This window comes from Notamacropus eugenii, chromosome 1 (assembly GCF_028372415.1).
Source record: "Notamacropus eugenii isolate mMacEug1 chromosome 1, mMacEug1.pri_v2, whole genome shotgun sequence".
Lineage (NCBI taxonomy): Eukaryota > Metazoa > Chordata > Mammalia > Diprotodontia > Macropodidae > Notamacropus > Notamacropus eugenii.
The window spans coordinates 401,596,762-401,668,850 of NC_092872.1; the positions used below are offsets into that span (position 1 = coordinate 401,596,762).

The following is a 72,089-nucleotide window of genomic DNA, read 5'->3' on the forward strand; positions in this document are numbered from 1 at the left end:
AAGGGAAAGAAAGGGTGTATAAATAGACAAATTTTGTCAGATATAACTGATGTGTGGTTTTGTTTTATTTATCTATAATTCTTTGTTATCAAGGAGGACTTAAGAGACAGGGCTTATTATTAGGAAATGACAAAAATAGTGAATAAAACATCTAGTACAAAAAAAAGATGTAACAAAGCCCCCATCACTGGAGGTCAAGCAGAGAATGGATAACCACTTGCCGAAAATATTGTGGAGGAAATTTTTTTTCAGGAAGGATCACAGGTCATGGGATCATCATTTGGATCTGGACAGTCAGGAAAAAAAAACTAGTTCAAGTTTCTTATTTTTTAAAAATAAATTTTATTGATATCCTTTATTCATGCATCTTCTATTTTACAGGTGAGAAAACTGAACCCCAAGGAAGTAATGTGACTTGACAGGCAGTATGGCAAAGTCAATAAAATTGCCTAACTTGGGATCAAGAGCCTTGGGTTTGAATCTTTCCTCAAATACTTGTTTACTAAGGAATCTATGGATAGATTTCAAGGGGTCCATGCGTTTGGATAAGGGAAAAATCTTTATTTTTTTCTAACCTTTAACTTTAATTTCCTTTAGCTATGATGTAAGCAACAAATATTATCCTGAGGAGGGGCTCATAGGCATCACCAGACCACCAAAGTGATCTATACCATAAAAAAAGAGACTGAGGTCTGATTGAATATCTTGAAGCAATGGAAATCACAATCAAAAACAAAGCTGGAGTTGAATTTTTGTCTTCTCAGAAAGAGGGAGACAAATTGAGGGAAGAGTTAGGGAACTGTCCAACCATTCTCTCGGACAGCATACCTTTAAATCTCTGTTCTTTGGTATCCAATGTTTTTCATAGCACCGCATGAATCCTGTCCCTTCCCAAAGCGAGCAAATACAAAGAGAACATCTGAGACTTGTTCAGGTATATGGACACATGCACCCTACTGGATTGTGGGTACCTCACATTTTTTAATTCCGTGGATCCAGGCTCAGAGCCAGGACTTAATGAATGGCCCAGGTAGTTGTGGATCAGTGAGTTTATGGTCCCTAATTCAGAGACCTTTATTAGCATCCAGCAGCAAGAAAGAAGCCTCTTACATAGATGTGAACACAAGCATAGACAAATTTTTGGAAGGATAGGTGGTTGGGGTAAGAGGAGGAAAGAAAATGGTTCCCTAAACTCTGAGAGGAGGCATGAAGTAAAGGAAGACAGTTAGAGTAGAATAAACTCCTACTTGCAGACTGCACCCTTCTAAATCAACTCTCTCTCTCTCTCTCTCTCTCTCTCTCTCTCTCTCTCTCTCTCTCTCTCTCTCTCTCTCGTCAACTGCTTTAGGAAGTGATCCTGTCTCTGAAGTTACTCTGAAACTGGGTGTAGCATGAAATATTTCTATCTTCAGGATATTCTCAATCCACTCATCACCTCTCCTGGTAGGAATTCTGGAACATAAGTGATACTTCTCCATGCCAACTTATTATCCTAGGTCACTAGTAGGGAGCGAATAGAGTTGAATGTTAGGGTTCTTAACCTGAGGGTCATGAAATGGGGTTGAGTATAATTTCTGATAATTATTTCATTATGTGGCTACCTATTTAATCCTATGCATTTTATTTATATTAAAACATTATTCTAGGAAAGGATCTGTAGGCTTCATCAAACTGCCAAAGAGGTCCATAACACAGAGTTAAGAATCTCAGATCTAGTGGAAAGAGAATATGTCCAAGCTCTGGTTCTGTCATTTCCCTCCCTCTCTCCTTCTCTTCCTTCCTCCCTCCCTCTCCCTTCCTTCCTGACTGTGCACACCTGGACAAGTCATTTAATCTTTCTGACCTTCAGGTTCTTTATTTGTAAAATGGGGATAATAATAGCACCTGCCTCACCGAGTTGTCATAAGTATCAAATGAGATAATGTAAGTAAAGTGTTTTGTGAACCCTAAATTCTACTGCTGTGTAGAAAGCACTTTGGAAACCTTCTAGTCCTAGAGAAATATGATTGCATTTTCATTCATATTTATCAGCACCTACTGCCCTCAAGTCCTATAATTTCTCTGAACCTCAGTTTCTTCTTTTTTAAGTGGTAGTAATAATAAATATCCTTTCTATATATCATAGGGGTATTATGAGGATCAAATGTGACCATGTCTGAAAGGATAAAAGAACAATGCAATTGCAAATCTTCTCATTGTTGACTTATTGGCCATTCAATGAGACCCCAACCTCCCTGTTCAGGCTTCCCAGGTGGATAACTCTGTTCCAGTATAGTGAGGTAGAAAAATCCCAGTTCACTGTGGATCAAGGGTTCCCAGCACTAGTCTGGTGTCATTTGAGCATTTGAGGGAATATGTAAACATCTCCAAGAAGTTTCAGTAGTGTCATGAGGGGAAGGGAAGGAGTAATCTGCAAAAGCTTCCTAGAAGAGGTGTCTTCAATGCATTACAGACTAGTCATTCTTTGCATTTGTATAGCAGCATGTTCTTCTCAAAATACTTTCACATGCATTTTCTTATTTGACTTTCACCTATGAGCTAAATAGTAAAATTTCCATCTCTAATTTGCACTTTTGGAAACGGAGGTCCACAGAGCTGAAGAAACTTCCCTAAAATTGCACCATTAGTCAGTCGTAGAACCAGAACTGAGACCCACCCATGTTTCCTTGGCTCATTCATTACACAACAGGGCTAACACTATCTGACTCCATCTGCTCTGCTCGTGCCTGAAAAAAGATAAGGCAGCAGTTAGCTATCCCTTTCGATTTCCAAGCCAATGGGAAGCAAGCTTTCGCGTTGGGCAGCAGGTCCCAAGGATGGTTTAAACAGGCCTGAGCTGCTCTACCCCTGGCTCCCTCCTCCTTCTCTCCCTCCAAATGACAAGTGGGGAGCCCTGGCTTGTTTACAGGATAAACAGGAGGAATGGAGCCTGGCTGAGGAGTGGGGAGGAGCACCTGCCAAACCATAACCGAATACAGGGTGCACACAGTTAACCCCCACCCCCCAGGGACAGCCTTGGTGATACCAGCAGCCTAACTCTGGGTCTGGGTTTCAAGGTAAATAGCAGTTAAGTCATTAGTGGAGCTAGATTTTGCTACCATCAATTCTGAGCAAAAGAATCACTAAGAGAAATTTAAATCCAATAGCTAGAACTGAGCTCCCCCAAAAGACAGACTCCTAATTCACAGACGAGAGTAATCCTTGCATTTCCAGATTCCCATGTCTCACTCTATAAAAGGGATTCTAAAGTTTCCTTTGCTGAGAAAGTTTCATATCAGAGAACTAGCATGGCATAGTGGAAAGAGTGCTGGATTCAGAGTCTGGAGACCCGAGTTCAAATTCTCACTCCTCCACTTGTGTGATTTGGAGCCAGTCATGTTATCTCTCTTGTCCTTAGTTTCCTTATTTGTTAAATGAGGGAGTTAAACTAGGTGACCCCTAAGATCCCTTTCAGTTCTCAGTCTATTATCTTATGAACCCAAGAGTATCAATTCCAAGAAAATCAGAAGCAAAAGTCATCATGCCATATTACTCAAGGAATCTCAGAATCATAGAATGACAGGGCTGGTAGGAATTTAGAACAAAGAACATAAAATGTCATATCTGGAAGGGGCTTTAGGAAACAGCCATTTTAGCCCCCTTCTTCAGTAGAGCAAGAAGCTAGAAGTCCAAGTGGGAAAGTAATTTGTTCAAGGTGTCACAGAGAGTTGAAGGCAGAAACAGATCTTGAACCCAGATCTCCATACCTTCCTTCGGAAACACTTTGGGAGGGTCTCTGTCCTAGGTACAACAACAAAATAAAGTTTTCTCCTGTGCAGATGCTGGGCCATTGCTGCCTCGACAATCTTGCTATTCGCACCATCTTGTTGGATGGTAATGTATCCCAGAATCCCAGAATATCAGACTAAATAAAGGCTTTATAGATCAACTGGTCAAACTCCCTTGCTTTAAAGATAGGTAAACTAGGGTCAAGAATGAAGAAATGACTTTAATCAGCCAACATGCATTTATTTAACACTTATTATGTCCCAGGATCTATGCTAGGTGTTGGACTTACTCAAGGTGTTGCAACTAGTAGATAGCAGAACTAGCATTTGAAATGTTTTATATCAGGATGAAGGACAAGACCAATGCACCAAGTCCTTTTTTTTTGCAAGACATTACCCTAGCATGTGATGCTCTTCTGAGATAATCTTACCAACAAAATCATTAGTTCATGGCTTAGATGACAGTACGCAAAGGCAAAAAATTCCCAGACAGGACATGGGATGATTTATTTGAGGAGAGTACGAAAGAGAAGCTGTTCAATATGCCAAGTCAACAAGTATTTATTAAGCTCCTACTGTGTTCCTATGCTAGGCTAAGAGCTAGAGACAAAAACAAAGTCAAAGAGCATCAACTGTGAATATTGTGATGGGATTTTATTAATAAAAGAATCAAATCAACTATTTTATGTCAAGGGAATAGACTATCTACATGTCATCTCATGTTTGACTTAACCCATAATTTTGGCCATAGATCCCAAGAATCCATTATGAATACCATGTTAACTTCTTTTATCATTTGGGAGTTCCATATCTCCTTTACAAAGGAAATCAATTATATTAAAATATATTTATTAAAATGTTAAAAAAAATTCATGAACTTCAGATTGGTTTTGGAGAAAGGCTGAGTGCCATCCATCTAAAGCTGTGCTGTACTAGGCATTATTTTTATGAAGAACTTGTCACAATAACTGCTGTGAGTGAGCCAAAGAATGACTTTTCCAAGAAAGGAAAGCAGCAGAAATGGCTTAAAAGCTCACAAGATCATAGATCATAGGAAAATGGATTTGGAATTGGAAGTGATGTCCTTGGAGGTCATCATGTCAGCAATGACCCAGACTGGTTAGGAAACAAATACAGCCTACACTCCAGTTACCAAATCTATAAGAAGAAGATTGATTCCCTTTGTGCAAGGTCCAAGGAGGGCCCTTGAGTCAGTGTGGTTCACCATAGAGAACACTGGACTAATGGTCAGTCAGTAGGCCTGAACTGAAGCCCTTTCTCTTTCACTAGCTCATGGTATAGCCCCAGGAATCACGGAAGAGGTGGAGGACAAGATCCTGAATTTAACCTCAGATCCTGCCTCAGACATTTAGTTGTCTACATCACAACTTTCTTCATTGCGGTTTTGATATATTATGGGTTGGCGTAAGAAATTAAATGGGAATTTGGGTGGAGTTTTGCAGAAGTCGGAGACAACGCATGAAGGCCAGAAGATAACACAGAAAAAGTTAAAAAACTCATAAATGTATAAAATATATGTGTTGTATAATGTATATGTATTGTATCATATATATTGTATAATATTAACTCACATTTTACAGTAAGGTACTATAAGCAAACCATGAAAGAAAAAGAAAAAATTGAGACCTCTTCACTGGTACAAAGGGAGGGCCAAAAAATTTTATGTGAACTTTCCAGATCTTGGAGGGCACTACACCTTAAACTCTTGTGATATAGAAGGGATAACTGCATTACAACCCAAAGCAAGCACTTAATTTCTCTGAATTTCTGTCTTCATCTGTAAAATGAGGGGGTTGGACCCTTCTAACTTTAAATATATGGGATAAAAACTAGAACTGCAACTTTGTTGGTATTAGGGAACACCCAGTAAAGAAGCTCCTTTTACAAATGCTGATTAAGATCTTCCTCTTGAGGCAGCTAATCAGGTGGTCATAGTGAATAGAGCCCCAGACTGGAGTCAGAAAGACCTGAGTTCAGACCTGGTCACAGATACTCACTAGACCCTGGGCACATGACTTTGCCTTAGTTTCCTCATTCATAAAATAGGGATGATAATAGCAACTATTTCTCAGGGTTGTTGTATCAACTGAGATAATAAATACAAGATATTAATTTTACTAACAAATAAATTTTAAAATTCAAATTTTATAAAATAAAATTTAAAAATGAATTAATGAAATTAATAAATATCTTTGTCCCTAGAACATAGTGCTATTAATGCTAGAAGAAACTTGGAGTTTTAGAAAGTTGCCCAGAGCATTCACTGAGAGGTTAATGACTTGTCCAAGGTCACACAGTATGTGTCAAAGGTGGTCTTCTGATTTTGCAGATGTCTTCCCAGAACTCCTTGCTTCTTTCCCCCAAGCCTGTTTTCTCCTCTGTAAAATGAAGGCATTGGCTTTTAATTGAGGGTTATTAACCTGGAATACTCTGCTCCCCATGGGATTTCTGAATATCTTTCAGGAGGTCTGTGAACTTAGATGGGAAAAATTTACGTATTTATTTTTACTAATCTTTGATTTCTTTTTTTCACTTTTTGTATTTTTATTTCATACATTTAAAAACCTTATTCTGAGAAAGGGTCCTTAGGCTTTTTCAGTCTGCTAAAGAGACCCATGTCATGCAAACAGTGGATAGGAGTTCCTAAACTAAACTGGATCTCTAAGGTCTAACCCTTCTGGTTCTAACATACTGTGATTCTGATTCAAAGAGGAATAGTTTTTAAAAAGACAACAACCTATAATGAGCTCCCCAACCAACATTCACACCCACAAACAAAAATCCCAACCTGAAAGACCATCATCTTCAGCCAGAACTTTAAGTCTGTTACATACACACAGCTCATGTGGCATGTTTGAAACCCCAATGTACTTCTGCTTGTATATAGAGGTTGGCATGTTTCTGCTTAACTTTTGAGTTTAGGATGTGCCTGTCTCTTTCCTAATCATGATTCTGCTCAAGTAGATTTTCTTTAGGAAAAGGTATTTTGTGTAGTGCACGGTTCTGGACAATATCGTAAGATGGGCAATTCTCTGGCAACTTCTTATCATCACTTTCAGATCCTATCTGTCCTGGCCTCCCAATTCCTTCTCCACCTTCTGTGGTTTGTTTCCAGTTAAAGGAATCACAGAATGCCAAAGCTGGAAAGAACCTTAGGGACCATGCTATTTTGATCTTTCCTTTATATACACATAGTGAAACCAAGCCTCAGAGAAGGGAAGGGACTTACTCAAAGTCACATAGATAGTAATAATAAGTCACTTACTTGGTGCTTTAGAGTTGGGTTTCTTTGATGTGTTTTTTTCTTTTTTGTATGTTTTATTGGTGCCTTTTGTTTTTGCATTACAGTTACATCCAGATATTCCAAACCCTGCCCCAGTAAGTCCTCCCTTACAAAAATCAAAAACAGTTAAATGTTGCCAAACAAAGCCTCAACTACATCTGACAGTATTTGCTACGTTCCACACTCATAGTTTTTCTCCTCTCCAGTGAGAGTCACCCTTCTTTATCTCTTCTCAGGTGCCAAGATTATTCATTAAAAGCACCATGGCATGCAGCTTGGTTTGGCTCTTCCTCCTTAGGTTGTTTCCATGAATGTTGTTTTCCTGGTTTTGCTTCATGCAGGTCTATTGTTGTTTCCCTGAATTCTTCATATTTGCCATTTCTTACAGCACAATTCTATTCTGTTAAATTCATGTAGCACAACTTGCTTAGCCATCCCCCAATTGATGGGCATTTGCTTTACTTCCAGTTCTTTGATACTACAGAAAAGTGTTATAATGACTATTTTGGTATACATGGGACCTTTCTTTCATTGACATCTTTGGGGGTGTATGTATAACGAGGAATCTCTGAATCAAGAGGGATAAATAGTTTTTGTGGTTTAGGTTTTTAAAACTTGTTTCTCACAATTATGTTATAAGTTTAGTGTTTTGAGCACTATTTCATTTTACAGATGAGGAAACTGAGGTACTGAAAGATAGTAAACAAAGCTAGTAGTGAAATTAAAATTCTCTTCCTTGGGAGATCAAAACTTGAAAACACATCACCCTCTCCACTCCAAATTCAGTTCAATTAAAAGAATGCATATATTTATTAAATGCCTAGTATGTGTGAGGGAACAGAGATATAAAGAGAGAGAAGAGGATCATTTCTAGTGGGATAGATCTGGGAAGACTTCTTTGAAGAGGTACTACCTGAGCTGAGTCTTCAAGGAAAGAGAGATTTCAATATACAGAGAGAAACTGTGATAAAGGTAAGTCTGGGCAAATGCCTAGAGTCAAGAGAGGGCAGGAACAAGTTCAGGTAACGGCTAGTGGTCCAGTTTGGCTAGGGTTGAGTATCTAAAAGGAAGCAATGGGATATGATTCTAGATAGGGAAGTAAGAGCCAGGTTGTGGAAGGCCTTAAATTTCAGAATATAAGGTCCATCAGCTACTAAATAATTGTGGGAAACTCACATAACGTCTTTGTCTACTAATTTTCTTCAAGTACAAAATGAGAGGTAACTCCTGAATTCTCTTCCACAATGGTTTATGATTCTTGCTGTTGTTACTAGGTCATTTTTAGTCATGTCCAACTCTTCGTGGTCCCATTTGGGGTTTTCTTGGCAGAAACTGGAGTGGTTTGTCATTTCCTCCTCCAGTTCATTTTATAGAGGAAGAAACTGAGGCCAACAGGGTTAAGTGATTTGCCCAGAGTCACACAGCCAGTAAGTATCTGAGGCTGGATTTGAACTCAGTAAGATGAATCTTCCTAACTCCAGGCCCAGCAATCTATCCACCGAGTCACTTCATTGTCCCTGTTGATGATCCTACAGCAGTAGAAAGAATATTGAATCAAGAGTCAAAGGACCTACAGTTAAATCCTGCCTCTCACTACCTGTGTGACCTTGGACAAGTTGTTGAACTTCTCTGGGCCTTAATTTCCTCATCTATAAAATGAAAGTGTTGGTCTAGAATCTGGCCCATGAGGTCCTTTCTGGTTCTAAATCTATGTTCCTATGATCCTAAACCCAATCTCTGATGCTTACCACCCTTGTAACCATGGGTAAGATGCCAGACCACTCAAGACCTCTGTTTCCTCATCTGTAAAATGATGTGGTTGGCCTATTTGGCAGCTGATATCCTTTTCAGTTCTAGGTCTTTGATTTTATGATTAGTTGATCAGGTTGGGCTCCCAAACACAAATTAGTGACAGTTACTAGATAAGGTCAGGCTATTACATGGAGGAATTGGAGTCTCCCAGATCTTGGACTGAGTTAGGTACTCATTTCAAAAAAATAGTTTTGCTCTTTTTTTAGGTGGGAGTGGGAATGGGAAAAGGGGAGTGGATGGGGTGTGGGGCAATAGCACCAATTCTGAGCTTAACTGAGTGACCTTAGCTTAAATTCTCTTAAGAAGTAAGTTCCAGACATTCAAATTTCATATCTGTATGAAATTTTATATATATATGTATATATGAAATCACACACATATACGTATATGTATACATACAAATTTATGTATATATAAATTATATATATACACAAATTTATATATGTATATTACTATTATTTTATATATCATACAGAAAGAGAAAGACAAACAGATTGAGAACTGGTATTTGGATAGGAATGCTGGGAGAGATCAAGGAAATGGAGGAGAGACCTTTAAGTAACCTGAACCTGAATATTAAATAATAATTGCTACCACCCAAATCATTCAAATCAGATATTTGAATCTCAATTGAATAGCAGAAGAGGCTGAGACAGAGAAAATAATTCCGCACTAATCTGTTCTTCTGCTCCCTGAGTAATACAGAAAATTACTTGGTATAACATCCAGACTTCAGAGTTTTGGAAGGCAAAGGATCATAGAATTTATCTTGAAAAGGATCACCAGTAAATTGGAATTTCAGGCAGCCTAAATACTTTCCCCTTAATTGTCTGGCTCCAAGATTTTCCCCCTTAAAATTGTAATAGTCTGACTTGAAAGGTCAAATATAAGGTGATCATAGCATTATAGATTAAGAGCTGGAAGGGACCTTAGAGGTCATCTAGTCCAACCCTCTTATTTTACAGATGAGCAACTGAGGCCCACATGGATTAAGTGACTTGTCCAAGACCAAACAACTGGGAAATGAGAGTAGGGATATGAACTCAGTCTTACTAAGAAAAAAAAAAAGAAATATCCAACATTCCTTCCACTATACCAGGCTATCTCTCTGAAGTGGTCAGCTCATCTCAGGCAGGCATAGGCATGATGGAGAGAATACCATTAAACACCTTCTTTTGTCTGCCAAGTCACTCCTCTCAAATAATCTGGAACACAAAAGAGAATGACATTAATCTAAACCACAACAGTATGGTAACAGCAGCTAATAGCAATAAATAAGTTCATAACCAAAGTTGATCAAAAATGCCTGATGTGTGGAAGCCAGAGCCCAGGGATCGTGGAGGTCAGCCTAGCAGTATAATTCCAGCATGTGCAGAAGATATGGTTGATTGCAAGTGATCAGTTAGCCCTCCCTAGAGCTTGGACATATGGCAGTAAGCTAGTTTCTTGCTTTGGATCCAAGAATTAAAAAGCTACCTTGTCTTAGCCAGGGGTGGGGAACTTGCAGCCTTGAGGCCACATGTGACCCTCTTGTTCCTCAAGTGTGGCCCTTTGGTTGAATTCAGTCAAAAGGGTGCATTTGAAGATCTACAGGGGGCCATATGTGACCTCAAGGCCACAGGTTCCCCACCCCTGCTAGACTCTCTCTGCTACCTGCCTTATCTCCTCCCAACCCCTTAAATAAATTATCTTGGTGTTTTCCTTGACCAATCCAACTAGAAAAAAATGGCAGAAACTGAACACACTTTTGGCCTGTAGTGGCAGTTTTCTTTCCATTATATAACCTTCGCCCTTTTGGGCTCCCATGGGGCACATTGCATAGACTCTTTATGGTCTCCATAATTTTTTAAATAAAATTTTATTAGTATAATTTTGAAAGGTTTTCCTCCCTATATCCATCCCTCTCTCACTTCTTAAGAGCTGTCTCCATATCATGAAGATTTTTTACAGAAAAAAATAAAATGAGGCAGAAAAATGTGCAAAACCAATCAATACATGAAAAAAATTACAATATATGCAGTGTTCCACAACATGCCTCTCTCACTTTCCATCTCAGCAAAGGAGTAGAGAAAAGGAGTCTTCTGATATCTCTTCTTTGTAGGCAAGTTTGGTTTTTGTCATTTAATTTTGCAACACTTCTTTTTTTAAACTTTATTTTTAGTTTTCAACATTCATTTCCATATGATTTTGAGTTCCAAATTTTCTTCCCATTTCTCCTTTCCCCCAATCCCTAGACACTGTGCATTCTGATTACCTCTTCCCCCAATTTTCCCTCCTTTCTATCACACCACTCCCTTCCTTTATCCCCATCTCCTCTATTTTCTTGTAGGGAAAGTTAGATTTCTATACTCCATTACCCATATTTCTTATTTCCCAGTTGAACGTAAAAAGAATTTTAAACATTTGTTTTTAAAACATTGAGTTCCAACTTCTCTCCCTTCCTTCCTTCCCACCCATCCCCACTGAGAAGGAAAGCAATACAATATAGATTTTACATGTGTAGTTATACAAAAGACTTCCATAAAAGTCATGTTGTGAAAGACTGACTATATTTCTCTCCATCCTATTCTGCTCTCCATTTATTCTATTCTCTCTTTTGACCTTGTCCCTCCCCAAAAGTGTTTACTTCTAATTACCCCATCCTCGCATTTGCCCTCCCTTCTATCATCCTCCCCACACTCCATTTATCCCTTCTCCCCTACTTTCCTGTAGTGTGACATAGATTTTCATACCAAATTGAGTGTGTATGTTATTTTCTCCTTAAGCCAAATGTGATGAGAGTAAGCTTCACTTTTTCCCTTCACCTACCCCCTTTTCCACTCCATTGATAAAGCTTTTTCTTGCCTCTTTTATGAGAGATAATTTGCCCCATTTCATATCTCCCTTTCTCCTCCCAATATATTCCTCTCTCACTCCTTAATTTTATTTTTTTTAGATATCATCCGTTCCTATTCAACTCACCCTGTGCCCTCTGTCTATATGTATATAATTCCTCCAACTATCCAAATACTGAGAAAAGTTTCAAGAGTTACAAATATTATCTTTCCATGTAGAAATCTAAACAGTTCAACTTTAGTCCCTTATATTTCTCTTTCCTGTTTACCTTTTCATGTTTCTGTTGAAGTCAAATTTTCTATTCAATTCTGCTCTTTTCATCAAGAATGCTTGAAAGTACTCTATTTCATTCAATGACTATTTTCCACCCTGAAGTATTAAACTCAGTTTTGCTGGGTAGGTGATTCTTGGTTTTAATCCTAGTTCATTTGACTTCTGGAATATCATATTCCAAGCCCTTCAGTCTCTTAATATAGAAGCTTCTAGATCTTGTGTTATTCTGATTGTATTTCCACAATACTTAAATTGTTTCTTTCTGGCTGCTTGCAGCATTTTCTCCTTGACCAGGGAACTCTGGAATTTGGTTACATTATTCCTAGGAGTTTTTCTTTTCAGATCTCTTTCAGATCAGTAGATTCTTTCAATATTTATTTGACTCTCTGGTTCTAGCATATCAGGGCAGTTTTCCTTGACAATTTTGTGAAAGATAATGTCTAGGCTTTTTTTTTTTGATCATGGCTTTCAGATTGTTCCATAATTTTTAAATTATCTCTCCTGGATCTATTTTCCAGGTCAGTTGTTTTTCCAGTAAAATATTTCACATTGTCTGCTATTTTTTCATTCCTTTGATTTTGTTTTATAATTTCTTGATTTTTCATAAAGTCATTACCTTACATCTGCTCCATTATAATCTTTAAGGAATTATTTTCTTCAGTGAGCTTTTGGTTCTCCTTTTTCATCTGACCACTGCTTTTCAGGGAATTCTTCTCCTCATTGGCTTTTTGGATCTCTTTTCCCATTTGGGTTAGTCTGTTTTTTAAAGTGTTATTTTCTTCAGCATTTTTTGGGGGGTCTCCTTTAGCAAGCAGTTGACACATTTTTCAGGATTCTCTTGCATCACTCTCATTTCTCTTCCCAATTTTTGCTCTACTTCTCTTACTTGATCTTCAAAAGCCTTTTTGAGCTCTTCCATGGCTTTACACCGATTCATATTTTTCTTGGAGACTTTGAATGGAGGAACTTTGACTTTGTTTTCTTCTGTTTGCATGTTTTGGGTTTCCTTGTCACCAAAGTAAGATTCTATAATCTGATTCCTTTTCCATTTTTTGCTCAGTTCCTTAGCCATTTACTTGACTTGAGTTCTTTGTCAAGGTAGTTCTCTGCTTCCAGTGGGGTTGGGGGGTGTACTGTCAGTCGTTAGATCTTCCAGCGCTCTGTGGGCCTAGAACTCCAGAAACAGTGGCTACAGCTGCCCCTTCTGCTGCTGTGGCTGCCTGGCAGGTTCCTCCTCCCCTTTCCCCCTGTGCCACCCTGGGGCTGGGGAAAGACCACTTCACTCTCCTGCACTGGTCCCACAAGCTTTTTCCACTGACCTTCTAATTTGTCCTTGGAGTTTTGGGGTCATGAAGTCTGGGAACTGCTACAGGTGTGAGAGATTGAGTCTCTCTAAGTCCTGCTCAGGTCCTGTCTGTGCTGGTGCAGCCCACACTGGATTGTACCCTGCTCCCTGCATGGTGCAATAGACACTTCCCAGTGACCTTCCAGGCTATCTTGGGCTAGAGATTTGCTTCACTCCATCATTCTGTGGGTTCTGCAACTCCAGAATTTGTTTAGAGCCATTTTTTACAGGTATTTGGTTGGGCTTGGCTGGAGCCCTCCAGAAAGTGCATACTGTTACTCCACCCAGCATTCCTTTTCCATTATTTAATGGTTGCTGTTCTTTTTATTTATACTGTAGTCATTGGATAATATTATTTTCCTGACAATTTTATTTTAATTCTATACATATAATTATGTATAACAATATTCTATGCAACATTGTATATTATACAATATATGATTTTACATTTTGTTTGAATTTTATTGTATTTTGTCATTATTTTATAAACCTAGCTGGTTAATTTCACTTAGCATCAGTTCATGTTAAGTCCTTCCATGTTTCTCTAGATTCACTGCATTTGTTGTTTCTTACAACAGTAATATTCCATTATATTCATGTACTACAATTTGTTTAGCCACTTTTAAACACTCGTATATAAATGAACCTCAGTTAGAATGAACACTTAGGGCATCTTTGAAAATGAAGAGATGGGGAAAACTAAAGGAAAGGCAATGGGGAACTCCAGAGGGGAGGGAGGAGGGAAGCTAGACAGAGAAAGCTCCCAGCACCAGCCACTAATTTTGGTAAAACAGCCTCAGTCTCTGGGGACACAAGTTGATGAGTGTGCCATACTACTCTTCCCCCACAGTGCCTGGTGGGGAAAGTGCCCCCAAAAGACACCTCCTGAGATGCCTTCAGATGACTCTGATTTCTTTATTTAATAGTTTTGTAATAGTGCCTCCACCTTCATTTGTGGAAGAGAAATTACAAAGACCCGCAAAGGGAGATAATTAAGAATAAGAATTTAAAGAGGGAGGGAAAAGCCTAGAGATCTTATAGTCCAATCCCCTCATGTAAGAGATGGGAAAATCTAGACCCAGAGAGTGGAATATAACTTGCTCAAAGTCACTCAGAGAGTAAATATCAAAAGTGATATTTACAATCAAGTCTGCATAGGAACTGTCACATTTTTATATTTGCATCCACAATACTTAGCGCAGTGTTTGGTACATAATAAACATTTAATAAATGCTTCATTCATTCATTTATTCTTTCATTCATTTGTTCATTCCTTTGACTCCAAATTCAGTGTTTTTCCCATCCTCGTCCTCTCCTTTGACATAAGTCACAGCTCTTGTTGGAAGACTCTGTGCTCCCCAAACAAAAAAAGACGTAAGCTCCCATAGCCCTAAAATGTTGTAGAGGCCAGTTCATCTTCTTGATCTTGTCAAAGGCTAGCTTCTTGGATCTTTGTTTCTTCTATGCTCACATTATATTCAAAATTGTTTCTAACTCAGTTCTAATGTCTCTAGATTTCCAAAGCCCATGCTGCCCTCTAGAGGACAAAGCTTTTGGTTCAAGAGACTGATCTGTATTCTCTCCAGGTTTATTACCAAAATGGATAAAATAGTCAAGGACAGCTTGACCCCTGGATTTAATAAGGAAAGAGCGACACTGAGGGGAAATCCTTGTTCCTTCGGCTCTTTAGATGAACATGTTTAAAAGAACATCTCTGTGTCAGAGAGATCATTTCCTTCCCTCATCCTTTTTGAGTCTGGAAACTAGATTAGCCATATTTTGTTTCAACACATTTGCTACTACCTCCCTTGCCTGTTCCCCCACACAAGGGACCTACAGTTCTGGCTTTGATTTCTTTGGAGTATATACCCCCACTGAGTCCAATGGCATGTACAAGTTAGTGACTTTGGATTTGCATTCTGGAACTAAATTTCCAGAAAAAAAAAATGTGCTTTTTTACTTTCCAAACTACCATATATATCCTTTCCTTCATAGGCCCATAGGATTTAGAACCAGAAAGAAACTGAGGAACCATTTAATCTAACTTTCTCTTTTTTTAAAAAAAAGATAGATGAAGAAGTTGAACTCTGAGTCAAAAGAAGAATGACTTGCCCAAGTTTCCAAAGCTAATTTGCAGCAGAACAGGGATTTGAACATAGGCTTATCTGATTCTAAGGTCAGTGCTTGTCTCAAGGCAACGTCACAGTTTCCCCAACTGAATTGGAGCTAGTGTTATATCTCCAGTCCTACTTTCTCCTCCTAGTCATGTTCCCAGGATACAAAGCAGTCAAAAAGTCTTAACTTTTATAAGAATTAGGCATGATTAGACCTTGATGAACAATTTGTAGGACCTTAGACTTTGGAGACATTGCCTTGCTCTGGGCTCGGTAGGCTTGAGACCAATGCATAAAAAGATTGGAACTCTAAAAAAGAGTAAATATGTACAAACATATTTATAGCAGCCCTTTCTGTGATGGCAGAGAATTGGAAATTGAGGGAATACCCATCAATTAAGGAATGGTTGAACAAATTGTAGTATATGAATGTAATAAGAATACAATTATTCCATAAGAAATGATGAGCAGGCAAATTCCAGAAAAACCTGGAAACTTATATGAACTGATTCTGATTAAAGTGAGCAGAACCAGGAGAACACTGTACACGGTAACAGTAACATTGTGCGATGATCAGCTTTGATAGACTTAGCTCTTCTCAGCAATATAATGATCTAAGACAATTCCAAAATACTCACAATGGAAAATACTGTCCACACCCAGAGAAAAGGCTATGGAATCTGTATGTAGATCGAAGCAGACTATTTTATTTCTCTTTTTTTCTTTCTCTTGATTTTTCCTTTTGGTTCTGATTCTTCCTTCACAACATGACTAATGTGGAAATATGTCTAATAGGATTGTTCAGGTATAGCCTATATCAGATTGCATTCAACATATCTAAGGGGAAGGAGAAAAAAATTCTGAACTCAAAATCTTATAAAAATGATTGTTGAAAACTACTTTTACATGTAATTGGGAAAAAAATACTATTAAGTGGAGAAAAATGGAAAGATCAGAACTCTAACTAAAGTCCAGACTCAGTAGACAATTGCCCTCCTATTCTAACTAAAAACAGAATGTCAAGTGTAACTGACAAATTCTTATTTACCCCTTCACTGAAACCAGAATGTCACCTTGAAAATTGTCTCTGAAGATTCAGTTGTTCAGATGGAAGAAGCAATGGGAAAACCCTAGGTCTGGTTCATGTCATTACTCAGTTAAAAACACAAATCTTCAGTGGCTACCTGTTTCCTGCCATATAAAGTTCATATTTCTTTTCCCTGCATTCAAAGGCCTTTACAACTCGGAACCCCTTTTATAACTTTATCTCATATTGTTCTCTTTCATATATTGCATACTCTTTTTAATCTGGTCTATTTTCTTTGCCCAAATATTTCCTCTATCCACCCTTTTCCCACATGATTTTAAGGGAGGGAAAGAATGGGGGAGAGAGGAATGGAAAAAAAGAGTAAGGAAAGAAGGGAATTAGAAAAGAAGGAAAGTTTAAAAAGTGAGGAAGGGAGGAAAAGAAGGAAGGAAGGGAGTGAAAGACTTTTGTGTGGATTTTACCAAGGGAGGAAAAAGAGATGAGTTGGTTTGATCTTTAGACTCTAAGATCTGGTGATGTAAGGGGTAATTCTGACCTGTTAGAATTCAGAATAGTCCTTGTAAGATAACGTATCATATAATGAGCAACTTATCATTTGGGTGATGAAAACTGCACATACTGAGGCAACAAAAAGAAGTGATTCCTTCCCTTAATAGCCAAGTGACTGGGCAAATTATTTAATCACATTAAGCCACAGCTGATTCTTCTGTAAAATGGAATAATTCTACCTCACTAGGCTATTGTGAAGGTCAAATGAGATTATAAGATTTAGAATCATAGAGGATCTTAAATATCATCTAATTCTACTTCTTCAGTTTCACTAATGAGGAAACTGAGGCTCACACAAAAAAACCTTCAAATATTTCACCTATGTGTTCTCTTAGGCAAGCTAACCACTCCTAGTTGTTGATCCTTGGATGACATGGTCTCTATTTATCATCCTGCTTACTCTCCTCTAGGGGCACTTTTTTGCCCTTTGTCCTTAGCCCTGAGCCAGGGGAGGTACTATTACCCTTGAATTTATCCTGGAGTTACTTCTGATCCCCTACTTCAATACCATCTGGTTGCAGTTGTTTTTACAGAATGAGCTAAGAAATATAAATACAAACACACACACACACACACACACACACACACACACTCCTATTTCATCTCTCTCTTGCCTTCAAGAAGGCACGTTGTCAATCAATATGGATTTCTTAATCACCAGTGTATTCAGGGGAATAAAATTTCTTTTGGTCTGAGCAGGTATGGTTATCCCTACCCCTTGCTTTAGATACTGGTGCCTCAGCCCTAGAACTGTTGGGTGTGAACATTTTTTATTTTGATAATTTATTGATCTGTTTTGTTTTGACATAATAGATACTTCTCAACAACAAACTCCTTTATTCAAAGTCTACTAGTTGAAAATTATTAAGCAAAAATCCCTAATAGGCAGCTAGGTGATTCAGTAGGTAGCAAGGGACTGAAGTCAGGAAGATCTGAATTCTGACCCAGCCTCATGCCCTTAACTAGCTGTGTGACTCTGGGCAAGTCACATAGCTTATCAGCTTCATTTTTTAAATCTGTGAAATTATACGTAACATATGTATGTATGTATGTATGTATGGATATAATAGCACATGAGAATCAAATGAGATCATCTATGTAAAACTAAAATGACCTATAAATGTTAGCTATTATTATAGCTAATTGTATGTGTCATCTTCCACTTTTGAAGATTGTCAGTGATTAACCAGAAAAAATGCTCTGCATTTGGATAGCATGATGTCCACATTGTCTGTTGTAATTAACCTGAGTTTTCTTTTGAAGGAGGGGATGCCTCTTGTGTAGCTGTTTTTTAAATTGTTTTAATCATCATATAGATTATTCTTTTTGGCTCTGCTATCTTCGCTCTGTAGCAGTTCATACGTCTTCCTATGTTTTCCTGCATTCTTCAAATTCATCATTGCAAATAGTACAGTGATATTCTATTACATATCTATTACTACATCTATTCATCCACTCCTCAACTGTTAGACTCATATTTTGTTTCCAGGTTGTTGTTATCATAAACAATACAGTTATAAATAAATATATATGTACCCTTGTACTTTCTTAGTCTCCTCACCCTGTGAAGCATAGGAATGTCTGAGTCTTACTTTGGAAGTGAAGGACATTAACGATCAGCAGACCCCATAGTTACACTCTGTTTCTTTTTACTGCCTGAATCAGCAATACAAATAGCTAATATTTATATAACTTTATAAATATTATTTCTCTTGATCCTGAAAACAATCACTATGAGGTAGGTGCTATTATTATCCTCATTTTTCAGATGAAGAAACTGTGGCTGAGAGAAGTTAAGTGATTTACCCAGGTTCACACAGTTAATAAGTACGTAAGGCAAGAAACAAACCCAGTTCTTCTTGACTCCAAGTCTAGGATTCTATCTGTTACACCACAAGAAATTAAGTGAAGTTGAGTGGCTTGAAATAAGGACCAGGTTACAAGAAGAGGGCTTCCACTGTCTCACTCTGTGTTATGTCAGAAGTATATAGAACCATGAGCCCCAACTGTGTGACATAGATCTTTCATTCCTACTCTGGGAACCCAACCCTGGGTTCACAGCTGAGAGACAAGTTTGACCAGGATACAGGCACACCTGGAAATGAGAACAATCTTTGGTTCCATACGGAGCTTGAAAATAGCCCAAGAGTTAAGATTGTTGATGCAAAAACACTCTGTCCTCTGGAAACTGGATCCAGCTCACTTTGTCTCACATTTTGCCGAGAAAGATTTGCATGGGGAAGGAGTGGGGGTGTGCTGGGTCAGAGGAATTCACTCAAAATCATATGCCCTTTCCTAATGTTGAGCCATAAAAGTAAGCATCCCCATCCCTGCAGGATCTTAGAGTCATGGGATTTTTTTTGAGCTTTGAGGAACTTTAGAAACCATTTTGTCCACTCCTAACAACAATAACAATAATTCGTAATAATAGTTACCAATTATATTGCACTTTAAAGTTTGCCAAATGTTTCACAAATATGACCCCATTTGAACCTCATTACAGCCCTGTGCAAAAAGTGTCATCAGTTCCCCCCTCTCTTCCAGATGAGGAAAACGTGACTCAGAGAGGTTACCTGATTTGTCCTGAGTCACTAAGGTAGTAAATGTCTAAGGCAGGATTCAAAGTCAATTCTTCTTGACACCAAGAACAGCTCTCTGCTCTACGCACCATACCACCCCACCCAGGTGAGACGCAGAAAGGGGAAAGGACTTAGCTAGTGTCACAAAATAGTTCACAGGAAAGGTAAGATTATAGCTTAGCTAGTCAATACAATGCAATTCAATTCAAAAAGCATTTATTTAGTGCCAAATTTGTGCCAGGTCCTGTGCTAGATGTTGGGGATATCAAAGACAAATGTGAAACAGTCCCTGCTTTCCACAAACTTTCTTTCTACTAGGAGATTCAACATCTACATAGGAGTAAACATGAAGTATCTAGAAAGCAATTTCAAGGAGAGAGCTAAGTATTGTTGGATACTGGGGAAGGCTCTGTGTAGGAGGTGGCATTTGAGAAGAGCTGTGAAGCTAGAGATTCCAAGGTATAAGAGTGAGGAAAAGTGGATTCCACCTCTAGGGGCCAGTGACTATGTGTGAAGACTTGAGGGAGGGACATTCGATGGCAAGTTTGGGGAAAGGCAAACAGGCAGATTCTAATGGAACAGAGAATGAATGGACAACAAACAATATGGATTAAATCTGGAAAAGTGAGCCAGAGTCAGATTGAATAATGCCTTATGGAGTGGGAAGGGGAAAAGAGAAAGGTTGTTTTGTTTAGGATTATTTGGCTTTGCAAACAGAAAAATCTCACAGAAGTAAAGTCCCCCTGATAATCTTTAGGTCAGAATTTTCATAGCCCAGAAAGAACCTCTGAATTCATTATGAATGGTCCCCACTCTTCCTATTTACCTTAAGATCTATACAGGGTAAAGGAAGTAATCTCAGAAAGGTAAGGGCAGTGAAGGAGAAATGGGAAAGACTTTTTGCAGAAAGTGGTACTTTAGCTGACACATAAAGGAAGTTGGGGGGAATGAGGAGGGAGAATGTTTCAAGCATGGGGGACAGTGAAAATAGGGGGAATGGAGAAATGGCATGTCTTCCACAGGGCACAAGGAGACCTCCTGACAACTCAATACTGACTTTGCCCTTTAATAATGTCCAGAAACTCCTACTATGAATATGTAGTAGTATATAGGTGATCATGGCAACCTTAGGGTAGGGTTTCTTGGCTTCAAATGCCCTTCATATACTCTCTCCACCTGAAAACTATCCATCTTTCAGTGTCCAGATCAGGTCTCAACATTTTTTGTGACACTTTCCCTGACCAAGCCAAGTTACAGCAGCTTCCTTCCTTTGAGCATCCAAGTGCTTAGTAACTACCTACGTATAAATATAATGGCTAAAGCTAGGGTATTGCTGCAAATATTGAGATCTTTGTAAAAGAAAGACCTGCAATTTCACAATAGGTCAGGAGAAGGGGACTCCCAGTATAGAAATGTCTTCCATTAAAGTAGATACAATACAGCTATCACTTAGATAAATACTAGGGAATTAGTTGAGGCATACTGAGGTTAGGTGATTTGTCCAGGGTCACAGCAGAGATTTGAACCCAGATCTTCCAGATCTGAAGTCCTGTCTTCTTGGGTTTCTCTTTTTCTCTCTGTCTTTCTTCCTCCCCCTCCCAGTTTCTTATTAGTTATCTACTTCTATATTCTGTTCAATAACCAGGGATAGGAGACCATAGCTTATGTTTCTTCAAATCCCCTAAGCCCATATTGCAGGGGCATTAAGTGGGTGATATGGCCCACAACACTCCCAAGTTCAGCCTGAAAGAGATTGAAATGTAATTCTTCTCTAATTTTAATATGTTGTTGTATCAATTTTTTTATAACAAAATATACAAGCACATAGTTTTCTAAGTCAATATGTAGCCCAGAGGGATCTTTATATATGGTTTAGTGACCTCCTGCTTCTCTTAGTGTCTGACACCACTACCTTCAGGGTAGACAGTCAACAAATGTTTGTTTATTGATTTCTGAACTGGTTTTTAAGAGGTTCTTTTCTTCAGAATGACCCCTACAGTGAACTTTAGCACAAATGGAGAGAGGAAAGCACGATGACCAGAGGGAAGGGGACCTTAATTAAGTGAGAAGGTGCTTAGGTAGGAGGGGTCTCAGGTCTACAGATCCTGAGAACTGCCATTTTACAAGGTGGATGTCTATTCCATTTTAAATGTAGATACTACCTGAGGAAGGAAAGCTGGATTTGGAGTCAGAGGCTCTGAGTCTAAACCCCAACTCGGTTACTTCTGTTATGAACTTGGGCAAATCATTTCCCCATTCTGGGCTTTAATTCCTTCATCTATAAAATGAGGAGGTTGGAGTAGGTGACCTATAATGTCCCTTCAACCTCGAGATCGACATCGATAATCCCAGTGGGAAGAACACTGGACAAGAGTGTTGCTCAGTGTTAGTTAGTCTAATAAAAAACAGTATTTAGAGCAGATTTGTGTTCATGAAATAATTCTTGCCTTTGCCTTTTAAGAAATAAAAACTTTGTATAGAAGAAAAGCAAAGGGCTCCAAACAGTCTATGGCCTATCCTGGAAAGAAGTAAAATGAGTTTTTCAATGAACAAAAAGGAGAAGTTGTTAATAGAGGCTGTGTGCCTGTATTTATAGCAGTGAAGCACTGGAAACAAAGTGGGTGCTTGTTGTTTGTGAAGTGACCAACCCAGCTGTGGTAGAAGCATACGGAGTAGTACACTCCCTTTCTCACTGGCATCTAGGTCTCTACCCACGGGGTACCAGGCTCTAATGGATGAACTTCAATCTTTTCTTTCCCGGAACCAGGCCTCCATGGCACTTTCTGGCCATCTCTAAACCAAGCTATCGCCACTCTTTCTGTGTTACAGGGGAAGATTTCTATGTAGGAAAGAGATGGGATTTTTTTTTTAGAAATAACTAATATTTTTTAAAATGCATCAATTTTTTGGAAATAGTTCTTCTCTCATTTTAACTAAAAATATTAGGGTTAGGGTTGGGTTAGGGTTAGCTAAAAATAAAAACAAAAACTCTCATCGCCAGAATCCCCATTGGTTCTGCTTTTAGAATCTCATAGTGGAAACCTGTCAGCCAATTCTGAGTCTTTAGTTTATGTGCCTGGCAAGTAATAGGGTCTTAATAAATGTTTGTTTACTGACTGGCTGACTGACTAATTCTATCACTTGGCATAAAACTGACACGATGTCTTTTAGAAACCCAGAGGCTTAGGTCTCAGCAGAAGCCTTAGGACTTGGAGTTTTTCTAGTTGCTCTAGTAATTAGCTGAGCAAAGAATTGGAAACCAGTTGAGGAAATAATTAAGTAAATTGTGGTCTGAGATTTTTGAGCAGTGGAAAGGATCCTGGCCCTGCAGTCAGGAAAACTTCAGACACTTACTACTTTTGTGACCCTTCACAAATCACCCCTGTTTGCCTCGGTTTCCTCATCTGTAAAATGAACTGGAGAAAGAAATGCAAATCACTCCAATATCTCTGCCAAGAAAATTCCAAATGGGGTCACAAAGAGTCAGATATGACTGAAACAAGTGAACAACAAATACAACAGAATATTATTGTCCAATGGAGATACAACGAATATAGGGAATTCTGAGAAACATGGGAAGATTCGTTTGATGTGATTTGTTGTCAAGTAAGGATTAGGAACAACATGCATGATGATTATAACAATAAACAAGAGAATTTGAAGAACAAAAATGAAATAGAACACATTGTATACTAATAATGACCAACCTTGATCTACAGAAAAGAAAATGTTTCCCACTCATTTCATCAAAGAGGCAGGAAATTGTGGGTGTGGAATGCTGCCAACATTGTCAGATATGATTTCTCCAATACTAGGATCATGGGTGCAGACCTGGAAGGGAATTCATTCTCCATCTGGCCCAATTCCTCCATTTTACAGATGAGGAAACTGAGGTAAAGGAAATTGAAGTAGTTTGTCCAAGGTCACACAATCAGTAAATGTCGGAGGTAGGCAATGAATCTAGGTCTGACTCAAGAGCTAGTAGACGTGTTAGTAGCTTGAGCTTCAAAACGGACAAACAAACAAACAAAAAAGCAACTTTGTTTTAAAAGAAGGCTTACTAAGGAGAGAGGCAGGAGGAGCATATTTGGAGATGATTGTCATGTAAAGGCAAAATGCATCTATGAATTTTTTAAAAGCAAATTTTTCTGGTAACTACCCATTGTGTTGAGAATCAAGGGTTGTTCCTGAGGCTTTGCTCAAGAGAAAAAAATCAGAAAAAATTAAAAAAAATAAGAAAACAAAAGCATCCCTTCTTCTTAATCTCTGGGACTCACTTCATTGGGAAATTTTCTGTCAGCTAACTCAGGAGTTGTTCTGGGCTCTGCTCAGAGGGTATGGGCACAGATTTTGGCAAAGTATGTCTCCTGCAAGGCATTATGAATAAAAGAACACCATGCTCCCTGTCTCCTTGGCATCAGCATGCAGGAGACAACTGCTTTAGGAGAGAGATGCAGAGCCTGGGCACTATGGCTCCTCTGCACAGGAATGGAATCCAGGGATACATCTGTAAAGCCTGAACTGAACCGAGCTCTGTAGGGGAGCCTAAAAGACAGGCTCATTTTGGCCTCAGACCAGGCTGCCCTTCAGCAAAACTGTGAAGTAGGAAGTTTGTCCTCAGGATGGCTTGAGTGACTTCCTGCGAATCTAAGGCATCTGTATTGACTGGTTTCTGTTACTACTGCTACAGGTTAACCCAGACCTGTCTTCTTTAGACTTTTCCTTCTCTTCCAGTAAAATGTTCCCAACTGTTAACCCATCTCTCTTTAATCTGTTTCTTATAACCTTTCCTAAACGATCTTAAAGAACAGTTCTGAATGAGATGATGGAGGCATAGAGAATGATTAATGAGAGAAAGATCTAGGGTTTAATGCATGTTAAATCTGATGCAAGTCTACAGTGTGACATGTAAGATCTACTAAGATCTTAATACTTCACAAAGAAAGGCAACAGGTTCCAAACAAGAGAAGCAGTAGTATTAGAAGACAACTAAAGGATGCTGTTTGGTTCTGAGTGCTATTTTAGGAAAGACATTGAGGAAGATCCAGAGGAATACAGCCAGGGTGGTAAGAAGGATTGTGATAACAAGGGAGAGAGTAGTATACTCAGCATCGAGAAAACCTGGGTTCAAATTTCACTTCTGAGGCATATTAGCTGGGTGACCAATGGCAGGTCACGTATCTTCTCTGAGCTTCAGTTTCCTCATCTGTAAAAGACAAGATATGATAATCCCTATAAGGTATTATTATAATAATAAGAATACCTATCTTCTGGAATTGTTGGGAGGATCAAATGAGATAACACACATGAAATGCTTTGCAAATTTTAAAGTGATATACTGTTGTTATTATTATAAAGAATGTCACCAGAGAAATGTATGACTTGGAAAAAATACAGTCCAGCCCAGTGAGAATGAGGGATTATGATGGGACCGTTGGTAACTAATGGATCCAGGGACAATCAGGATCCATTGACATCCATGATGTCAAGAGAACATGAGGAAGCACGTTGCTTAAAATTTCATGATGAACTTATGAGAGGCCATAGACAAGAGTCTCACAGTACAGGTTACTTGATTAAGTTGCAAACCCTTGCATCTATGAGGCGCCTAGATCTGGTACTGCGTATATTGTACATACGGGACTAGTTTATACTATTGGTTGTACTGACTAGAAATGTTTAGAAAAAACATTTAGAAAAAACTGGAAAAGAGAAGGATAAAGGGAACCATGATAGTGATCTTCAAATATTTGAAGAATCCCCGGGTAGAAGTGGCATTGGACTGATTCTTCTTGGTCTCAGAGGGCAGAATTCCTACTAAAAGGTAAAAGTTGCACAAGGGAAGATTTAGGTTCCATCTGAGGGCAAATATTTTAACAATGAAACCTGTCCAACTCAGATGGGTTGCTCCAAGTTGAAGGCTACCGTCACTGGGAGTCTTTTGATGAAAGGGGTAGAGGGCCCTCTTGTTTCAAGCATGAGTTGCACTAAATGGTCTCTGAAGTGCTTTCCAAATCTATTGTTCTGCAATTTGGGTGAATACCCAGCAACCCTATAGAATATTGAATAAAGTTTAAACTATTTATTCTGGCATTTATAGATCTTTATACCTTTCCATTCTTATCTCCCACTCTTCCCTTAGACTCATCTTATATTCAGACAAACTAAGTTTTTCTCCATTCTCTCAACATTCTCTAAGTTTCCTTACCTCCTCCTTTTCATATGCCCTTCTCTCTACTTGGAATGTTCTTTCTCTCTTTTTATTTCTAGTTATCAACATCTTACCCATCCTTCAAGTTTCTCCTCCTTATATTCTACATTGTTCCTAATTAGCTTTCCCTAATGCTTCCCTGCTGGAGGTGTTCTCTGCGTCTTCTCACCTTGAACCAAATTATCCCCCCATGTTTATTAATATGTAAGACAGAGATGTTAACGCCTTGTCGTCACTATCTCATCAGGATATTATGAGGTTCAAATGAGATAACAAGCATGACAATACTTTGAAAAGTGAAAAGCCCCAGTCCAATATGAGATATTGACTTTATTGTCCTCCTGAGTTTAGTGACTTTTAGAATTATCTGTTCATACCCTCTTCAGAGTATGACTTTCTGAATCCATACCAGGAAGAACTAAAAAAGATAGAGGACACGTCAAGGGTGGGGGAGTTCAGTCCCAGCGCTGTGTTTTGGTAACATTCACATCCCTCACAGACCTGCAAAAGGAGACATCATGATCTTTCATAAACATTACATCACATATTTTGTTCAAGATAATATGTTTGCTAAACTTTGCCAAAAGATCAAAACCTATAAGAAGTCAACCCTTGTGACCTTCAGAGGGGAGGTTTCCTGCTGGGACTGGATGGTGGTGTAGTGTTCCCAAAATACAAAATCCATCAAGCTAAGTTTTCTGTATTTAGTGTAAATAGAGTCGAATGTTCTCTTTTGCTGAAGGACAGAGAGGTTGTTGGGAGGTTGGGGTGGGGGGGGGAACAGAGAAGGTGGTTCATTGTGTATGAATATCCACTGGAAAAAATGTCCATTGGGCAGTTGAATCCCCAGAAGAACCATCAGCTTCTTTTGAAAGAGACTTTAGGGGTATTTGAGGACAAGGCAGACACTGAGGTTAAAGAAAAGGATTTGGGGGTATAGTCACATGGAATTCAGGATAGTGGGCACCCTAGTTAGTTTATGTGGGCAGCTAGGCAGGACAATGGATAAAGTGCCTGACCTGGAGTCAGAAAGACTCGTCTTCCTGAGTTTAAATCTGGCCTCAGACAATTACTAACTGCATGACCTTGGGCAAGTCATTTAACTTTATTTGCCTCAGTTTCCTCATATGTAAAATGAACTGGAGAAGAAAATGGCAAACCTCTCTACTGTCTTTGCCAAGAAAACCCCAAATGGGGTCATGAAAAGTTGAATAAAACTGAAAAATGTCAGAAGATGAGGAAGAAGAAGAAGAAGTTAGCTTATGTTTCCTCTTTTACAACCAGAGTAGACAGGTAAATCTTGGACAGTTTGAATACTCTTTTAGGAGTCAGACTTGATGGAAATGATGAGAATGTATGTAACCTACGCTACACTGTAAGTTCTACTTCTTGGGACAATATAGCTCTGTATTCTTCTCTTCTCTAGATCAACATGGTAGTGTTCCCAGCCTACATGTCTCTGTGGAAGTTCCCACATACCCACTCAATCAACCCCTTGCTCCCAGGTGTCTCCCTGAGGGAAAGAGACCTTAGAGGTAGATATCCTGCCCTGATACTCCTCATGAAGTTAGCTTATGAATTCACCATGTTTTGCCTCTAGTGCTTTCAGACTTTCAACCAACAGGTGCCCAAGAGAATTCCCACAAGGGCTCCTAAGATAGACACAAACCTCTCACGGTGAGTAATTAACAAAAGTTACTCAACAAAAAGAGGTGTTGTCAAATACCCAAAATAATCTAATAGTATAGGCTGCCTTGGTAGCTAGAATTCCCTATATTACTGGTAATATTCAAGCAAAAGTCAAATGATTACCTGAGAATGATGTTATAAAGGGAATTTCTGCATGGGCTGGGAAGTCAGAGTAATCAATCTCTGTTCCCTCCAATTCTAAATTCCATGACTTTACACAAGGGTTGAAAGAGCTTTAATCTGACTTAGGCTGGCCTTCTGGGGAATAAGAAATGACAGAGCATCGTTGAAACTTCAGCTGGGTGACCAATGAGGGGAAATTGCCTGTTTATAATGTCAGACTAACCAGCACAGGAATCAAAAGGTGAAATTCCTAAACGTGCCCCACTAAACCTAGAATGATGGAAATGGCATTGTTCATGGGGACCCAGTTAGCCGAAATCACCAAGGAAATCTCTTTGTAGTGTGCACTTAGCCTAAATACGAGAGACAAAGGACAGCAAAGATTTCAGAGATTACCTAATCCAGCTTCTTCATCTTACAAATGAGGAAACTGAGACCCAGAAAAGTTATGACTTTCCGAAGGTCACTCACACAATAAATGACAAAGCCAGGATTATAACTCAGGTCCTCTGACTTCAAAGTTGACAGTATTCTTTCCACAAGAGCCCTGAGACCTTATTTGGCAGATCTCTAAAGTGGCATCAATTATTTTAGTTAAATGTATTTGTGACCTATTCTCTTACTACTTTGTAAGTTCTAGAAAGATAAGATGCTGTGTTTAGCTAAACTTTGTCACTCCCCAGTTTCATCTATGTAGGGGGTTTCTGGTGTGGGAACTCTATCCATCAGATACAGTTAAGAACTCAGATTCACATGGAGGGTCAGAAGCAGAACTTCCTGATTGTCTATCTTTTACCCAATGGTGTCAAGCTCACATAAAAATGGATCCCTGCTGGCCTCCTAGTGACTTGGAAAACCAGAAACTAACATTATCAATGGTGTATTGTAGTCTTGTTTCATTAAAAATTCCCAATTACATTTTACTCTGGTTTTGCACTCAGAAAGGTTCCTCAGGCTACGATTCTGACACTTCTACCCTATAATATACTGTAGCCCCTCTGTTGAATTAATTAATTAAAATTCAGACCCCATTCAAAACACTTCCTGGGGAGAAAGACTGAATGAGGAAAGGAGAAATATTTGATCAGACTGGATAATATAGTTGGTGTTCCCCAAATTATCTTTACTCATGTGAACATAGTATTATAGACTGAGAACTATAGAGGGCCTTCAGAGATGAGAAAGAGACTTCTCATACAAAGACCATCATTGTGTTCCCCAGAGAACATGCTTGGATACCCTAGGAAACATGGTATAATAAAAACATGACTGTACACATTCATATTAGGTAACATGTCATAATGGGAAATAACTGGACTCCAGATCAGAGTAACTGAGTCCAAGGACTATCTCTGACACCAACCATCTATACACAAATCACAACTTAAGGATCATAGATTTAGAGCTGATCTGGACCTATCTAGACTACCTCTTCAAAACTGAGGCACAAGCATCTTAGAGATATGCTCAAAGATACACAGGTAGTAAATGCCAGAGACTAGATTTGAACCCTGCCAGAACCAGTTCTCATACCAGCCTATTTTACTGCCCAAACCTTCTTTTCTTCACCTACAAAATAGAGAAAATAATACTTTTACTCTCTACCTCACAGAGATATAGGCAGGATCAAACGAGATAGTGAATGCAAAGCATTTTACAAACTTTAATGTTATGCAGTAATATTACATAGTAATAAAGACGTTATAAACTTTTGTAAACTCTGAACCTGAGCTATTTTTGCTCCACTAAAGGTATATGACGAGTCTCTCACTGTGTCATGGAGATGAACCTCAGTTCTCAAAGGCTGTATACTGGCTTATACTGGCCAAGTATTAACCTTGCAGGTCCTGTTAGCTTTAAGAGATTCAAATACTAGAGAGGACTGGCATAACTGAATGTGGAGAAAAGACTCTTCACCAGAGCTAGAGAGACATCAGAGGATGACTTTATTTGGCCACAGCAAAACTCATGCTAGTGTCTGTCAACTAAAGCATGTAGGGATAGTGATTATCAGCCTTACATCCAAGTCAATTACCATCACACATCTTATTAGGTATCTATCATATGCCTAGTGCATGCTAGGCAATGGGGACACAGACTTGAAAATTAAATATGGTCTACATGGATGCAGATAAACAAATACAATGTAATTTGAGGAAAGAGAGAATATTAACAACCGTGAGCACTGGAGAGGGCTTCACCTACAAGATAGTGTCTGAGCTGAGTCTTGAAGAAAGCTAAGGATGCTGAGTGGCATAGAGAAGGAGAATTCTCATTCCAGGAATGAGGGGTAGCCAGTACAAAAGTACCAACACAAAAGATGGAATTTTGAGTCTAAGGAATGGCTATTAAGCCAATTTGAAATGTGAAGTACATGAAATAAGTCTGGAAAAGTAGACAGGATACAGAATGTAGAGGGTGTTAAAGGTTCAACTGAAGAGTTTATTATTTATCCTAGAGGCAATATGGAATTGCTGAAGATTTGTGAGCAGGAGAGTACCACATTCAGGTACATATCCTAGACTATTAAAAAATCACAGATCTACCTCCTCTTCTACCACATCCTCCCCAAAAAAGATTAGCTAAAGAGAATTAGATCTGAGGTTTTCTCATTTTGATGATAGTCGCATGTATCTGCCAGATGTTTGGTGGGAACATTTACAGCCCATTAAATAATTGGAAAGGATTTTGATGTTCACATTATTCAATCTCTTCATTTTACAAAAATAAGAAATCGAAGCACAGGGTGGGTGTTGGAGAGTCTTGTCCAAAGTCACACCATTAGCTGGTAGTAGAATTGGAAATAGAACCTGAGTCTTATGAGTACAAGGCTAGTCTTTCTACTTTTCTCAGGAGATCACAGGTAAATCATAGGTGTATAGGCACCTCAAAATTGGTACATTTCAACCCCATCACATGAGGAAATTGTGTCTCAAAGAGGTTAAGTTACTTATTCAAGGTCACACAGAGTCAGGCTTTGAACCCAGATTGTTCAACTTTAAAGGCAATACTTCAAAGTCCACTGTGATAGGCTGCCTCCCTCTAAGTGATCATGATTGTCACCAAATTCAATGGAGACAAATAATATTGAATAAAATCAGACCCTACAGAGCACTTTGTACCTCACTGGAGCATTTATCTTATAGCAACGTGTTTGCATTTTTGTTCTTGTTTTTGTTTCCTTTGTCTTTTTGTGTGGGGCACTGAGAGTTTACGTGCTTTGTCTGGGGTCACATAGCCAGCATGGATGTGCGACAAAACTTGAACACTAGGCCTTCCTGACCTAGCTAGCATTCTTTCCCTCATCTTTACAGCCTCTTGAGCCTTGCGAATATTCATATTATCTCCTGTAGAATCATTCAACTTATTAAAACAATAATAATAACAAATTTTTTTTTCCAAGTTATTTTGATCCTTCCTGATTGTAACTTTGAGGTGTGGAGGCTTCATTCACAGGCTCTCTGGTGATTCAGAATAGGTTACAGTCTTGACTCATTTGTTGTTTCAATCTAGTATTAGGTTAGTGTTTTACTTGTGTGCTCTTTGCTTTCCAGTTCCATTCCTGGGACTTAATTATGATTACACAGCCTCATTACACTGAGTTGATTTTAAGTAATGGCCCTAATTAGGAGTGAATTTTAATTAAGCCTAATTCAGTGCATGTCACTCATTGCCAAAGATTTATAGCATGACAGAAAGACTATACAAATGTGAAAACACACACATTCCTATGTTTGTCCTCCCCAAATCTGATCAAATGGAAGTTTCCTCATTTTAACTAAGTGACCTTGAGAAGGTCATTTAATGTCTCTCAGATCTCACCTTCCTTTCTTCATCCACAAAATGGGGAGAACAATACTCATTCTACCAACCTCATAGGGTAGCTGTGAAAATCTCACAAGAGCAAGCGTATGAAAATGCTTAGGAAGCATAGAGTGCTCTGGGAGGGCAAACTATCATTATTTCAGCTGGATCATCTAGTTCCAACAATTTATTTTACTGATGAGAAAACTGAGGCCCCAAGAAGGTAAGAGACTTGCGTAAGATCACAAAAGTAATAAACATTAGAATCAGAATTTAAATTCAGGGCTCCTGACTCAAAGTTCAGCACTATTTGTAGCATACTCTACCCAATATAAATACAATAGACTTACTTATGAAGATACTATATTATGTGTATTTATCACTCTGAATAGAAGTGTACAGAGATTTATTACTGCTTCAGTCTATCTTTATGTTGAATTGTAATGTTTGAAAAAAGAGAGAAGGAAGAAAGGAAGGAAGAGAGGGAGGGAGGATAGGAAGAAGGAAAGGAAAGAAGAGAGGAAGGAAGGAAGGAAGAGAGGGAGGGAGAATAGGAAGAAGGAAAGGAAAGAAGAGAGGAAGGAAGGGAGGAAGGAAGGAAGGGAGGAAGAAAGGAAGGGAGGAAGGAAGGAAGGAAGGGAGGGAGGAAGGGAGGAAGGGAGGAAGGGAGGAAGGAAGGGAGGAAGACAAGTTTTTGACCCTCATTTGTTTCATTTGAAAAATCAGGGGATTAGACCAAATGACCTCTACCCGAAGTTAAGTTCAAAATCAACGATCCTATGATATGTCATGCTCATTTGCTCAAAGCTAACTGGCCTAACCAGGGAGTCAATACAAATGACCTTCACCCTATTAGCTCAGGAATGCAAAAGAGTAATCATTGTGGTTGAGCACCCAGTGGCCAAAGCATCTAATCTTTCTCTAGCCAACACCCATTGGATTAGGTATCAGAGTAGGGCTGAGACTCCATCTCGAGAAAATTTCCAGCTCATAAAACTCTATTTGTACCCTTCCTGTTACATGCAACCCCAAACCACTGTTTTGACTTAACAGTTCTCCCCAAAAGACATGTGAGTTTTTCCAGACAGCAACATTGCTGCTTTTTGAGACATCAGCATTATCTTGTGATTCAAGCATTGAAGTCAGCTTTCTTTGTTATGGCCTGGAACACAGCAAACCAGGTTAGCAGCTGCAAGGCAGGGCAAGGAATAGTATAGCCTTGCTACTTGGCAAATGGAAAATTCCTCTTGTTTGTCCTGACTCTCCATGACCCCAGGGTATTTTGTAGGCATTCCTTGGATATTATAAAACATTGAAGCAAACTAGAATATTTTCTATTTTCACTATTTTCAGTATTTCTGATTATATAGATAATTTATAAGTTATTCTAATTTATAATTATAATATAGATGATATATCATTTCTGATTATATAGATAATAGGATAGGGGGAGTAGGTCATCACAATCTTATAACACTGATAGCTGTCTTAGCAGTATGCTGCTAAATGATTAACAGCTGGCTTTCTGAAAATGCAGGACATGCTTTCATATTTAATCTATATTATCAATATTTTCTTCATCACTTTTCTGAAGTCTACACAATCAGCAACACAATAAATCAAGTCCTGATTTGTAGCTTGATGATTTCTGAGGTATAAATGCTCACAATGAAAATTTAACAGTGGGCTCCAATAACACCCGAGTTGTTATGCTGAAAGTCATAGGAATGCTAATCTCATGTAGATTATAGTACTGGAAGGGATCTTTTAGATCATAATTTAGAGCTAGAAGGGGCATTAGAAGGCATCTAGTGCCACCTCTTCATTTAATAAGATGAGAAAACTAAAGCTCAGAGTCCCACAGCTAGTGTCTGAGGTGGGATTTGAACCCAGGCCTTCATGACTCCATATGCAGCATTTTATCTACTGCACCTTATCATCTCATTCAATCCACTCATTTTCTGAAACAAGAAAATGGAGGCAAAGAAGGGAAGGGACTTGTCCAAGGTCACATGCATAAAAACTAACAGGTGGGATCTGAACCCAGGTCATCTGCCTTCAAATTCAATCCTCTTTCCACAGCACTATGTAGCCTGCATTTTATGGGACTGCAGTTTCTATTTTGTTTAACCACCTGCTGAGAAGATCTAAACAATATTTTGATTTTTATAGAGGAAAATGGAGAATGAAAAGTGGGATTCAATTATCTTGAAAATAAAAGGGACAATTTCATCCACAAATGTTATACTCAAAAGCTCAGTTTGAAAAAATCAGTATTCAAATAAGTCACAAGTCCAATAAAAATGTGAAAGCATTTATTAGTCTTTTCCTATCTACCACTCCAGCTTGAGTGAAATTTCCTTAGAGCAGGACAAAGATAAATAGCTTGAAAAAAAGTTAAATAAGCATTTTCCGAATTTCATCTGTCTATGAAGTAGAACTTTTCCATTAAAAGTTTGAAACTGAGGCAAGACATTACCTAAGTCAGGCTCTGCAGTAGTCTAGATATTCCTGTTCAGTTTATTAATATGAAGATCTTCAGGGTCCTGAAAGACCACTTACCCTTCTGACTCCTACCCACTGTTGTGACATAAATGGGCACATCAGGAAAAGGATGGTGCTGTCTTATATCAGGAAAACACAATGAGGGAATGAAAAAATAATTCATGTCATACAACAGAATCTCAATCCTGTCCTGGTAGAAACACTACTATTATAATCGACTACCTGAAAGTCCATTTCAGACCATCACTGGCTATTTCACACCATGTCTGAATAACCAGTGTGCCTTTAGTCAGGTTATTTGATCTCCCTCAGGCAACTAGGTGGTAACAAAGGATTAAGGGCTGGGTCTGGAGTCAAGAAAACTCATCTTCCTGAGTTCAAATCTGGCAGCAGACACTTACTAGCTGTATGACCCTGGGCAAGTCACTTAACCCTGTTTGCCTCAATTTCTTCATCTGTAAAATGAACAGGAGAAGGAAATGGCAAACCACTGCAGTATCTTTGCCAAGAAAACTACAAATGGGCTCGGGAAGAGTCAGACACAACTGAAAAACGATTGAAGAACAACAGCAAATATCCTCAGTTCCCTCATCTACAAAATGAAGGAATAAAGCTGAAATCCCTTCTAGCTCTAAAGCTATGGCCCAATTATTCACTGAACTGAGGCAATATGGTCTTTCAGAAAGACCACTGAATCAAGCTGTAGAGAACCTGGGATCAAACATTGCCTCCCACTCTATTTGTGTGACCATGGACCGTTTGCCCTCTCTGGGCCTCAGTTTCCTCATTTGTAAGATGAAGGGCTTGAAGTAGAGATAATTTCCCTTGTAGCTCTAAATCTATTCTCCTATAATCCATGACAAGTATATCTGATGAACAGTGTTCCCTTTCAGGCTCTCTTCCCTGCCCTACCCTTACGTCTCAGCCTGGCTGCCAAGAAAGAATCACTAGGGATCTGGAAAACACCTGAAAGAGCCAAGAGACAATGGCTATCAGCATTGCTTATCCATCCGACATCAAGAGGATGTTCTCTCATTTCAATTTTGTGGTGGTCACAAAGGCCCTAGTCAGTGTTGCCAGAGCAAGAATCCAGGTATGGATAAAGTACCTGAGAACTTCCTTGGTGACAACAGAGACACATCTGAAAGCCTGCACAGGGATTAGCACCCCTCCTGGAAATCCACTCTGATCATGCAGCAAAGCGAACATCTTCTTAGGTCCTTTCCTGTACACACACCAAAATGAATACATACAAAAGCAGAAAAAGAAGTCATTTCTCATTGAGAATTTGTTTACCAGTGATGTTTGGTTAAAAATCCCGCAGGTAAGATGTAGCACGAGATTGCAGTAGCTGTCCAAGCCTGTGATAAAATAGGCTGTTTCTCACTGAGTGAAGCTTAATGTGTCTCAGCTGCAAGATTTATAGGAAACATTAAAATCCACAGAATACCAAAATGCAAATAGATTTAAAAATATAATATTATCATTGTCAACATAAAAGACTTTTATTTACTGCTTAGAAAGGAAAATACTTGCAATAATGTCATTTGTTTCAGGGAATGCAAAGGAGGTTTCAACAACTAACATGCCATGTTTCTTGGCTAAATATCCCTTTATATGATGTCGGAACTCATATTATATGTGCCCACTTGTATGTTTGTGTCCTTGCAAACAAACCTGGGGAGTGATGGAAAAGGTCAGTAGAGGCCTACTTCTCTGTCACTTGTTTGGTACCATCTATATTGTCTCTAAACAAACCAAATGAATTACAGCAATTCCAAATTAAAGGAAAGAAAGGAGGATTGTCACTGATTTATTTGAATGCTGGGAAACAAACTGTCTGAATGATGGCTAAATAATTTATGGTATGAAAGGTGTGTGTGTGTGTGTGTGTGTGTGTGTGTGTGTGTGTGTGTGTGTTCCTCCCTCATTGCTGAAGAAGACCATGCCATCAGAGAAATAATGACATGACTTGCACTTGACTTTGAGTGAGGGAGGGCTGTGCAGGTCACCGGCGTCACTTCTCCTCCAGAACCATCTGAATCCAGTGACCAGATATTCATCAGGATGACTGGAGATGACCCAGCATGAGGCAATTGGGGTTAAGTGACTTGCCCAAGGTCACCCAGCTAGTGAGTGTCAAGTGTCTGAGGTGAGATTTGAACTCAGGTCCTCCTGACTGGTGCTCTATTCACTGCACCACCTAGCTGCCCGTTATGAAAGGTTTATAAAAAGACAGAGAATGAAAAGAACAGAGGCGGGGGAGGATAGAAAATGATTAAACTTCAGTGTTGGATTCACAGTCCTAGGGAGGGAGTGGTAGGTGGCAAGGAGGCAGGAAAGTCAGGACAGATAAAGTCAAAAGATGATGATTTATTTATGGAAAATGTATCCATTTTACAGACTCTTAATGTCCACTGTGAGATACAACTTCACAACATGAGCGAGTGGGAGATGGAACCTACTCAGCCAAATGAACAAATGAGTAGTTGAATCCACAGAATTAAGCCATATTAGAATGATCAGAGTACTTAATCTTTGATAAAAGGTGCAGTTTGAGTTTGCCTCACTATGGGCTTCAATGAAAAAAGATTGGGTAATGTTTTCAGAGAGGTTAGTTGCCATGATACCATGAGTTGGTTCCATCAGTCAACAATATATTTGGTGTACAGGATGCTAGCCAACAAACACTCTGTGTGTGTGTGTGTGTGTGTGTGTGTGTGTATTTTAATGATTTGGAGTCATGCAGATGCAGTCTAAATTTTATTTGCTGATGTCCTTGAGGTTAAAATTGACAGAAAACTTACAGTATTTTTGCAGCAGGTAATAGAGAATGAACTGACCTCATAAACTTTAAAGTGAGGCCATGACTAATTCATATCAGCAACACATATATTATTCCACTGGTCTACCTTTTAAGACATCTACTCATTTTTTGTTTGTTTGTTTGTTGTTATTCAGTCATGTGTGACTCTCTATGACCCCATTTGTTGCTTTCTTGGCAAATAAACCTCCATTTCCTTTTCCAATTCATTTTATAGATGAGAAACTGAAGTAAACAGGGTTAAATGATTTGCCTGGGGTCACACACAATTAGCAAGAGTCTGCAGGTGGATTTTAACTTGAGGAGATGAGTCTTCCTGTCTCCAGGCCCAATACTCTATCCACTGTACCATCTAGCTCTTCTATCTACTCATTATAAACAGAATAATTTGGAAATTAGTTGTAACTCTTGAAGAAATCTTTCACATCATGACAAAAACTTTGAAACTCAATCAGACATTTTTGACCATGTAGGAAAGTGAGTCAGAAATGTCCATTGTGTAATTCAATTTAGTTCAAAATATATTTATTGCATTCCATACACTGTGGCTAAAAGGACAAAAATGAAATAGTCTCTACCCTTAGGAAGCTTACCCTCCATTGAAGGGCACCTGAAAATTCAAACTACTTACGGTGATACAGTGAAGAGATGTCAAAGGACCTGCATTCATATCCAGCCTTTGATGGTTACTAACTCTGAGAGTTTGGTCACATCACTTAAATTCCTTGGGCCTCAGTTTCCCCTTCATAAGATACTGTACCAGATGTATCCCAAGAGGTGTATTAGTTGACCTCTGAGATTTCTTCCATCTCTAGCTCTATGATCCTCTAGTTAAAAGAGATGAAGAGAGAATTAACAATACAGTGGCAGTGGGGAGGGAGAGATTGAGAAAGGATTCATGTTGGAGATGTTACTTGAACTGGACTTTGGAAGAAGTTAGGGTTTCTGAAAAATGGAGACAAGGTGAGAGCATTTCCTGGTTCAAGGTGAATGCAGTATCATAACATTGATTCCCTGATAGAATTTACCCACTTTCCCTTTTCCAGAAGTCCCAAAGGGAATGAAAAGGGAAAGAAGAGAAGGGAATAAGCATGTATATAGCAACTTCTATGCACTACGCTAAATGCTTTTCAAATATTATCTCATTTGATCCCATGCTATAAAGGAGTCAAACTGCCATTTTTCTAAAGAGCTTATGATAAGACATCCCCAACTTGGAGGCAGCTAGGTGGCTCAGTGCATAGAGTGCTGGGTCTTGAGTCAGGAAAACCTGAATTCAAATCCAGCCTCAGATGCTTATTAGCTGTGTGACCCTGAGCAAGTCACTTAACTCTGTTTGCCTCAGTTTCCTCATCTGTAAAATGAGTTGGAAAAGGAAATGACAAGCTACTTAGATATTTTTATCAAGAAAACTCCAAATGAAGTCTTGAAGAACCAGACAGGACTAACATGAAACTTGATCTCAATCAACAAATACTGATATGTTCTAGACATCTGGGCCATGAACAAGTAAGGTTAATCAATGGCAGTTTGCCCTCTCTGGTGAGCAGTTGACAGAGAATCATGTAGAAGAGCCAAGAGTAAAGTCCTTCCCCAGTCAGTGCAAGAACAGACATCGTGGTCACCCATGTCTGATGTCCCAGCTCCCTAAGGAGAACCAAGAACACACAAGAGAGTCAGAAACTCCCATTTTAAACTAAAGTCCTGAAGTTTAAGCCCATAGATCCTCTCTCTATTTACTCTTCTCCAACCCTGTCACCCACCCAGAACCTGTTGGACAAACAAAGGTAAAGAGTACTTCAAAATATGGCCTGATTAAATGTCATGGAATGAAGAAAGTAGTTTTTGGTTTTTTTTAAGTGGGTTGTGTGGGAGATTGTTGACTGCTCTAGTTGTAAGAGAGGAGACGTAGACTAACTTCTTGTTTTTCAGTCATTTTTCAGTTGTGTCCAACTCCTCATCACCCCATTTGAGGTATTTTGGGCAGAAATATGGAAGCAGTTTGCCGTTTCCTTTTCCAGCTCATTTTCCAGTGGAAACTGAGGCAAACAGAATTAAGCAACTTGTCCAGAAACGCATAGCTCGTAAGTGTCTGAAGCCGGGTATAAGCCCAGGTCTTCCTGATTCTAGGTCCAATCCATTGTATCACCTAGGTGCCCAGGAGGCTTTATTTCAAAGTAACTAATGTTTTGGGATTTTTTTTTTTTTTTTGCATCAGATCTGTGATTTCATTGGTATAGGGAATTATCAGGGAAGAAACTCCCTCTAATAATTCAAGTTGACAAATCGTTGCAATTTATAATCATAGAAATTTTTCTAGGGCACTGAGATGTTATGGGACTTGACCGGGCTCATGCAACCAATATGTGGCAGAGACTGGGCTTGATTCTGAAGCCATTTCATTATCTATGATGCCACATGGCTTCTCAACAAAATGGTTAGATTCACAATAGGAACACAAACCAAATTTGCTATGATTATTGGATTCTTTCTTTCCTTTCTTTCCTTCTTCTGTTCTCCTTTTTTTACTTTCTTTCTTTCATCTTTTCCTACTTCCTTCCTTCCTTCCTTCCTTCCTTCCTTCCTTCCTTCCTTCCTTTCTTCCTTCTTTTCCTTCTTCCTTCCTTCCTTCCTTCCCTCCCTCCTTCCTTCCTTCTTTCCTTCCTTCCTTCCTTCCTTCCTTCCTTCCTTCCTTCCTTCCTTCCTTCCTTTCTTCCTTCCTTCCTTCCTTTTTCTTTCTTTCCTTCTTTCTTTCCTTCTTTCTTTCTTTCTTTTCTATGTTGAATTCTATTTTTATTTATTTTGTTCAATATTCCCCAACTACTTTTTATATTTAGCATTTATTATTAATTTTGAGTTCCAAGTTTTCTCCTTCTAATCTGCCCCTTTTCCACCCACTGAAAAGGAAAGCAATATGATATCATTCTTGCAAAACATTTTTCCATATTAGCTCTGTTGCAAAAAAAAAAAACAACAACAACAAGAAAAAGCAAGAAACATAAAGTAAAAAAAAGTATACTTCAATCTGCGGTCAATATTCATCAGTTTTTTTCTCTGAAGGGAGATAGCATTTTTCTTCATGGATCGTTTGAAAATGTCTTGAATCATTGAATGGATCTGAGTACTAAGTGTTTTATAATTTATCATCATTACAACATTGCTATCACAATGTTCTCCTGGTTCTGCTCAATTCATTTTGCTGTACATACATACATACACATGGAGAGAGATACACATATACATATATAATGTACATATACGTACATACACATACACACATCCATATATATATATATATAGGATAGATAGATAGATAGACATAGACATAGACAGATATATAGATATAGATATCAGTATTAGGGTAGTTAGAGAGAATATATATATATATATATATATATATATATATATATATATATATATATATATATATATATATATATATATATATAGAGAGAGAGAGAGAGAGAGAGAGAGAGAGAGAGAGAGAGAGAGAGAGAGAGAGAGAGAGAGAGAGGAGATGACAAAGGTCTCCTGAGTTACAAATATTATCTTTCCCTGTAAGAATGTAAACAGTTCAACATTAATGAGTCCCTTATGGATTCTCTTTCCTGCTTATTTCTTCATGCTTCTCTTTATTCTTGTATTTGAAAGTCAAATTTTCTATTCAGCTCTGGTCTCTTCAACAAGAATGCCTGGAAATGCTTTATTTCACTGAAATTCCATTTTTCCTGAAGTAATTATACTCAGTTTTGCTGGTTTTAATCCTAGCTCTTTTTACCTCTGGAATATCACACTCCAAGCCCTCCAATCCCTTAGTTGTAGAAGCTGTTAAATTCTGTGTTGTCCTGATTGTGTTTCTACAATATTTGAATTGTTTCTGGCTGCTTGTAATATTTTCTCCTTGACCTGGGAACTGTAGGATTTGGCTACAATATTCTTAGGAGTTTTCCTTTTTGAATCTCTTTCAGGAGGTGATTGGTGGATTCTTTCCATTTCCAATTTACTCTCTGGTTCTAGATTATCAGGGAAGTTTTCTTTGATAATTTCTTGAAAGATGATGTCTGAGCTCTTTTTTTTAGTCATGGTTTTCAGGTAGACCAATAATTTTAAAATTATCTCTTCTGGATCCATTTTCTAGGTCAGTTGTTTTTCCAATGAGATATTACACATTGTCTTCTATTTTTTCATTCTTTTGGCTTTGTTTTATAATTTCTTGATTTCTAATAAAGTCATTAGCTTCTATTTGCTCCATTCTAAATTTTAAAGAATTATTTTATTCAGTGAGCTTTGGGACCTCTTTTTTCCATTTAACCAATTCTGCTTTTTAAGGCATTCATCTCTTCATTTGCTTTTTGAATCTCTTTTGCCTTTTCTGTTAGTCTGTTTTTAAAGGTGTTATTTTCTTCAGCAATTTTGAGGTCTCCTTTAACAAGCTGTTGACTCATTTGTCATGATTTGCTTGCATTACTCTCATTTCTCTTCCCAATTTTTCCTCTACTTCTCTTGCTTGATTTTCAAAATCCCTTTTGAGCTCTTCCATGGCCTGAGACCATTTCATATTTTTCCTGGAGGTTTTGGATGTAGGAGCCTTGACCTTGCTGTCTTCTTCCAATTTTATGCTTTGATCTTCATCATCCCCATGGATGTAAGAAAATACCTTTCTACCAAGAAAATAGCTTTCTATAGTCTTCCCCCCCCCCCCCCCCCGCATTTGGTTATTTTGTCTGTCAATTAGTTGAATTTTGAGCTCCTTGTCAAGTGGAGGGTATACTACCCCAAGTTTCAGGGGTTTTGTGCAGCTGTTTTCAGAAGTATCTATAGGAATCTGTAAATTCTCAGTTCCTCCAAAGTAACATGATCAAAGAAGAGGTGCTTACTTCTCTCTTGGCCTATGCTCTGGTCTGTGAGCAAACACAAGAACTTTTTTCTGCCCTGGCACTGCAAGTAGGAGTCCCTCTCCACAGCTACCTTCAGCTCCACCATGCCAGTACTTCTTCTTGACTAAGGACCACCACCCAGGGCTGTGACCCACATCAGTCACTCGATTCCCCCACCATCTGTAGGTCAAGGGTTCCAGAAACAGCTGCTGCAGCAAAGACTGCCACCACCCTGGGGTTGGGATTGGGGCTGGACCAAATTCCTATCTCGCTTGGATAAGAGAGCTTTTCCACTGACCTTTGAAGCTAGCATTGGTGGTTTGAGAAGTCTGGAAAACACTGCAGATGCTAGGGATTCATTGCACTGAGACCTGCTCCATTCCAGTCTGTGCCATCTTGGCCCACACTGGTCTGTGCTCTACTCCAAACTCAATGAAGACCTTTCCTATTGGCCTACCAGATTGTCTTGGGCTGGAAATCTGTTTCACTGTCATTTTGTGGCTTCTGCTCCTCTAGAATTTGTTTAGAGTCATTTTTAATAGGTATTTTGAGAGGTTTGGGGTAAGAGCTCAAGCAGGTCCCTGCTTCTACTCCACCATCTTGACTTCTCCCACCTTTTCCCTTTTCCTGATCCCTTTGGGATCGAGATCTTTAGTATTATATCAAAGGGTATACTCTTTTATAGGCCTTTGGGCAGAGTTCCAGATTATTCTCCAGAATAGTTGGACTGGTTCACAACTGATTGGTGGATTTTCCAACATAATCTTCCCTTGTCTTTAGACTAAAATACTCATACATATCCTATTTCCTTATTAAGACTCCTTAAGAAATTGGTTAGGAGGACCTTATTGCCCTCTCTATCATCACAATCAGTATCAACAAGTGTTTATTAAGTGATTACTAGGTATCAAGCACTATGCCGAAAGGAAAATGAAGACAGTCCTTGCCCTATAGGAGCTTACATTCTAATGAGGATACAACACATAAAATGGAGCTGAAAAGCTGGCAGTGGTGGTGGTGGGTGGGTAGAAGGTACCTACACAGAGGCATGATGGTGAAATTTAGAAAATGGAGGATGGTTTGTCTGGATCCTTTCTCAAAATGGGGGTTGCAAGAGCTTGCCAATATGAGAAGGGAGTGGTAGAGGAGGACAGTTACATTAATGGTGGTGATGTTCTGACTTTCTGATTTCTTTGGTCCTATTCAGTGATGCTTGGCTTGAGTTCTAGTGGGGCATTATAAAGTCATCATTAAATTAGCACACAACTTATGATACTTTTACAATCATGTCCCAGAAATTCAAAGAGCAGGGCTTTTAAAATGCAAATTTACTTCATTGCAAGCTATGGTTTCCCAACAACAGAGAATTAGTTAAAAAGTAAAGATTCTGGGCTATCATCATATGTTTCCATATCCCCAAATAATTACTACCTGGCTAAAAAAATGGATGTTTCTACTTTTCATCCAGATGTCTAGCATCCAGGAGATGCATTCCCAGAGTCCAATATTGAAAAGCATATGTAGTACCTGAAAAAACTTTCCTTGAGTGAAACTGGTTTCTATAGTTCCCATTTGGTGTCATCAAACAAGAAAGATCAATTGTGAATAAAATAAGACATGTTCTCTCACTTTTCTTTTGGCATGAATCTGGTTAAAGGAAAAACAGAACACTTTCTTTTCAGTTCTCCATAAACCAGGAATAGTTGTTTAGATTCTCGAAGACTTTTCAGTGGTCTGGCAATTCAGAACCGGGACTGGTGTATTTTGTCAAACTAGACCTCATGTTTTCTGTCAGATAAGTTTATCCTTACTCATGTGTCCAGTTTATACAAAAGTGCTTTTTGTTGGGGGCACATTTTTACAGCAGAACACAGATGAATTGCCTGCAGCCCAGTGTGTGCAATCAAAGGCCAGTTCTGAAGATATGACATATACCTGTATTAACAGGCACTTGCAGAAGTCCAGACCTTGTCAAACAGGTCCCAGAGACCAGGCCACACAAGAGAGAGAATTATATGGTGTACCACTTCAGAGCTGAGAAAACAATAGAGCAGCAGCCTGTCATTTTCCAATGAATGTGTTCAAAGAGCACCAGAGAAAAAGACAAGAAGAAAGCACTTTTTGTTCTGGCTTTGTGACAGGCATTTCCAGTGGGGAAGAAATCAAGGAGAATTTGACAAATATTTGAAATGGCCTCCTGCAAATCCCTACACCAGATGCAGACAAGGTTCTTGTGGTTTGCCTCTTCCTGGGAAAAATAAAGGAAAAGAATGACTTAAAAACAACTAAAGAACACCAGTAAACTGTTGTATGGTATAGCACAGGGTATATGACTGTAATGGAATACGCAAGGGCACAGGTAGCCCACCTCTGGTATAATGGAAAGAGCTCTGGACTTGGATTCAGGAAGTCTTGGATTCATCTTTTTTTAACCCAGATTCAAATCTTAACTTAATCACCTACTAACTACTTAGTTGCCCTGGACAAGTCATTATCTCTGAGTTTCAGTTTCCTCATTTGCAAAATACCATGAAAATCAAATCAGATAATGTATGTAAATCTCTTCACAAACCTTAAAGCATTATATATGTATGCCTATTGCTATTATAAGAGAGGACACCAAACTCCCAGTGAAACAACCAAATCATGCTTGCCTATAGACAATTTCTTAAATGAGAAATGGCCCATATGTCATCCTTTTTTCTTTTTTTTTTACTGTTTATTTATTTATTTTTAGTTTTTAACATTCATTTCCACAAAATTTTGAGTTCCAAATTTTCTCCCCATCTCTCCCCTCCCCCACCCCGTAACATCTTGTATTCTGATTACCCCTTCCCTCAAATTGCCCTCCCTTCTATCACATGCTTCCCTTCCCTTATCCTCATCTTCTCTCTTTTCTTGTAGGGTAAGATTGATTTCTATACCCCATTACCTGTATTTCTTATTTCCCAGTTGTATACAAAAACAATTCTCAACATTCATTCCTTAAACTTTGAGTTCTAACCTATCTCCCTTCCTCCCTACCTACCCATCCCCACTGAGAAGGCAAGCAACTCAATAAAGGCTATATATGTGTAGTTTTGCAAAAGACTTCCATAATAGTCATGTTGTATAAGACTAACTATAATTCCCTCCATCTTATCCTGTGCCCCATTTATTCTATTCTCTCTTTTGACCTTGTCCATCCCCAAAAGGTTTTACTTCTAATTACTCCCTCCTCCCATTTACCCTCCCTTCTATCATCCCCCCCACCCCACTTGGCCCCTTCTCCTCTATTTTCCTGTAGTGTAAGATACATTTTCATACCAAATTGAGTGAGTGTTATTCTCTCTTTAAGTCAAATGTAAAGAGAGTAAACTTCACTTTTTCCCTCTCACTTCCTGCCTTTTCTCCTCCATTGAAAAAGCTTTTTCTTGCCTCTTTTATGAGAGATAATTTGCCCCATTCCATTTTTCCCCTTCTCCTCCCACTATATTCCTCTCTCACCCCTTCATTTTATTTTTTTAGATATCATCCCTACTTATTAAATTCACTCTGTGTTTTCTTTGTGTGTGTGTGTGTGTGTGTGTGTATGTGTTTGTGTGTGATCACTCCAAATACCCAAATATTGAGAAAAGTCTGAAGAGTTACAAATATTACCTTTCCATGTAGGAATATAAACAGTTCAACTTTAGAAAGATCCTTATGATTTTTTTTTCCTGTTTACCTTTTCATACTTCTCTTATTTCTTGAGTTCAAAAGTTAAATTTTCTATTCAGTTCTGGTCTTTTCATCAAGAATGCTTGAAAATCCTTTATTTTATAGAATGACATTTTCCCCCTGAAGTATTATACTCAGTTTTGCTGGGTAGGTGATTCTTAGTTTTAATTCTAGTTCCTTTGACTTCTAGAATATCATATTCCAAGCCCTTCAATCCCTTAATGTAAAAGCTGCAAGATCCTGTGTTATCCTGATTGTATTTCCACAATACTCGAATTGCTTCTTTCTAGCTGCTTATAATATTTTCTCCCTGACCTGGGAACTCTGGAATTTTACCACAATGTTCCTAAGAGTTTCTCTTTTCAGATCTCTTTCAGGAGGTGATTGGTGGATTCTTTCAATATTTATTTTGCCTTCTAGTTCTAATATATCAGGGCAGTTTTCCTTGATAATTTCCTGAAAGATGATGTCTAGGCTCTTTTTGTGATCATGGCTTTTTTAATTTTTAAATTTTCTCTTCTGAATCCATTTTGTAGGTCAGTTGTTTTTCCAATGAGATATTTCACATTATCTTCCATTTTTTCATTCTTTTGATTTTGTTTTGTAATTTTTTGGTTTCTCAGAAAGTCATTAGCTTCCATCTGCTGTATTCTAATTTTTAAAAAACTATTTTCTTCAGTGAGTTTTTGAATCTCCTTTTCCATTTGGCTAACTCTACTTTTTAAAGCATTCTTCTTCTCATTGGCTTTTTGGACCTCTTGTGCCAATTGAGGTAACCTATTTTTAAAGGTGTTATTTTCTTCAGCATTTTTTTGAATCTCCTTTAGCAAGCTGTTGACTCCCTTTTCAAGTTCGTCCATGACCTGAGACCACTGCATATTTCTTTTGGAGGTACTGGATGCAGAAGCCTTGACTTTCTCTGACAATGTGCATTGTTTTTCCTCATCTGAAAAGATGGAAGAAAATGCCTATTCACCAAGAAAGTAACCTTCTATAGTCTTATTTTTTTTCCCTTTTTTGGGAAATTTCCCAGCCAGTTACTTGACTCTTGAATCCTTTGTGAAGAAGGGGGTGTACTCTGGAGTCCTGAAAGTTTTCAGTTCCTCCAAGGTGGCACAATCAATCAAGGGAGCAACCAAAAACTTTTCTGCTCAGAATCTGCAAGTAGTAGAATTCCCTCTCTGTGCTCCTCCTCCTCACTCCTGGGTCTGGATCAGGGCTGAGATTCAGATCAGCGACTCAATTCCCCCAGGGGCTTTAGGTGGAGGACTCCAGCAATGGACATTGCTGCTTCAGTGGCTGCTGCTGGTGGGGCCAGATCACGTTCACTTTCCCAGATGAAAGCTTTCTCACTGTTGTCTGAAGCTTTCTCTGGTGCTTGTGGGTTGAGAGATCTGAGAATAGCCACTGCTGCTGGGGATTCCACCCTCAAGAGCTGTTCCAGTCCTGTTCCTGCTAGTGAGGAGTGACAAAGGCTGGGCTAGGCTCCATGGACTGTACTGTACTCCTTACCCTGTGCGATAGACCTTTCCTGTCAGCTTTCCAGGCTACCTTGGGCTGGAAATCTCTTTCACTCTGACATTTTGTGGCTTCTGCTGCTCTAGACTTTGTTTAGAGTCATTTTTACAGGTATTTTACCAGCTGTGGGGGAAGAGTTAGAGTATGTGCATCTTTCTACTCTATCATCTTGGCTCTGCCCCTCCACATGGCATCCTAAAAGATAAAAATTATGCCAATGATGCCAAAACTCATAGTAGCAATAACCTTACTAATTATAGGATGCTTTGAAGTTTTCAAAGTACTTTCACATGTATTCCCTCTACTCACATCTACTTGGTTCATTAAACTGACTGCAGTTTGATGTACAACAACAAGATTCATAAAGTCTGTTTTCTCCTTTTTTAACTATTCACTGCCTCAATTTCCTCCTTATAAAACAAGAATGATAGTACATGCCCTGCTTATCTCACAGGGTTGTTACAAGACTGAATGAAATGATAGATATAAACTTCCTTGAAACTTTAGAAATATACCGTATTTTTAAAAATTTATTTATTTATTTTTAGTTTTCATTTGCTTCCATAAGTTTTAATTTTTCCCCCTTCTCAAGTCAGCATGCATTCTGATGTAGGCTTTACATATACATTCTTATTAAACATATTTTTATATTAGTTAGTTATGTTGTATGGAAGAATTATAAGGAATAGGAGAAACCATGAGAAAGACAAGACAAGACAAAACAAAAAGAAAAGAAAAAGAAGAAGTCTTCTTTGCTCTGCATTTAGACTCCACTGTTCTTTCTCTGGATGTGAATGGCAATTTCCATCATGAGTTCTTTGGATTGTTTTAGGTCCTTGCATTGCTGAGAAGGGCTAAGACTATCAGAATCAATCATTGCAGACTGTGGCTGTTAATCATGTACGATGTTCTCCTGATTCTGTTCACTTCACTCAGTATCAGTTCATATAAATCTTTCCAAGTTTTTCCAACCTGTTCATCATTTCTTATAATACAATAATATTCTATTGCAATCAAATAACACAACTTGTTCAGCCATTCCCCAAATGAGGGCATCCCGTCCATTTCCAGTTCTTGGTTACCACAAAAAGAGCTGCTATAAATATTTTTGTATACATGGGGCCTTTTCCCATTTCTATGATCTCTTTAAGATAAAGCCCTAGAAGTGGTATTTCTGGGTCAAAGGTTATGCACATTTTTGTAGCCCTTTGAGAATAGTTGCAAATTGCTTTCCAGAATGGTTGGATCTGCTCACAGCTCCACTAACAATGAATTAGTGTTCCAACTTTCCCACATGTTCTCCAACAAGAAATATGCAATATTAAAAAACAAAAACAACTAGATTCAAAAGGGAAGTTTTCAATTAGGAAAACGTTGTTTGTGTTTTTTGCATTAGGTGTCTCTGATAAGAGTTGGAATTTAAAAGTATATAGGGAACTTACACAAATATACAAGACTAAGAAACATTTCCTGAAGTAATAATAAGTCAAAGGATATAAACAAACTATTCTCAAAAGAAAAACTGCAAACTATTAATAATTGTGTTGAAGAAGACTCCAATAGTAATAATGAGTAGAAAGCAAATCAAACAATTTCAAGGTTTTTCTTCAAATGACAAGAGATTGTAACAGTAAATATTGAATAGGCTGTGGAAAGTTGGGCACACACTGGCACCCCCTGCAAATGTCAGAACTGACCATATCCTTTGACTTAGCACTATTCCTTCCCTCTAAAGAGCCCAAAGTCCATTGATATCTTTCAACAAATCTGTTTTCACATTATGTGTATCTAATTGAAAGACAACTACTTACCTTTGTTGCAGCTGGAGAAGACAACTCTTCCCCTTACTTCTTATGTGACCTTATAATTTTTAGACCTCTGCTTCCTTGTCTATAAAAAGAGGGCGTTGGACTAAATAAATCATACTACTGAAGATCCCAGTGGCTACCTGACTCATCCCACCCCTGGCCAAGAATCCATTGTACAACATTCTCAACAAGTAGCCATCTAGTCTTGACCTAAAGAATGCCAGTGAAAGGGACTTTCAGAGACAGCCCACTCCACTTTGCAACAGCTCTGATTCTTAGAGAGTTTCTCTTGACACCAAGCCTAAATCTGCTTCTCAACAGCTTCCACTCATTTCTCCTATTTCTGCCTTCTGGAGCTAAGTATAACAAGGTTAATCACTTTCCCATGGGACAGTCAATAAGATATGGAAAGATGACTATCATGACCCCTGTCAATCACCTCTTCTCCAGACTAAACATGCTACGTACCTTATTATTTCAATGTATCATTACAGGGATTGTCTCTGTTGATTTCCATTTACATCTTTATTCTTCTCTTCATCCCAGTTACCCTCTTCTAGATGTGATCCAACTTGCCTGTCTTTCTTAGAATCTGATTCCCAGAACTAAATAGGTACTGACTAATCAGCAAAGGCAGTAGCAGAACTATCACCCTATTTATTTTTGATATTATATCTCTCTAAATGTAGCCCAAGAAAGTATTGGCTTTTTTGAGTGCCATATCATTCTGTTCTCATATTGAGCCTTCAGTCTACTATAACTCTAAGATTTCCTTCTTTATCCCCTGCCTCCCTCACATACACAGGGATTGTTATCTAACCATGGTATACTGTATTTCTGAACTCGATTTCTGAAACCCAAGTAGAGAAGTTTAAACTTGGTTCTCTTTAATTTTATCTTAACCAATTTAGTCACTTTTCCCTTTTTGAATCCACATTCCTTTGCAGGAGTTTTTCCTCCAAGTTTCCTGTCATTTGCAAATATGACAAGTATACCATTGATTCTTTCCTCCAAAGCACTGATGACCATGTTGAATAGCACAGGGTCAAGGACAGAACAATGAGCTACTACAATGGAAACTTCCTTATGACTGGACATTGAGTCAGTAATGACTAACTCTTACGTCTGGTTATTCAACCAGTTCCAAATCCATTGAGCTCTGTTATCATCTAGTTCCTATCCCTCTATCATATCCAAAAGCATAATATAAAAGACTCTGTCAACTGATATGTTGAAACTCAACTCTACTATATCTATGGCATTTCCTAGATCTAGTTACCCTGTCAAATAATGAAAATGAGATTAGTTTGATGACATCTTCACAATGAAGTCATGCTGACATTTGATGATCACCACTTCCTTTTCTAAATGCTTGCAAATCATCCCCTTAATAATTGTTTATAGAATTTTCCTGTAATAGAAAATTCAGGGGTGATTAGTTTTCCTGAAAATGGGGACAGGATCCTCTGCTCTCTTGCAGATTTGTGAATCTAATTCTGAGAAGCTTATGATACTTTTAAGTACAACAAAAATGAGGGAGTTACCCATGACCTTACATCATGTCAGGAGCAGAGAGGCTGCCAGATGTAGGCTTTCAGAAGATCACAGATTTAGAACTAGGAAAGACCATTGAAGCCTTTTAGTCCAATCCTCTCATTTTACAGATGAGGAAACTGGAGCCCAAGGAGTTTAAGGGACTTACCCAGGACCATACATATAGTAAAAGGCAGAACCAGGTATCTAATTAAATTCTCTTGACTCCAAGTTACCACCACCCTTTGCACGGTGCACAAACACATTCTTGTTTGTTTAGTAGGTATCCTTGGGCATCTACTAAATGCTTCTCCTCAGGAGGAAAACAGGCATTTATTAAGTGCCTGCTATGTACCAGGTACTTTCCTAAATTTTTTGCAAATATCTCCTTTGATCCTGACAACAACCCTGGGAGGTAGGTTCTAGTACCATCCCCATTTACAGTTGAGGAAACTGAAACAAACAGAGGTTAAGTGCCAGTTAGGAAGAGTTTGAAATTGAATTTGAACTCAGGTCTTGACTCTAGGCCCAGTGCTCTATTCTCTGTGCCACCTTAGTTGCCTCAAGGAGATTATCATCTCTTATGTTTCTCTCTTTGACTGGTGCAGTAGATAGAGCACCAGTGTAGGAGTCAGGAGGACCTGAGTTCAAATCTCACCTCAGACACTTGACACTCACTAGCTGTGTGACCTTGAGCAAGTCACTTAATCCCAATTGCCTCATCCTGGGTCATCTCCAGTCATCTTGATGAATATCTGGTTACTGGATCCAGATGATTCTGGAGGAGAAGTGAGGCTGATGATCTGCACAGCTCTCCCTCATTCAAAACAAAGTCAACTGCAAGTCATGTCATTATTTCTCTGATGGTATGATCTTCTTTGGCAATGAAGGATGAATACACACTTTGTCCAAAGCTGAATGGGCATTTATTGAGGATTATTGTTTGGATTTGGGTTGGATTAAACTGTCACATATAATATGCTGAAGTATCTTTTTATTTTTTACAGATTTTTTTGTGAAATTGGTAATTTTTATCAACATATTTTGTTTTGAACTCTACATTACATTTTCATCTTCATCTTTGAAAAATATCCTTCTCCTTGCCCATCAGTTTGTTGTAGTAGAAAGGGACCAAGATTTGGGATCAAAGCACCTGAGTTTGGATCCCAGTTCTATCATTTGGTACCTATGTGGTCTTGGGAAGTCACAACCCCTCTGAGTCTCAGTTTCCCCAAAGGATCTCTAAGGTCTCTCTCAGCTTTAAGTCTATTTTCCTATATTCATACCCAGCAATCTATTCTATGTAGGAAATATTTTTTTTAAAAAAGAAGAAAGAGGAGATTAAAATAATTTCAACATATTTAACCAACCTTTCAACCAACTCGACTGTGTATTTATTCAGTGTTCTATACCTATAGTCTCTACCTTTGCAAAGGAAGGAAGGTTTATTTTCTCATCTCTTTTTTGGGATGAGCTTGACCATTACAATGGCAATATTTAGTCTCTTTGTTTTTGTTGTTGTTGGTTTCTATTTGCATCACTGAGGTCATTATGTTTTGTTTTTCTGGCATATCATATATAACATTTTTCTGTTTCTCTTACTTCTTTCCGAATCAGTTCATGTAAGTCTTCCCAAGCAATTCGAAATTCTTCATATTTATTTCTGCATATTCACATGCCATATTTCCTGAGTCATTTCCCAATAGAAGTGCACCTATTTGTTTCCAGTTACAGACTATCACAGAAAAGGCTTCTATGATTAGCTCCATGTTACAGTGTTCTATAAAGCTTTACTAAGGAAACAGCTCCCCCTGCTGATACTTGTTTCCATTTTCAAAACAAAAATGGCTTCAGTAGCTCCTAAAAAGCATTGCCTCCTCATCTTTTTGGAATCTCATAGATCTAGAGTTGGATAACCTTATTAATCATCTAGTCCAACCCCTTCATTTTGTAGGTGAGGAAGGTGTAGCTGTGATTGGTTTACTAGCTTGTTCAAGGTCAAACAGGCAGTAAGTAGCAGGGCTGGCATTTAACTCCCAACCCATGACTCCCCAAGTTCAGTACATCTTTCATTATAAGAGAATGCCTCCAACGAAAATACTAGATTGATTATCTGACTTTATGAAATTCTATACCCTCTGACAGCATAATATTAACTCAATTCTTCAATAAAATTCATTCTTAGAGAATTCTGGGACTGTTCTCAGGATTCTTTCCTAGTAGTATCAAAAAACTACGTGTGTGTGGAGGAAGTAAGTGTACATTACTTTGGAGCTTTATTCCAAAACATTTGATAGACATGTCCAAAACTGAACTCATTAACTTTCTTCCAAAACTTTCCCCTCTTCCTGTCTCCTTTATTACCTTTGAGGGAACCCTTATCCCAGTCAACAGGGCTCATAACTCAAGGTGTCATCTTTGACTCTCTCTTACCCTCTAGGTCCAATATGTTGCTGAATCATGTCAATTTCATCTTTGCAAAATTTCTTTTATGAGCCCCTTTCTCTCTTCTCTTGCTACCTTACCCTATTCCACCATGGTGCTGGCCCTCATCACGTTATGTCTGAACTATTGCAATAATCTGATTGGTCTGCCTGTCTCAAATCTCTTCCAATCTAGTCCACCCTCCACTCAACTATCAAATTGATTTTCCTAAAGCACAGAGGTGATCATTTCATCTCCCTGTTCAAAAGCTGCAATGGCTCCTTTTACCTTCAAGATCAGAGATAGAATCCTCTCTTTGGCATTCAAAGCCTTTCATAACCTGACCATTCCTGTCTTTCCAGTCTTCTTAAACCTTAGTCATGTTCACTTTAATTCAATGACTGCACTCCTTGCTATTTCTTGCAAAAAACACTCCAATCTCCCAACTCTAGGCATTTTCACTCACTATTCTCCATATCTGGAAGTCTCTTCCTCATCTCTACCTGCTAGCTTTCCTGACTCACTTCAAGTCTCAGCCCAAGTCATGCCTTCCATGAGAAACCTTTTTCAATCTCCCTGAATTTTAATGCTTTCTTCTGAGATTATTTCCAATTTGTCATCTGTCTGTCTATCTATTTAACTAATAAATACCTGTTTGCATGCTTCTCCTTTATTAGCTTGTGAGCTCCTTGAGAACAGGGACATTTTTTGGTGGATAGGGTGGGGTGGGGCTTTCTTTGTATCCTCAGCCACAGTACCAAGCTTATTAGACACTTAACAAATAATGATTGACTTGATTTGATTTGACTTGTCAACAGATATGGCAAACCTCTAAAATTTTCAAGTCAGCTTGTTGGACTGAATTTTCATGTACAGTTGTGTGTATGTGTATATGTGTGTGTGTGTGTGTGTGTGTGTTTATTTTCCAGAAGTTTGTGGATGGCAAAAACCAGTAAGGGATCCCTTCCCTTAAATGCACTTGAGATATATACCCAGTGGACTTTGGTCCTCAGTTACAGAGGGTCCTTATAAGACCAATCTGTTCTCTCAGCCCTCTTCAGTATTTTGATGGGGGAGGAATTTAAGGAAGGGAGAATGAGGTTCCAAAACTTGCGATGGCATCAGGATGGGGGGGACTTTCAGTGCAGAAACTCCCTAGAAGGAGTACAACTATTCTAAAACATAAAGTCTTAAAGAGTCCCTTTGGGCACTGACAGGTTAAGTAACTTACCTACAGTCACACAGCTAATGTGTCAGAGACAGGGCTTGAACCCAAGTCTTCCTGATTATAAATCAGGCCATCTAAGCCAGTCTACCTTTCAAGGTACATTAAGTGCACTGAAATTTCCACTGGCCAAAGGATGGACCTATATAAACAATCCCAGATTATGATACATATGGTGATGTATTTTGAAACAAAACAAGAAATTATTTAATGCATAACATGTACCAGGCATTGTGCGTCATGCTGTGACTACAAAGATAAAAATGAAACTATCCTTACTCTCAAAGGACTTATATTCTATTGGTGAAGAAACAGTGTCCTAAGAAAATCAAGTTCAAAATACATATGAACAAATTTTGGTGGGTGGGGAGTTATGAGTAATGAGCAAAGGAATAAATTGTCCTGTGCAATTGTATCCATCATTACATTCTACCTTGAAGTATTCTCTAAGTGGTGTGTGTGTGTGTGTGTGTGTGTGTGTGTGTGTGTGTGTGTTGTCTCCCTAAGTAGAGTGTACCCTTCTTGTGGGCAGAAACTGTATCAGAAATGTTTGTATGACCTACAGTTCCTAGCACAGTGGTGAACATACAGTGACTGTATATTCATTGATTAATGGAGCGTTGCAAGAGATAGAGCTATGAGTTAACTCACTCATTTGCTCGATCATTATGAGATTTGGAAGATAACAGAAGCAATCCCCCATTTGGTCTGGACTGAAATATGAAATCCCACTTAAGTTACCTAAATCACTGCCTCAAGCAAACACTGGAGCTGAGAAACAGGAAGATGAAAGAGAAGGGTAAGGGTAAGTAGCTGAGAAATTAGATTGGCTGCAAATTCACCCATCAACTCTGACAGAGAGGGAATCAGAAATGTGGTTTTATTGACAGCTTCTATGTCTCCAGCTAATGAAGGGAGGTAAGAGAATGCCTCTAGAAGACAAAACCAGATTCTCCAGGATAATGATTTTCAAGGCGTTTGTTCTATGCTATGTCTGAATTAGCTGGGCCCTCACCTACAGGCACCAATTGATCACTGACCAGCTTGGGGCCAGTTTCCTGATTGGCCTTCATTAAATTGTTTGGCTTGACATGTGTGCTCCATGTTTTCATTTCATTTGTTGGCAATGTGGATATACACAGGTGGACTTTTGGCCATGATCCTAGGTGACTGGCAATGAAACTGAGAGAAGACCCCTGGATTATCTCCCAGAGGCAGGTTACAATACCCATACAAATGAGCTTCTTCCAGAGCACCCTAGTACTGCCCTGCTGAATAAACTCTGATTATAGTCTCATCCTTCACTGTCTTTTGGGTTATTTAGGGCAAATACAAAGAAACTAGCTCTTTACTTGTTCAAGCATCACTTTTCATGTGTGTTACACAAGGCTTTTCTTGATACTGACAATTACTGATGCCCACTCTCCCTAACTACCTTTTATTTAGTCTGCATATGTAGGGTGTCCCAAAAGTTTAATGTTTAATATCTTAATAACTACATTAAGATTTTGGGGATACCTTGTACACATATCCTTTATGTTCTATATGTGAAGTTGTCTCCCTACTTTAGACTATAAATTCCCTAAGAAGAGGGATTTTTTAATATCTTTAAATCTTTGTTGCTTAGCACATAAATGAATGATTGTTGATTAATTGATTACCACAAATTGAAAGGTCTCAAATAATCATATGTTGTCATTGTGGCAGTTTTTAGTTTCTTCATGGGTAAAATGAGGCAGCTGCATGAATATACCAATTATTAAACTGGGGCTCTCTAAGGTCCTTTCTAGCCCAAATGTCTCATAGGTTCTATAGCTTCTACTGTTGGGAAATAATTTAATTTAGCATGGAAGGTAACTAATTCAATACAAGTATTTGTTAAATATTGACTATGTATATGTCAGACATTGTGTTAGACCCTGATGAAATAGAAAGGAAATAGTTGCTACCCTCAAGAAGCTTACAATCTCTGTATAATAAACAATATAAAAATAAATACAAAATGCATAGAGTATTTTTTAGGAGGAATAGACACTAACAATTGAAGGCCTTACATAAGAGGCTGCAATTGAACTGAGCCTTAAAGGGAGTGAAGGATTCTAAGAGGTAAGAGGTGAAGAGGCTGAGAATCCCAGGCTTACCAGGTGAGAGGTTGGGCAAGATGGAAAAACATGTATGGGGACACTAAGTAGGCTAGTTTGGCATATGGGGAAAGAGGAGTGTAATACAAACTCAGTCCTGAAAAATAGATTGGAACCAGATGGTAAAGGACTTTAAATGCCATATCTAGGAGTCTACATTTTATACCAGAGACAATAGGAAGCTCTGAAAGCTTATTTTTTTAATAAATTTATTTATTTTTAATTTTCAATATTTACTTCCATAAATTTTAAATTTTCTCCCCTTCCCTCCCACCTCCCTCCTCAAGGTGATGAGCAATCTGAAGTAGGCTCTCGCTATATAATCTTATTAACCATATTTTCACATTAATCATGTTGTATAGCAGAATTAGACCAAATGGGAGGAGCCATGAAAAAGAAAAAAACAAAACAGAAAAAAAGAGCAAATGATATCCTTGGATCTGTATTCAGACTCCATATTTCTTTCTCTGGATATGGATGACATTTTCCATCATGAGTCTTTTGGAATTGTTTTAGGTCGTTGCATTGCTGAGAAGAGCTAAGTCTGTCAAAGTCAGTGGCTATAACTATGTACAGTGTTCTCCTGGATCTGCTCCCCTCACTTAGTTAGCATCAGTTAATATAAGTCTTTCCAGGTTTTTCTGAAATCCCCTTGCTCATCATTTCTTACAGCACAATAGTATTCCATGACATTCATGTACCACAACTTCTCAGCCATCCCCCAAATGATAGGCATCCCCTCAATTTCCAGTTCTTGGCCATCACAAAAACGGCTATAAATATTTTTGTACATGTGGGTCCTTTTCCCATTTTTATGATCTCTTTGGAATACAGCCCTAGAAGAGGTATTGCCACTCCAGAAGCTTCTTGAGCATGGAAGTGATGGTGTCAGATATATGTTTTAGGAAGAACTATTTGACAACTGTATGGAAGATGGTTTGGAGGTGGAAGAAAAAGGGAAATCAATTAGGAGACCATTCCAACACTGCAATGAAAGTTAGTGAGAGTCTAAATTAGAGTGGTAGCTGTAGGCTTGCACAAAAGGAGATGAATACGAGGAATGTTTTGGAGGTAGACTCTAACATTTGGCGTCTGATTGTATACGCACACGCGCACACATACAGACACACACACACACACATATATACATATACATGTATTTTGAGAGACAATGAAGGATGATTGGAAAGACAGTAGTATATATACTCCAAACATTTCCACCGGCTACCTTGTGATATTTCATAGGACATTAGAAGTTGCCAAGTTTGCTTAAACTTCTGGATTATTGAGGTGGTTGTTAATAATGTTTTAAGTTTTCTTTGGAAAGTTTCAAAATTCCTCATATTCTTTATCCTAGAGATTCCACTATTGTGTTTATGCCCCCCAAGTAGGTAACTGACTACAAGAAAAGACCTATTTGTACAGAAATGTTCATAACAGTACTGTGGCAATATCAGCCGGAGACAAACTGTATGCCCTGCAACTGGAGAATGACTGAAAAAAATCGTAGCATATGAATATAATGGAATATTACTGCACCATAAGGGACAATAGATATGAAGGATTTCAAGAAATACGGAAACACTTGTACAAAATAATAAAGTGAAAAAAACAACAGAAAACAAACAATAGCAAAGGATAAATGAAAACAATTTTAAATGACAAAAGAACTAAGACAAAATAATAGACAATAGTGGTACCACTTATACTTTCACAGTTATAAGTAGGAGGTGAATTCTTAACCAAACAAGGAACAGAGGTAATTGTAAAAGATAAGATAGATAATTTCTTTCAAATGGAATGAAAATGCCTGTATCTTCCCTCCCCAAATTAATGTATATAAGATAAAAAGAAAAGCAGTTAAATGTGTCGGGGGGGGGGGGGGAGAGACTGTATTAAATTCACAGGCTTGTGATCCAAAATAGACAAATAAGAGAAATATAAGCCTGAAAGTCATTCCATAATAGTTGTGTTCAAAAGATGTGAAAAACTGTCGCCAAAAGAAGTGCAAACTCTTAGCTATATGAAATAATATTTCAATCACTACTAACAAGAGAAATTTCAAACAACACTAAGATTTTGCCTCACATCCAGCATTTGGCAAAAATGGCAAAAATGGGAAGAGTAAATGTTGGAGGAGGGTGTGGAAAGACAAATACACGATATATTGTTAATAGAGTTGTGAATAAATACAACATTCTGGAAAACAATTTGTAATTTCAAAGAAAGTGGGTAAAACATCCATACCCTTTGACCCAGAGATTCCAGAGCTAGGTTTATGCTCCAAGGAGGTCATTAACTAAAAGAAATGGTCCATATTCCTCAAAATACTTATAGCAGCACTTTTTTACAGGAGCAATGAATTGAAAGCAAAGTAGATATCCATTAATTTGGGGGAATGACTTAGCAAACATGGTACCTGAATGTAATGTAACATTGCTGTGCTATGAGAATCAGTGAACTTGATGGATACAGAGAAGCACGGAGGGACTTACATGAACTGATGCAAAGTAAATAGACAAGAAAAAATATGCACTATTATATCAACGTAAATGTAAATAAGAGCCACCACAAAATAATTAAAAATGAATGTTGCAACATCATAAAGAACAACGAACAAACATGGAGCCAAAGAAGAGATGTAAAAATATCCTTGCAATTCCCTATTCCTTTGTGAAGGTAAGGTATTCATGGGTGCAAAACATCATATATATATATACACATGTATATGTATGTGTATGTATGTATATTTGTATGTTTCTATGTATGTATATATTTTATGTAAATACATGCATACACATACATGTATGTATACGTATGAGCACACATACATAGATACACAGATATACAAACATATACAGTTAGATTTTTTTCAGTATCGATTGGTTTTGCTGATTTTCCTCCTTTGTTTTCTTAAAAAATAAATTTTAAGGGATAACTCTTGGAAGGGGAGAGGAGAGGTTAAAGGGAGAAATTTAAGGGATGCAAAAAAGCAAAGATACCAACAAAATTTATTTTTAAAAAATTGTTATTGCCTTATTAGTGTTCTGTCCTTATACCAAATGATAAATGTTTCAAGTATAAGGTTGCACATACTAACAGTATTAATCACTTTCATGCGATTTTGTTTAAATATTTGAGAGAACTATGCTTTAGGGCTATCTGTGAGTTCATTGGAGCGTGTATGATTCATCAAAACAAAATGGATTAATAAGAACATAATTGTTTTTGTAAAATAAACAAAAATGATTAAAGATAAAATGTCCAAATATAAAAATAGCTAACTGACTCCAAGAAACTGCAGAATGTGTCTGTATCTTATAATTTGTTTTCCAAAAAAGATACTCTCCTCCCCCAATTCAAATTAAATACAAACAGAAAGGACTTTAATGCTTGGTTCAAATGTTGATATACTTGGCTTCTCTTCATCTTTCTTTACCTGACTGCAGCATTTAACATGGTTGGTTTAACCTTTCCTCTCACATAGTGCTTGTCTTCTGGTTTTTTGTAACATTGGGTTTTTTTTTTGTTGTTGTTCTCTTCCTATGTCTTTTGCTATATGTCCTCAGTTTTCTATGCTGGACCATAATCCATATCACACATCCTGAGGGTGTACTTTAAAATACTGTCTTGAACTCTCCTCTCTTCTCTTTCTACACACTGTCTCTATTACTCAATGACCTCACAAGTTCTCATAGGTTTAACTGTCATCTCTACGTAGATGACAATACCTCTATGTCCCTCAGACATTTCAAATCAAACAAATCCAAAATAGAATTAATTCTCTTTTAGGTAAAAACCCACATCTCTCAAGCTCCTATCTTACTTTCAAGGGTTCCACCATCCTTCTAATCTACTCCAACAACATTAGACACATCTTTGACTTTTTACTCTCCCTCGTCCCACATATCTCATCAGTTACAAAATCTCATTGATTCTATCTTCATACCATCTCTCCCGTCATTTCTCCTCTGTCCAGTCATGCAGCCACTACTGTAGCTCAGGTTCACATCATCTCTTACCTGGACTAGTACAATACCCTCCACATTGGTTTCTCTTCTTCAAGTTTCTTTTCTCCCCAGTCCATCTTCCACGTAGCTGCCAAGTGACATCCTAAAGCTTAGGACAAACCATATCACTTTGTCACTCAATAAATTCTAATGGCTCCCTATTATCTCTGTAATCAAATATAAACTCCTCTGTTTGCTGTTTAAAATCCTTCATAACCTAGCTTCAACCTCCCAGCCTTTTTATATATCACTTCACTTCACGAATCTTATGATCCACTCAAATTCACCATCTTGTTGTCCTCATACATGTTAACCCATCACCCAACTCTGTGCCTTTGCATAAGCTGCCTCTCTTTCCCTCCTCTTATGCCTGGAATGCACTCCTTCTTCACTTCTACTTTCAGAATTCTTAGTTTCTTTCAAAGCTTAGCTCAAAGTCCACTTCTTATACAAGATCTTTTCCAATCCTCTCAAATGCTTGTTCCTCTTTCCCTCCAATATCTATTAATCTATCTATGCTTCTGTGTGTACATACATACATATATATATATATATATATATATATATATATATATATATATATATATATATATATACATATAAATTCTTATATCTTTTTATCTCCCTCTCATTCCCATACCCCCCAACAAAAGAACATGAACTTCTTGAGGACAGGGATTGTTTCATTTTTGTAATCTCAGCACCTATCACAGTTCAAGAACATGAACTTCTTGAGGACAGGGATTGTTTCATTTTTGTAATCTCAGCACCTATCACAGTTCTTGACCTAGAGTGGGCATTTAATAAATATTTTTTGGTCTATTAATTGGTTGATTCCATCACTTCATGCCTGAGATAGTAATCAGGAACTGTGAATCCCTTTTTCTGACTTCATTGGACAAGGCAATGTTATACCTTGCCTAGTTTAAACATGGAACATTTTGATGAAGAATGTATTGAAGCATGTGATATTATGCCCAAAGGTGCTCCTGACTCATAACCTGCTGAACTGTGAATCAGTATACTTTACTGCCAAATTGACATTGCCTAGATGCAAGGTTCTCTGGTCTTCAGATGAAGGAGAACAGACTGTGCCCTAACAATCATAGAAAGAGCCACAAAGCCCATTATGGCCAGACTATTCAGCACATCTGTTCATTTTATAGCTGCCTAGCAACAACCTCTATGATCTGGCTGAAAATAAACTGGTAATTTGTGTGCTATTCAAGCTAATAGCTAATTAACTCTACGAAGGACTTTTTGTCCAGTTCTATGGGCTACACACACATTTTGTCCTGGGATCAGTCAATTCAATGAGCATTTATTAAGGATTTACTTCAGCCTGAAGAAGGAAAGTTCTCACTGATGAAATATGCAACCTTTAACTTCACTAAGCACCATACTGCTCCAAGAGAAGCAGTATGTATAGTAGATAGAGCAACAGAACTGCAGTCAAAGATCTGGATTCAATTCCTGACTGTTCCTCATTACCTGTATTTTCTTGGGCAAGTTATTTATCTTTTCTGGGGCTCTGTTTCCTCAGCAGCACATAATAGTTTCTTGGATATGTGTGAGGTTTTTGCCCTCCCCTCTAGCCTGAATATCCTCTGACTGTCATGAGGACTCATGGAATTTAATACTGAGCTGGAACTCTCTGGATCTACTAAAGAAGAATGATTCCTGTCACTCAAGGAGAATGATCTTCTTAACAGATTAGAAGTGTCAAATTCAACCCTCTGAGTGTTAGAGGGTCGGGTGAGATGATTTACTTTTCTCCACCTAGCTACAAGCCATAAGTTCATGGCTTCCTGGACAAGCTGGTGCTTCACCTGGGACCACTTCCCATTCATGTCCTCTTTTCTTTGGTGTAAGGCCTTGTGAGATTTCAAAAGGCAGTTGACATCTTCTCTTTTCCTGGCACCCCATCCATAGGGTAGCATCTACTGGAAGGGCTACAGGGTCACAGCAGCAGAGGCAGAGGAAATAGTTGTCCATGAAAAAGGAGAGATCAGTGGAAAGAAAAAGCCTAGGTGGACTTGATCAAAATATATACAATAGAAGTAAAATGCAATATAGCAAACTAATAGTCCTCTCAAAGAAACTATTTGACAAGATTCCAAAGAGCCTTGCCTCTCCATTGATTTTAATCATTCCCTGATTCTTGATAACCTAGAATCCCTTTTTCTATGTGGAAATTAAACTACTACTGCACACCTGGATTTATATCTATATTTGAACACCTTTTAAAAAACTTTTTCATTTCTTTCTCTACTCCACCTGGGGAGAGCCCCTTAGATTAGAGGCAAAAATAAAATTGATCTTTAAGAATGTGAAGTAGGCTAAGAAGCTAGTTGAAATAATTAATAATTTTAGCAAAGTAGTAGCATATAAAACAAATGCACATAGATCATCAGTATTTCCATGTCACAAAAAAAAAAAAAAATTCCTACAAGAAGAGATAGTAAGAGATACCCCATTTAAAATAAACATAGACAGCACAAAATACTTGGGAGCATACCTGCCAAGACAAACCCAGGAACTACATGAACATAATTATAAAACACTTTTTACACAAATAAAGTCAAATTAAGATAATTGGAGAAGCATTAATTTTTCATGAGGGGGCAGAGCCAATGTACTAAAAATGACTGTACCTAAACTACTTTACTTCTTCAATGCCATTTCAAATAAATCACTAAAAAAGTATATTATTGAGCTAGAAAAAAATAATTATGAAATTCTTCTGGAAGAACAAAAGGTCAAGAATATCCAAAGAATTAAATGAAAAAATGTAAAGGAAGAAGGTTTAGCAGTACTAAATCTTTTTTTTCATTGCCATGATTTTATTACTGATCTCCTCCAAAGGCAATAACCTTTTTTTTTCCAGTAGTAATTGCAAAAATACTTGTCCAGGTAAAATAATCTCTCTCTCTCTCTCTCTCTCTCTCTCTGTCTCTCTGTCTCTCTGTCTCTCTCTCTCTCTCTCTGTCTCTCTCTCTCGCTCCCTCTCTCTGTCTCTGTCTCTCTCTGTCTGTCTGTCTCTCTCTCTCTCTCTGTCTCTCTCTCTCTCTCTCTGCAATATACTGTACAAAGAAATACAATTTAATGAGATTTTTCCTTCATAAATACATTTGCAAGAAATGTGGCTACACTTCTTGCGCAAAGATCAAGCCTTAGACCCAATTCACTCTGGAGCTTATAGACGGGGCAACAAGTCCTCACCCACCTAGCACCAAGTGGATGTAATAACTAAATAGTAATTGTTTCTCTTTTACCCAGGAACACTGAGGGTCTTCCCCTCCTAGTTTGATTTTTTTTTTTTATTAAAGGGCCCACCCCTTGAGTAACTTAAAGAAGAGTATTCATTGAATGGGTGTATCTCACTCAAAGTGAGAATGCGATATGACGTTAGCCTGAAAGGGCCAAGGTCACCCATTGCATCCTGGGCCATCTGCAGTCATCCTGATGAATATCAAGCCACTGAACCCAGATGGCTCAGGAGAAGAAAGTGAGGCTGGTGACCTTGCACAGCCCTCCATCACTCAAATCAAAGTCAACTGCAAGTCACGTCATCATCGAGACTGGAGGACAAACACAACAACAAGATTTGAAAACAGCACAAATTTTATAAGGATGCCCTTTTTCACAAAATTTTGACTATATACCAATGTGGTTAAGTTAGCATTTACACGGTAGTTTTAAGATATTTTTTGAGTAATGTTCTATATAATGCATATCACACCCAGCAAAAAATCAAGGTTGAGGAAAGCATGGTAAGAATTTAAGAATATACTGTAGTTTAAAAAAAAGAAAAGAAAAATGGAGCACCTGGGGTTACTTCTTCCACCTGTACCACCCTGTGTGGGTTTCATATAAATACAAATCCATTCTTCCTCCTTGTTTTGTTTTGTTTCCAAAACTACCTGACAAAGAGATGTGCTGAATTCTGAGATGTGCTTCTCGTCATGACTTCTTAATTTTGTCCTTCTGACTTCCACAGCACAAGATTATCTACCAAAATCAAAACAAAATATCCTTTCTCTTTCCAGGAAGAGACTGTAAAGCAGAATATGTTATAAAGAGACTGGGGTTCATGTAAAGTCAATAGGAGGAAAGGACATGCTATGCTTGACTTGTCAGTCTATCCATACATTAATCCATACTTGAAACTACGGTAAAACTACCCACCTTATTCAGAAGTGAATTTTTAATAACTGATCTGGCATGATTCCAGAAAGTTGTAACTATAAATGTACTTAAGTCAGTTATTATCAAAACTATCTTATACTGGTTAAGAAATAGAAAGGTATAATAAAGTAGACATACAAAGCATAGTAGTAAATGACTAATCTCATAATAACCTTGTGATTGACAATTGTAAAGATTTAAGCTTTCGAGATAAGAACTCACTATATGGTAAAACATTATCAGGAAAACTGGAAAGCTATCTGGCAGAAAGTGGGTATAGGCCAATATCTTACACCATTTACCAAGATAAATTCAAAATAGACACATGATCTAGGCATAAAGGGAGATATTATACATAAATTAGACATTATACATAAATTAGAACATAGAACATTACTTAGACATGGATAAGAGAAGAATTTATAAATAAAGGAGACACAGAGCATTGTAAGATACAAAATGGATAATTTTGATTACATTAAAAAGGTTTTGTACAAATAAAACCAACACAGCCAAGATTAAAAGGAAAGCTGATAATTGAGAGGAAATTTTTATAGATAATTTCTCATATAAAAGACTCAAATCTCAAATATATCAAGAACTTTGTGAAATTTATAAGAATATGAGTCATTCACCAATTGATAAATGGTCAAAGAATATGAATAGGTAGTGTTTTGAGGAAATCAAAACTATATATAGTCATATAAAATACTCCAAATCATTATTGATTAGAGAAATACAAATGAAAACAACTTTGAGATATCTTCTCACACCTATCAAATTGACTAAAATAATAGAAGGGGAAAATGACAAATGTTGAAGGGGATATGGAAAAATTGAGAAACCAATATACCATTGGTGGAACTGCCAACTGATCCAACCATTTTGGAGAACAATCTAGAATTATGTGTATACTCTTTGACCTAGCAATACCACTATTAGGTCTGTTTCCCAAGGTGATGAGGGAAAAAGGAAAAGAACCTATATGTTTTAAAATATTTATAGTTATTCTCTTTGTAGAGGTAAAGAGATGGAAATTGATGGGATGCCTATCAGTTGGGGAATGGTTGAATAAGTTGTGGTACATTATTATGGTTGAATACTACTGTGCTGTAAGAAATGATGAGCAGGTTGATTTTAGGAAAATATGGAAAAATGAAATAATGAAGAGTAAAATGAGCAGAACCCAGGGAACATTGTATATAGTAATAGCAATATTATTTGAAGAATAACTGTTATTCTGAGTGTTATAAATACTTAAATCAACTACAAAAGACCTAAGAAGGAAAATGCTGCTTACCTCTAGAGAAAGAACTGATAACTAGAAGTAAGCACAGTATAATTTTATGCACACACATCTATATCTCTTTCTCTCTCTATCTATATCTGGGTCAAATAGTGGTCTTCTCTAGTGCAAGGTGGGGAGATAGATTGGAACTTAAAATGTAACAAAAAATAAGTTAAATTAAATTAAAAAAAAGAAATCTGACGTAGAAGTAGAATTGAAACACTGGGGAGCCTCATTCCCCTATTGAGAAGAGAGGCAACCCTGGAACAATGAGTCTAGGGCAAACCTAAATAATTGATAAAGGACATAGATTGACCAATGTCACCAGCCATATGATGTCTAGCTTGCCCCTGTAGTAGATATACAATTATGAAGTTGAGCTAGATAACTTCTAAAAGTCCATCCAGTTCAAATATTCTCTGATTTTAGTCAAATCCTGAAATTTTATTAGATCTTATAGAATGTGAAATAGAAGGAACTTCAGAAGCTATTTTGTCCAGTCTTTATTGTTTTATAGATAAGGAAACTGAAGTTCTTACCTAAGGTCATACAGTTGGGGGTCTAAGATAGTATTTGAACCCAGGTTCTGGTCCTCTGATTGTAGAACTTAGATTTTTTTCCCTTTATTCCCATTGTCATTCCACTTTTGTCTCTGCTTTCTCTGCTTCCAATCAGTCTTATACACCAATGACATAGTCATCTTGCAAAGACATGGCTGCTATTGTAATGAACTTCAAAAGGTTCTCAGATTTTTTTTCTCAATGAAAATATTCTAAGCCCCTTCCAGGTGAAAGGCACCATGCTAGTTTCTGAGTCTACAAACATGAAAAAGGGACAGAGTCTCTGTCAAGATATTTACAGTTTACTAAAATGTGAACTCATCACAAAATGGGATCCCTTTTTCATTTTCTGTACTTGTATCCCCAGAGCTTAACACATTATCTGGGACTTAGTAGGTAGTCAGTACCTAATAAATACTTAATTGATAGGTTGATTGATTGATTGATTGATAGGGGGAATATAACATATACATGGATAATTACAACACATGATGCAGCTCAATAGGAATTTAACAAAGACTTCTTTTAATAGCTCTTCTTTTTCCTGGAAGGCCTAATGATAAAAGACAACAGTGAGATATCAGGGAAGACAAAGTAAGCTAGAGTAGAGTAAGCTACTGTAGACAGAGATCTTACATGTACCCAAATTCTCTTTCCTTGAACATGCTTCAAGCGTGCACTTCCAGGCCATACTTTCCATGCAGGGAGAGGCTCCTGAGACTAGTATTGGGCTGATACTTGCTGTTTCTTCCTGCTATCCTTACTGTGGCCATGCAATGAAAAATGAGCCCAGATAGATCCCTTAGAGCCAAGGTGACTGAAGGAGTAGTTGGGGGATTCCTGAAACAGACACAGGATGATGGTGTTTGCAGTGGTGAAACAGACCAGTCTTGCCCCCTTGAGATATCAGTATTCCAAGAAAGACCAGGCTGGTGGCTGCTATGACACCTCAGTCACTGTTGATATCAATCAGTCAATAAACATTAAGGGCCTACTCTGTGCCAGGCACTGTGCTAAGTGATGGGAATCCAAAAAGAAGCAAAAAATAGATCCTGCACTCCAGGAGCTTAAAATCTAATGGGGGAGACAATATGAAAGCAATGTGTACAAAGCAAGCTCTGTGTGTGTGTGTGTGTGTGTGTGTGTGTGTGTGTGTGTGTGCATGCACAAGATTTTCAGCTGGGAGAGTAGGCAAGGGGGAGCCACGGGAAGTTTTAGGAAGGATAAAAAGGTTTGGAAGAAACACTGCAAAGAGTAGGATAGTGAGTTGATAAGGGGGATAAATGTGATTGGCCAGAAACAGGTTATATAACATAAATTTGTAGTGGACCCAGTCAGAAGAGTTATATGATTTTCTCTGTCTTTACTCAGTAGCATGTATGAAAGAGTGAAGGCAATGAATGGTGAGAGGTAAAGCTGAGATTTGGTTGGGTGTAATGGGCAATACAATAAGGTGGCTAGGGATTCAAGAGAGGAGGACAGTGTAGAGTTGAATTGATACAACAAGGAGTCAAGAAAGGAAAAAGAGGAGGGAGTGGTTAGTATAGGAGAGATGGCCTGGGAGAGAATTGGAAGGTCCAGGAATTGGAGGTCACAGTGCAAAGAGTAGAATTTTGTAAAGGAAGGCAGAAGAGGTGAAGAGACAATAGTTTATGATCAAATAAGGGGGTTTTAGAATTCTTGAACACAAAGGTGGTATATCTGTGAGTGATGGCAAGATTAGAGAAGTGTTCTTAGTGTGTGATTGAGACTGGATGAATGAGTAGCTCATGGGGAGTGAGTAAGTTAAGGAACTGAGTAATTAGGGTATTTGAAGGAGAATCAATATGTATGTTAGAGTCTCCTAGTATGAGTGCAGGAGTTGGGAAGGACAGAAAAATTGTGAGCCAGGTATCAAACTCATTGAAGAAGAAAGGAGAATGTCCTGGGCATCTGTAGACCACTGCCACCAGAATTTTTACTGGATGATAGATATAAATGGTATGAAGCTCAGAGTGGTTACTCAAAATAGGAAGTGGCAGTGGGAAACAAAGAGTATTCCAATTCTCCACCTTGACCATTAAGCAGTGGAGAATGAGCAAAGGTGTGGCCAGCCCTGGAAAGGGTAAACCAGGGAGGCTGAGTATTGGAGGTAGGGGTTGAAGAGAGAAACCAGGTTTCAGTAAGAACTAGGAGATGAAAGGAGTGGGAGAAGAAAAGACTTAAGATGAAGAAAAATTGTTTACAGAAAATTTATATATACATATGTGTATGTATATATGTGTATATATGCATTTGTATATGTGTACACACATATACAAATGCATATATACACATATACATGCATATATATGTATATATATATATATATATATATATATATATATAGAGAGAGAGAGAGAGAGAGAGAGAGAGAGAGAGAGAGAGAGAGAGAGAGAGAAAGAATGAGAGAGAGAGTTGTCTATACAACAAGCATTCCAGAAGACACAGTCAAAGAGCTAGGTAGATTTAGGTTGAAACATTCTAATGGGAGGGTCAAAGGAGGTGGGAATGAGGAATCAAGTGGTAAGGAATATGGAAGGGAGTGTGAATGGTGACCTACAGGAGTTCAAAATCACTGGGATGTGAACAGTGTGATCAGATGTGAGAATGTTCATTATTGACTGGAGGATGCCACTCCTCTATCCTCAAAGGACAGGTGCTACAGGAGATAGGAGTCCTGAAGTCAAAGAGAGGGTTGCTTTTTGTTTCAGAGGTTCAACACATCCCATTTGGGTGACTGGGCTGGCAGAAGGAGCTGGAAGTTGCCCTTATGCTGGCAGAGATGGAAGTTGTTGCTTCAGGCAGATGGAAGACTTTTGACCCTGGCCCCTGGCAGCCTTTCCTCAGGAGATATGATAAACCCAGCAAAAGATGGAAAGCTCTAATGTTCACTAACCTCACCTGAGGAGGCGGGGTATGAGGGGACAGCAGAAGGTGGTGGACTCCCTGTTGTTTGGGGTAAGTAGAAGACTCCTGGCCCCAAGTAGCCTTTCCTTATGGAACATGAGGTACAAGGAACTACTGTGCCAGTCTGAGCTTTGGAGATCTATGTTAGCCTTGTGTACCCCATGAGGAACTTACTGCCTCTCCACCCGCCCCTTTCCTCTGATTCTTTGTAGAGCTGATCCAGGAAGTTCCCACTAAACAATTCTTTCCTCTATTTCCTCTTTTTATGCCTGGGGCATGGTAAGGATGGTCAAGCAGCAGTTTCTTTATAGCTCTGCTATGGTACACTTCCATTTATGGTTATTCACTTTATTATGCTTTAACAAATCACATAGTCACTAAAAAAAAGTCAATAGTCTGGGTCTTATGAATGCTGTTAGTGAAGCAAGAGCAAGAGATTTCCCAAATGTGGGGTTAGAGCTAAGAACCAAACTGAGATTTCCATAATTGCCTTATTTCAGAGTGGAATATTATATTTCTTCTCTTCTTCCTCTACCATACTTCTAGATAAAAAAATAAATCAAGGCAATAGAGCTGAGAGGAGGGAGGAGAGTAGCCCAAGGGCTTATGGAAAAGTCACTTCTGGTGACAGTAGGGATGCTGTAGCCATTTGGAAAGTCTATATCCTCACTTGATAGGTTGCTGAAAGCAAAGAAATGAGCTTATTGTGGGTTCCTGCTTTGTTGGTAGCACAACAAGTGTCAACAGGGATGTCTAATAGGTCTAACAGGTGTCCATGCAGGCTCCACCACTGTCACATGGGCAAAGGAGAAATTCAGACAAAGTGTTTTGGAAAAATTTGAAGAATAAAGAAATACAATTAGCTGAAAAGATTAGGACTGGCTTCATGGAAGAGGCAGCTAGCTGAGCTGAACCTTGGAGGAAGAGAAGGATTTTACTACGGAGAGATGATGAAGTAGTAGGGGAGGTTGACACAGATAGTCAGGTGGGAGAGGGCAGCATGAGACTGAGGAACAGCCAATAGTCTAGTTTGGCTAGAACAGGGAATATGTGGAAGGGAACAGTTTAAAGTAAAACTAAAAAGGGAGGTTGAAGCAAGATTGTGTCAGGCTGAGGAATTAATTTTTTCTCTTGGAAACAATAGATAGCCACTAAAGTTTCTTAGGGCAGGGAAATGACACAGTCAGAGTCATACATCATTCTGGTAGGTATATGAGAGATGGAGGAGAGAGTATTACAATAGTCTGAGACTCCAAGTTCTTGATAAAAATTTTAGTCAATTCAATTTACTAAACATAAGTACTTACTATGTAAAAGGAATTTTGCTAGGCACCAGGGATACAAAGACAAAGACAAAGACAAAACAATCCCTGACCTCAAGGGACTTTTAGTAATAGGACATATTCAATTAAATAGGCAGAAAATAAGGAGTGATAGGGACAAAAAAGAAAGAAAATAAAAGTGACCCAGGAATATTTGGAGAGAGAAAACCTTCAGATGGGGAGATCAAAGAAGGTCAAGGCAAAGGAAGTGGCACCTAAGTTGATTCTCAAGGAAGAGGGTGTCTCGTTCAGCTGTGTCCAACACTTCACTAATCCCTTTGTGATTTTCTTGGCAAAGATACTGGAATGGTTTGCCTTTTCCTTCTTTGGTTCATTCTATGGATGAGGAAACTGAAGCTAAGTGACTTGCCCAGGGTCACACAGCTAGTGTGTGTCTGAGGCCAGATTAGAACTCAGGTCTTCCTAACTCAAGACTCAGTACACTATCCACTGTGCTACCTACCTGCCTATATTATGTTTTCCTGGAAGGAAGGGTGGGGACCGGGGCACTGCAGGTTTTTAGTAGTGGGAATGGCAAGGTCAGAACTGTTCCTTAGGAAGATTGCTTTGGTAGTTCTGTGTGGAAGCTAGACTGAACTGGAAGGCAGAGAGACCAGTTAGGAGGCTATTATTGTAGCTTGTCCTTATTTCTCAAAGAGGACCATGGCACCTGGAAGGTGATGCCATGACTCGCAAGTGAGGCAGGGCCATGCAAAGTCACCTTTCTCCTCTGAGCATAGATCAGGATGACTGGAGGCATAAAAGTCCAGGAAAGAAGCCATAAGAGCCTGAACTTGGATGGGGCTGTGAGAATAGAGAAGAGACAAGGGTAAGAAACATTGTGGAAGTGGGATCAATAGATCTTGATTGGATGTGGGTTCAATCCTGGGGACCAGGGAGATATACTAGCATTTCTTAATATCAAGTCTTTCTTGTGGATGGAAGGAATAAGCATTTTTAAGTGTCCACTATGTGCCTGACACTAAGTGCTCAAATATTTCATTTGATCAACCCTGTAAGTTAGGAGCTATAATATCTCCATTTTACAGTTGAGGAAACCGAGGCAATCACAGGCTAAGTGACTTGCCCAGAATCAATCAGTTACTAAGTATCTGAACTCAGATTTTCTTGACTCCAGGACAAATGCTCTATCCACTGTGCCATCGTATGTTCTCTCATAGTAAATGGGTGACAGACTAGAAATTGGAAAACTTTATGCTATACAAATTCTCACGGCTGTAAGATGTAATGTATCTATCCATAAAGTCTATCTGTGTTTTGACTGGTGTTTTCTCCAAAATGACGAACCAATTAAGCAGTAAAGATCCAGTAACCTTGATGCAACCAGCAAAGGATTGGCAATTGTTTCTACTGTAGATCTTTAAAAGTTATCAGAGTCAAATGCTATTTACCCCAACACCCAGAGATATTTCATTCTAGTCAAAGCCCATTTTCTGAGCCTCCTGGTGCAACATGGTATGATGCAAAAGAGGAAATGCAAGTGAATCAAGACAGAGTTGATAATTAAAATGAAAAGCTTTAGCAAATTGTGCCCCAGAAGAACTTGCAGAAAGATAATGGAGTATTGTGTGTTGAGGCTGGGACTTGGAAAAGATTGTTTATTATGCACTGGTGGCAGCCCAATATTGCCATAGCAACAAATTACTTAGCAACTCATTTGAACAGACTGATCCTCTGAAAGAGTTTACATAATAGAAAGTACTTGAGGACAACAAAGCTTTGTGGGGCTCCTCCCTACCTTATAAAATGAAGCCACTCCAAGGAA

The 72,089-nt window shown here is 38.3% G+C and overlaps 1 long non-coding RNA gene across 1 annotated transcript; it reads right to left on the reverse strand.

The window, feature by feature from the left end:
- Positions 1-4,240: 4,240 nt before the first annotated feature.
- Positions 4,241-35,342, reverse strand: LOC140518626 (uncharacterized). Its single transcript, XR_011971970.1, has 6 exons — positions 35,255-35,342; positions 35,067-35,183; positions 23,334-24,832; positions 9,980-10,088; positions 7,054-8,600; positions 4,241-6,166 (listed from the first exon to the last, which is right to left on the reverse strand). It is a non-coding gene; the product is annotated as an uncharacterized lncRNA (long non-coding RNA).
- Between the last annotated feature and the right edge of the window lie 36,747 nt (positions 35,343-72,089).